This window comes from Bos indicus, chromosome 15 (assembly GCF_029378745.1).
Source record: "Bos indicus isolate NIAB-ARS_2022 breed Sahiwal x Tharparkar chromosome 15, NIAB-ARS_B.indTharparkar_mat_pri_1.0, whole genome shotgun sequence".
Lineage (NCBI taxonomy): Eukaryota > Metazoa > Chordata > Mammalia > Artiodactyla > Bovidae > Bos > Bos indicus.
Window position 1 is genome coordinate 50,441,234 of NC_091774.1, and position 72,089 is coordinate 50,513,322.

Sequence of the window (72,089 nt, forward strand, 5' to 3'; positions counted from 1 at the left end):
TGATTACTTGTACATTAGACTGACTGGTTATAAATCAGAGATTGCCATGACCTCCTCCTTGTGTGCTTGTGTACTAAGTCACTCCAGTTGTGTGCAGCTCTTTGCAACCTCATGAACTGTAGCCCACCAAGCTCCTCTGTCCATGGAATTTTTCAAGGAAGAATACCGGGATGGATTGCCATGACCTCCTCCTTGGGTTCAATTAATTTGCTAGAGCAGCTTACAGAATTCAGAGAAAAATTTTACTTAAGAGAACACTGCTTTAGTCCCTATTTCTAGCACAGAGTTCCTAAAACCCTTGGAATTTAATGCCTTCTTTAGGCATATTACTCTCCTCAAATTTCCACATCTTCACAAACACAAAAGCTCTCCAAATCCCATCATTTGTGTTTTTATTGGTGCTTTATTACACAGGTAATATTTGATTAAATCATTGACCATTGAGGATTGAACTCAGTCTCTAGCTTGTCTTCCCTCCCAGAGGGTGAAGGTGGAAAGTTGTAATCCTCTTAATTACAGGATTGTCTCTGCCAGCAACCATCTCCCCCACCCACACCCTCATTTTAGGTGAGGACCTAAAAGTCACTCCATTAACATAAAAAAGACACTTTTGTGGCTCTTATCATTTAGGAAATTTCTTTTTTTTATTTTTAAACTTTACAATATTGTATTGGTTTTGCCAAATATTGAAATGAATCCGCCACAGGTATACATGTGTTCCCCATCCTGAACCCTCCTCCCTCCTCCCTCCCCTCAAGACTTTTAAGTGCTCTGTGCCAAAAACAAGGACTGAAGCTGAATACTTCTTATTATAAATCTTCATATTATCACAATCCACGTACAAATTGCCTTATCCTCACAATCTCAATTGATTTCTATTGAGATATAATTGACCTAAAACATTGTGTTGGTTTAAGGTGTAGAACTGTATTCAATATACTTACATACTATAATATGATTATTACATTAGTGTTGGTAATACTCTGTCACACCATACAGTTATCTCTTTTTTGTGGTGAGAATATTTAAAAACTAATCTGTTAGAGATTTTAAAGTATGTATGCATGCATTCTAAGTTGCTCTAGTAGTGTTTGACTGTGCAAACCTATGAACTGTAGCCTTCCAGGCTTCTCTGTCCCTGGGGATTCTCCAGGCAAGAACCTATGGGGTAGGTTGCCATGTCCTCCTCCAAGGGATCTTCCCAACCCAGAGACTGAACGCGCTTCTCTTATGTCTCCCGTATTGGCAGGTGGGTTCTTTACCACTAACACCACCTGGGAAGCCCATTTTAAAGTATATAATACAGTATTATTGACTGTAGTCACTATACAGTGCATTAGATCCCCAGAATTTATTCATGTTCTAACTGCAAGTTTGTAACTTTGACCAACATCTCCTCAGTTCTCCATCCTTAGTCCCTGATAACCACTGTTCTATTTTCTGTTTCTATGAATCCAACTCTTTTAGATTCCCCCATATAAGTGATATCATATCATATTTGTCTTTCTTTATTTGACTTATCTCTCACTTAATGTCCTGACGGTGCATCCATGTTGTCAAAAAGTACAGGATTTTCTCCTTTTTTTAGCTGAATAATATTTCGTTGTGTATATACACTACATCTTCTTTATCCATCCTTAGTTGGCAGTTAGGTTTTTTTTTCATATCTCAACTCTTGTGAATATTGCTGCAAGAAACATGGGAAAGCAGCTATCTTTTTCAGTATCATGTTTTAATTTATTTTGGATATATACACCAATAAGATTCAAATGAAAGAATGTTCAACTGCCAGGAGCCACCACAGGAGATCCCACCCATGACAAAGGTCATGCAGAAGAGACCTGACAGGCAAGGCAGATCAGGCCTCGAGGGACCCCCGAATCTACTCGAGCATCTACCCCAAAACCAAAATCTGTCTACTGTTTATTATATTATGCCTTTCACCAACTCTTCCGTCATTAACAGGGGGCTATCCCCTACCACCTTTCTCTGGAAAAAGTTAACTTAGAGCTTTAGTTAATAAGTCTCCTGGGCATGAAAGGAATATTTCTATTTTAACCCCTCTGTTGGCATTCTAGCTTGCCTGACAGGTTTATCCATACTCTTGCAATCAACACACATGATTGTTCACAACTCCCCAACCTTGAAAGGCACAGGAAGCCAAAACATTCTAAAAGTCCTAATGAGCATAGAGTCCTTTAAGGGATGAAAACTTATTAGAATAGATAGTACTGGTAAAGGGCTTCATTATTGGGCCAATGCTTGCTGCCAAGTCCCCATATCCCTTATCCATTGTGCACCTGGGAGTGCATTGGTTAGCATAGTTGGAATGTAGGAAAAACAAGTAGCAGCCTTGGAATTCACCACATCAGACCTTTGAGCTAATTGGTTCTTTCTTTGTTGTGACCCACTGCACCTTTGCTCCATGAAAATGTAACTCTGTTTAGTACTTTCTGAGGCTGGGAAAAATAAAAAAGAAACACTTTAAGGGAAAACAAGTTTTCTGGTTGATCAGCCTTTTATCAAAAAAGGGTCATAAAATGTCCACAGGCCTCCAAGGCCAGAAGATAATGTACACAACATTGTTTGTGGGAAAGGTATGCAAAAAAATCCTGGTTTTGATAAAGACAAAACAGATGTAATATTTGGGCTGACTCTGTATGATTTTGCATCTTTCATTTCCCTCTATGTGCAAGTCAAGGTATAAAAGTTCCTTTTGAAAATAAAGTTATGGGCCTTGTTCACTGAAGCTTGGTCTCCCCATGTCATTCTTTTTTTTTCCCTTTTCCCTCCTATTCTCTCTCTGTTCTTCTTTCAGGATGACTCCTTGGAACACAGGAGTTTTATTGGCTCTCTGTGTTAATCAAGGAAGATCAAGCCCTGCTCTTCACTTCACTATCCTTATCGCCTAAGCCATCATCCTGAGGGTACCCCTGGATCCTGCTGGGGCTGGACACTGGCAGTCAACAGTTTCATATGTTGATGAGAGTTGTATTGTGACCAGGGCAGGGGCATATGCTTCAGTTTGGTGACTAGAGGTCATTTATCAACCTGACTAAGACTGTTTCAGTTTTAGCAGGATGTTGGGTAGGATAACAAATTAAAGAGAATAGGAATGAGCTGAGAAAAATCAAATTATATGCTTTATTGTGCTGGTATAATCCTTTTCACATGTATTTAGATAATTCCAGATGATCTACAATCCTCAAAGGGTGATATTATTCATTCATTTGTTTTCCAGTTCTATAACCAGACGTTTGTACACTTTTTTTTTGGGGGGGGGGGGTCTTTATTTTTTTTATTTTTTTTTAATTTTATTTTATTTTTAAACTTTACATAATTGTATTAGTTTTGCCAAATATCAAAATGAATCCGCCACAGGCATACATGTGTTCCCCATCCCGAACCCTCCTCCCTCCTCCCTCTCCACACCATCCCTCTGGGTCGGCCCAGTGCACCAGCCCCAAGCATCCAGTATCGCGCATCGAACCTGTACTGGCAACTCATTTCTTACATGATATTCTACATGTTTCAATGTCACTCTCCCAAATCTTCCCACCCTCTCCCTCTCCCACAGAGTCCATAAGACTGTTCTATACATCAGTGTCTCTTTTGCTGTCCCGTACACCAGGTTATTGTTACCATCTTTCTAAATTCCATATATATGCGTTAGTATACTGTATTTATATTTTTCCTTCTGGCTTACTTCACTCTGTATAATAGGTTCCAGTTTCATCCACCTCATTAGAACTGATTCAAATGTATTCTTTTTAATGGCTGAGTAATACTCCATTGTGTATATGTACCACTGCTTTCTTACCCATTCATCTGCTGATGGACATCTAGGTTGCTTCCATGTCCTGGCTATTATAAACAGTGCTGCGATGAACATTGGGGTACACGTGTCTCTTTCTCTTCTGGTTTCCTCAGTGTGTATGCCCAGCAGTGGGATTGCTGGATCATAAGGCAGTTCTATTTCCAGTGTTTTAAGGAATCTCCACACTGTTCTCCATAGTGGCTGTACTAGTTTGCATTCCCACCAACAGTGTAAGAGGGTTCCCTTTTCTCCACACCCTCTCCAGCATTTATTATTTGTAGACTTTTGGATCGCAGCCATTCTGACTGGTGTGAAATGGTACCTCATAGTGGTTTTGATTTGCATTTCTCTGATAATGAGTGATGTTGAGCATCTTTTCATGTGTTTGTTAGCCATCTGTATGTCTTCTTTGGAGAAATGTCTATTTAGTTCTTTGGCCCATTTTTTGATTGGGTCATTTATTTTTCTGGAGTTGAGCTGTAGGAGTTGCTTGTATATTTTTGAGATTAGTTGTTTGTCAGTTGCTTCATTTGCTATTATTTTCTCCCATTCTGACACGCTGTCTTTTCACCTTGCTAATAGTTTCCTTTGATGTGCAGAAGCTTTTAAGGTTAATTAGGTCCCATTTGTTTATTTTTGCTTTTATTTCCAATATTCTGGGAGGTGGGTCATAGAGGATCCTGCTGTGATGTATGTCAGAGAGTGTTTTACCTATGTTCTCCTCAAGGAGTTTTATAGTTTCTGGTCTTACGTTTAGATCTTTAATCCATTTTGAATTTATTTTTGTGTATGGTGTTAGAAAGTGGTCTAGTTTCATTCTTTTACAAGTGGTTGACCAGATTTCCCAGCACCACTTGTTAAAGAGATTGTCTTTAATCCATTGTATATTCTTGCCTCCTTTGTCAAAGATAAGGTGTCCATATGTGCATGGATTTATCTCTGGGCTTTCTATTTTATTCCATTGATCTATATTTCTGTCTTTGTGCCAGTACCATACTGTCTTGATAACTGTGGCTTTGTAGTAGAGCCTGAAGTCAGGTAGGTTGATTCCTCCAGTTCCATTCTTCTTTCTCAAGATCGCTTTGGCTATTCGAGGTTTTTTGTTTTTCCATACAAATTGTGAAATTATTTGTTCTAGCTCTGTGAAGAATACTGTTGGTAGCTTGATAGGGATTGCGTTGAATCTATAAATTGCTTTGGGGAGTATACTCATTTTCACTATATTGATTCTTCCAATCCATGAACATGGTATATTTCTCCATCTATTAGTGTCCTCTTTGATTTCTTTCACCAGTGTTTTATAGTTTTCTATATATAGGTCTTTGGTTTCTTTAGGTAGATATATTCCTAAGTATTTTATTCTTTCCATTGCAAAGGTGAATGGAATTGTTTCCTTAATTTCTCTCTCTGTTTTCTCATTATTAGTGTATAGGAATGCAAGGGATTTCTGTGTGTTGATTTTATATCCTGCAACTTTACTATAGTCATTGATTATTTCTAGTAATTTCCTGGTGGAATCTTTAGGGTTTTCTATGTAGAGGATCATGTCACCTGCAAATAGTGAGAGTTTCTCCAGGATAGATCACATCCTGGGCCATAAAGCTAGCCTTGGTAAATTCAAAAAAATAGAAATCATCCCAAGCATTTTTTCTGACCACAATGCAGTAAGATTAGATCTCAATTACAGGAGAAAAACTATTAAAAATTCCAACATATGGAGGCTGAACAACACGCTGCTGAATAACCAACAAATCACAGAAGAAATCAAAAAAGAAATCAAAATTTGCATAGAAATGAATGAAAATGAAAACACAACAACCCAAAACCTGTGGGACACAGGAAAAGCAGTCCAAAGGGGAAAGTTCATAGCAATACAGGCACACCTCAAGAAACAAGAAAAAGTCAAATAAATAACCTAACCATACACCTAAAGCAACTAGAAAAGGAAGAAATGAAGAACCCCAGGGTTAGTAGAAGGAAAGAAATCTTAAAAATTAGAGCAGAAATAAATGCAAAAGAAACAAAAGAGACCATAGCAAAAATCAACAAAACCAAAAGCTGGTTCTTTGAAAGGATAAATAAAATTGACAAACCATTAGCCAGACTCATCAAGAAACAAAGGGAGAAAAATCAAATCAACAAAATTAGAAATGAAAATGGAGAGATCACAACAGACAACACAGAAATACAAAGGATCATAAGAGACTACTATCAACAATTATATGCCAATAAAATGGACAACGTGGAAGAAATGGACAAATTCTTAGAAAAGTACAACTTTCCAAAACTCGACCAGGAAGAAATAGAAAATCTTAACAGACCCATCACAAGCATGGAAATTGAAACTGTAATCAAAAATCTTCCAGCAAACAAAAGCCCCGGTCCAGACGGCTTCACAGCTGAATTCTACCAAAAATTTAGAGAAGAGCTGACACCTATCCTGCTCAAACTCTTCCAAAAAATTGCAGAGGAAGGTAAACTTCCAAACTCATTCTATGAGGCCACCATCACCTTAATACCAAAACCTGACAAAGATCCCACAAAAAAAGAAAACTACAGGCCAATATCACTGATGAACATAGATGCAAAAATCCTTAACAAAATTCTAGCAATCAGAATCCAACAACACATTAAAAAGATCATACACCATGACCAAGTGGGCTTTATCCCAGGGATGCAAGGATTCTTCAGTACCCGCAAATCAATCAATGTAATACACCACATTAACAAATTGAAAAATAAAAACCATATGATTATCTCAATAGATGCAGAGAAAGCCTTTGACAAAATTCAACATCCATTTATGAAAAAACTCTCCAGAAAGCAGGAATAGAAGGAACATACCTCAACATAATAAAAGCTATATATGACAAGCCCACAGCAAACATTATCCTCAATGGTGAAAAATTGAAAGCATTTCCTCCAAAGTCAGGAACAAGACAAGGGTGCCCACTTTCACCATTACTATTCAACATAGTTTTGGAAGTTTTGGCCACAGCAATCAGAGCAGAAAAAGAAATAAAAGGAATCCAAATTGGAAAAGAAGAAGTAAAACTCTCACTATTTGCAGATGACATGATCCTCTACATAGAAAACCGTTTGTACACTTTCCCACTTGTAAGTTCTAAGATTTCAACTCTCACCTAGGATTTCCACCTGTTTCACAGTGTTATAAGGTTCTGAACTAAGTGTCTAGTATGGGAACTTTCTGCTCTGCTCTTTGACTTCATTGGGGCTCGATTCCTTCTAGCAGTAATACCTCAATCTGCCAACACAATTGGATAGCTGCCATAAGTTAGAAATCTGTTCTTCTGAGTTGAAAGTATCAAAATACAGCTAGATCTCTGTCTTCCTTCTCTTTCTTAATACTTTCTGGGTTCCAATAACTGACTTAGGTAGTGGTCTGGCTACAAATACTCCCACAGCTCTCCTCATTACTTCCCTTTATGCTTAGCAAAAGATTTTCCCTCCAAATAATTACCTCTTCTTCCCCTCTTTCTTCTAGGTTTTTGTTAGTGTGTTTATTTTGTGAGATACAAAAGTAGGGAGACAATATGCATTCAGGTGTATTCAGGTAAAATTCAGACGAATTTGAAGGAAAGAACAAGGGTATTCCTCAGAAGAATCTGGAAAAAGTTGTTTATAAAAAATAGTTTGAGAGGAAAAAGGGGACCATTTATAAATTATGTTCATCACTCTAATTCCTAGTTGTGATGGAACGTCATCATAGCAAATAGTTGAGGCTAGATTCTGGACATAGAATTCAAATCCTTCAGTGGAAGATGTAGAAGCTGTACAAACAAGGGCTCGGATTCTAATCATAGCTGTTCTACAGTTTGCTCAATGGTATTTCTACCAGGTAAGGGCAAAATCAAGGGCCAAGCTGATTCAGCTCTCTCTGAGAGGTTTCTTCCTGGCTTGCAGATATCTGCCTCCTTGCTGTCCACATATGGCCATTCCTCTTCTTGAAAGTGAAAGTCCCTCAGCCATTTCTGACTCTTTGTGACCTCATGGACTATGCAGTCCATGGAACTGTCCAGACCAGAATACCGGAGTGGGTAGCCATTCCCTTCTCCAGGGTATCTTCCCAACCTGGGAACTTAGCTCTCCCGCATTGCAGGTGGATTCTTTACCAGCTGAACCACCAGGGAAGCCCAAGAATACTGGAGTGGGTAGTCTATCCCTTCTCCAGCAGATATTTCCAACCCAGGGATTGAACTTGGGTCTCTTGCATTGCAGGCAGATTCTTTACCATCTGAGCTACCAGGGAAGCTCTTCTTATGAGACAAATAATCCCATCATGAGAGCCCCACCCTCATGACCTGCTCCAACCCTAATTAATTAACCCTAATTAATTCCAAAAACCCCATCTGAAAATACTATCATCTTGGGGGTTAGAGTTTCAACACATGAAGTGTCTATAAACTTTCAGTCCATAACAGTGCCCTGAACTTTCAGGATATTATCTATGATCCTCAGTCTTAACCACTGCTGGCTGCAGAATTTGAGAAGCACAGTGCAAAGTGGAGTTCCTGGGGTTGTTAGGAAGTTAGAATAGGAAAAAGGAGTCCAGAATGGAGGTGGCTAAAAGACAAAGAAGGGAAAAGCCTGCAAAAATAGAAAGGAAGGTCCAAGGACCTAAGTGAGGACCTCAGGTCCTCCTGGCTAGCCCAATTTACATAGGGCAGGCCCAGGGGGAGGAGGAAAAGACATATAATAAGAGGGCCCCAAATTGAGGAGGAGAGACTTCTCTTCTCTTCTCTTTTGGATCAACCTGCCCTCACACCTCGAGGATGCGTTTTCCTTTGCTTTCTAAATAAAACAGAGCTGTAACACTGCTCCATCTGTCGCTTCAGATTTTTGCTGCCATGAGACAAAACTGTGGAAATTACACACTCCCCCACAGGGTCCTTGTTGAAAATGCAGGAGGAAATAAAGAGCTTTGTTTTTCTTTGATAGTGTTGACTGAAAAAAAAAAAAAAAAAGACATCTGACCTAAAAGTAGAGAGTTCTTTCATTTGGTGGGAATGTTTAGGACTCTGAGTCCAGGAGTCAGCATCCTAGTAACTCAGAAAACTGCTCCAAGAAGGCAGGAGGGGAAGTCAGGCTCTATGCTACTTTGCAACAGAAGGAGCAGGCAGTCTGAACATCAAAGATCAGTATTTAGCATTCTTTGTATAGGAAGATGCAAGCCTCTAGGCTCATTGAATTTATTCCTTTCATATGCACCTAAGCTATCTGTAGCCAATCATGTTTCCCTGTTCACCTTTTGACGTGGCAGTTGGCTTTCTAGTGCATTCCCCCAGCTCCTCTGCAGTCATCTTGGGGTGGTAGCAGCAGATTCCGCTGGATGACAGTTTGGGGATCCCTCATTCACATTTGAAGGCCAGAAATTGCCAATTGTGGTGACGTTTCATATTTATTGGTAATGGCAGGAGATATTTTCATTTCACAACAATCTCTCTCTTTCAAACATTTATGGTGTTCTTTTTTATCTTCTGTTGTTCTTTCTTTGGGGTGTGAGGTTAACTGTTGGGTAAGAGAAAACTTGCACAGGAACACAGGGCCCCTGTCTTATGAAATAGAGTACTGGTCACCAGTGTGGATAACTTCAGAATTTGAAGCAGGCCAAGGGCAAGAGAGAACAGCAGCAGTCTCTGGGCCAGGGTAGGGTAACAAGTGGCAAAATATCATTCTTAGAAGAATGTATATGAGTCTGATACAATGGGTATAGCAGGTATGAAGGTATATGTCTGAGTTCAAACCCTATCATCTGCCTCATTTTCACATAAGATTTCAATTCCAGAATATAAATTCAAAGATTGCTGTTGTTCAGTCACTCAGTCAGTGTCCAGTTTTTGGGATCCCATGGCCCATGATCTGCACCACTCCAGGCCTCCCTGTCCTTCACTATGTCCTGGGGAGTTTGCTCAAACTCATGTCCATTGAGTCAGTGATGCCATCCAACCATCTCATCCTCTGTCATCCCCTTTACCTCCTGCTCTCAATCTTTCCCAGCATCAGGATCTTTTCCAGTGAGTCGACTCTTCGCATCCAGTAGCCAAAGTATTGGTGCTTTAGCTTCAAAAGCATCGGTCCTTCCAGTGAATTTTCAGGATTGATTTCCTTTAGGATTGACTGGTTTGAACTCTACTGTCCAAGGGACTCTCAAGAGTCTTCTCCAGCACCGAATTCGAAAGCATCAATTTTTTGGCTCTTAGTCTTCTTTATGGTCCAACTCTCACATCTGTACATCACTACTGGAAAAACCACAGCTTTGACTAGATGGGCCTTTGTTGGCAAAGTGATATCTCTGCTTTTTAAGATGCTGTCTAGGTTTGTTATAGCTTTTCTTTCAAGGAGTTAGTTTCTTTTAATTTCATGGTGGAAGTCACTGTCTACAGTGATTTTGGAACCCTAGAAAATCTGTCACTGTTTCCAAATCCAAAGGTGTAAGTGTTTTAAAAACTCAAGCACAGCAAATTATTAACCCCCACACATTAGACCCTCTATTTAAAACAAGATCTTGAGTTCTGTGGTTATTGGTCAAATACCCACAAAAAGTTTATTGGCATTACATAGCCTCTGCAAGTCCAATTATTGTGATATAATAGTTAGGTCCTATTTCTCGGAAAAAAATAAGGCAAAAGGACTGTGTAAGTCAATAAATGCATTAATAAAGTTTTTATTTTTTATGTAATAATTAGACTTAGTTGAAACATCTAAAACACATTAAGAACATCTGTTTAAAATTATTGATACATTTGAAAAATTCATTAAAATTTTATTAATTCTACCTGTTGAATATAACTCAAAATTTGACTGCAGTGTTAAAATCAATAAGATCAAGAGTCTCAGGTTGTGCTAGTTGTAAAGAACCTGCCTGCCAAGGCAGGAGATACATGAGATGCATGTTTAATCCCTGGGTTGGGAAGATCCCCTGCAGAAGGAAATGGCAACCCACTCCAGTATTCTTGCCTGGAGAATTCCATGGACAGAGGACCCTGGCAGGATTCATTCCATGGAGTCTCAAAGAGTCAGACAGGACTAAAGCAACTTAGCAAGCAAGCAAGCCAAGTCAGTAAAAAGAATTGGAGTAAATTATTAGGTTTGAGATTAACTATGAATGAACAGTGAGTTGCTATAGTAAAACATAAGAACAGTTGAAAAAGAAGTAAAATAAAATGAAGAGGTTAAATAATAGATCCATTATCACTTTTGATTGGTAAACATATAAATAAATAAATAGTAGAACAGAAGTGTTTTGACGTGAGAGTCATTGTTTTTGAACACAGAATTGTTCTGTCTCCTTAAATGAAGATCTGAGATGGTAAGAGAATGAGCTCCATTTATTATTGTATGATGTAAGATGGGAGCAGGTTAATAAAAGGTTAATGGAGATTCACAAGGTAATCAAGAAACCTCACTTTTTTCTGTCTTCTTTTTCTTAGTAATCATGGCTTTCTAATTATGACTCAGGGCCATATTAGAAACTAGAATCCTCAGAGACCTTACGTCATTTTACAAAACTGGCTCTGGGAGATTTTCTCATGAAAATCTCCTCATATAGACTAAGCAGACTGAGACAAAACAGACAGGATTTGATCCTGGTGTTCAGTCTGGTGAGTTTGTTTGTTTTAACTTTTTGTTTAATATTGAAGTATAGCTGGTTAACAATGTTGCGATAGTTTTAGTTAGTGAGTCTTCTCTGTCTCTCAACTCAGACTGCATCTATAGGACACAGTGATAGGCGAAAGGAAAGAAGAATGGAAGAGAAAGAAAAGAGATATGGGATAAGTTTTGAGAAAAGGAGACAATTGATGGAGTTTAGGGAAAGAATATTATCACATTTAGGAAGGACCATATAATCCTAGGCATTTATTTGGATTTCAGTCTAAATCTATTCAACATACATTTCAGGAAAAAAAAAAAAAAGTCTGCCTGACATCTAAAGAAAGGTGGGTAGCTAATATCTTTGGAATACAGTTCAAAGTGTTTTGAAAGAATTATATGTTCTAAATAGAGATTAATTTTAAGGATTTATTTACACTTCTTATTTGTATTTTCTACATGAAGAAACTGAGGTACAGAGATGTTAAAGTTCTTGTGCAGACCCACACAGCTAATAAGTAATACTTCTTACTTTCTCTCAGCTCTAGAGTGAATACATCATGAAGCTGGCTTTTAACACAACCAGTCTGAATGTAGAGCTCGTGCTCGTGTACACTGGAAAGTACTGTGCTATAGAAAATATAGATGGCTTAAACCATCCCAGTTAGGATGGAGACAAGGTACTATATTTAATGACATTTTTAGAAATAGAATCAAGTGTTGATCTTTTTTCCACAGGTGGAGAAGGGAAAAGAGCGATGCTCGTATTTCTGGATGGGCCAAATCACTGAATAGTAATACCATTTACTGAGACTGATAACAGCACAATTAAGGTGAAGTTAGAGTTAGAGTTTTATAGAAGCAGGATTGGGGATTAAATTATATAAATATTCTCTTTGTAATATTTTTGCATGTGAAAATGTGAAGGTAGTTACTCAGGAATTTGGTTATATGAATCTGAATTTGTCACAGTCCTGAGGACTAGTGACATTTATTTAGTAATCTTTATTATAAAGAAAGTTTTTAAAGCAATGGATGTGGATAAGATTATTTAGAAATATTAGATTAGATGAGAAATAACTGGAGCTAAAGCTGATGGTTAAGAATCACCAGTATTTACTAAATAATCAGAGGAACAGACATCTTTAAAGGAAAATGTGAAGATAAAATAGAAATAAAATATGAAATGTTCAATATCACAGGACTTATCTTTCTAGAGCTTACAAAAATACATTTACAGAATTGCCTCACACAATGATCACAATTACCGGGAAGCATTTGATCTTGCTGTTGAGAGATGCTATGTATGTATGACTAAGGATGTCTTATAATTCTGAGAAACTCTATTCCATTTTATTTTAATACCCTATGGTCTGTCCTTGGAGTTCTCCAGGCAAGAATACTGTACTGGGTTGCCATTCCCTTCTCCGGAGATCTTCCTGGTCCAGGGGTCAAACCTGGGTCTCCTGAATTGCAGGCAGATTCTTTACCATCTGAGCTACCAGGAAAGCCCTTTAAGGGTAGATTACATGATTGAATTCAAATATTAATGTAGAACTTGTTTCCCTATTTGTGGAATGCTGCTGCTGCTGCTAAGTCGCTTCAGTCGTATCTGACTCTGTGCAACCCCATAGACGGCAGCCCACCAGGCTCTCCGTCCCTGGGATTCTCCAGGCAAGAACACTGGAGTGGGTTGCCATTTCCTTCTCCAATGCATGAAAGTGAAGAGTGAAAGTGAAGTCGCTCAATTGTGTCCAACTCCTAGCAACCTCATGGACTGCAGCCTACCAGGCGCCTCCGTCCATGGGATTTTCCAGGCAAGAGTACTGGAGTGGGTTGCCAAAATAGCTTTATGAATTTTTAGAAATTCATTTCCTTGAATATCCTTGTTTTTCAGTACTGCATCAGATTATATACAGTTGATCTTTGAATTTTGTAAGTCTAATTGTACCTTTATTTTTTTTCAATGATATATACTATAGTACTACATGATCCCAGGTTGGTTAAATCAGAGAATGTGAAATTGCAGAAATGCAAGGTAACAATAAAGTTACATGTTATTTTTTATTGCAAGGAAAGTTGGTACCACAACCCCCAAATTGTTCAAGGGTCAACTGCATAACATTTTATTCATGATTGCACAAACCTCAAATTTGAAATGTTTCAGGACAGTTTCCAACACAGAACACATCCAATAATGTGTATTTAATGAATAACACACAACATGCATGAAACTATTAACAAGATTAGAGCACAAATTGTATCTAACCTAAGATATCTTTATGACCATGAATCATTTTAATATTGATTTCTTACTTTATGAAATATACTGTACTAAGTGATGTCAGGGATATAAAAATAAATGACATATTCTGTAAGCACTAAAGAATTTACATTTTGTAAATGTTTTGTTGAACTTTCATATCCATAAACAAGGTACACATCATAAAAGCATGGCTCAATATTTTACAAAGTGATTACACTTGTATAGCCAGTATATAAGTAAATAAACAGACATTATCAACACCCTGGGAGTCCCACTCATGCTGACTACCAGTATTCCACAAAGTAACAATTATCCTGACTTCTTAGGATCTAGAATAGTTTTTACTATTTTTAATTTTTATATAAACAGCCAATTTCTTTCTCTCATCATCATTTGGTAATATGCATACATGTTAGGACATGCAGTTGTAGATTGTTCATATGTACAGTATTTCACTACATACACTATTAGCCTACAATGTTTAAGGACACAGAAGAAAAGGATATTTAGTCTGTATGAGGTCATTCACCATTACCTTGAGTATATATCTCAATTATGTCTTGAAGGGAGTTTTTAAAATTTGTTTGATGGAACTTTCCATTATTGTTTATGTGCTTTTGTCCATCAGAGGCTTGGACATAACACTGATATTTTTACCAATTTAAATCCAAGGGAGTCAAGGAGAAAATATCAGGGTGTACTCATGGTAACATCAAATGGATAGAATACCTATGGGCAGGAATGAAAGTTTAAGATGGTTTAAACATAAGATTCAGAGAAGACAATGGCACCCCACTCAAGCACTTTTGCCTGGAAAATCCCATGGGTGGAGGAGCCTGGTAGGCTGCAGTCCATGAGGTTGCTAAGAGTCCGACACGACTGAGCGACTTCACTTTCACTTTTCACTTTCATGCATTGGAGAAGGAAATGGCAACCCATTCCAGTGTTCTTGCCTGGAGAATCCCAGGGATGGGGGAGCCTCGTGGGCTGCCATCTATGGGGTCTCACAGAGTCGGACACGACTGAAGCGACTTAGCAGCAGCAGCAGCAAACATAAGATTGTAGGTGTCCTCAATTTCAGTGACAAGAACCAAGATCACTAACAACCCTTCCTTCAACACATCCATCTCACTGTAAACTGTTGTCCCATCTAAACTGTTGTAATTCCTGAAGGCATGTCAACAGGTAAAGACTACCTTTACTATCCCCTCCCACTTTCACATGCCCATAGATATTACATCTTGTTCTTGGGGTTTTGCAAAATTTGCTCTTTAACAATCAGCTAAGCAAAACTATTGAATATCCACAGGAGCATTAAAGTTTATATATCTGAAGGACTGACTGATTTGAAAAGGACTGATGCTGGGAAAGATTGAAGGAGGGAGGAGAAGGGGATGGCAGAGGATGAGATGGTTGGACGGCATCACCGGCTCAATGGACATGAGTTTGAGGAAACTCTGGGAGTTGGTGATGGACAGGGAGGCCTGGTGTGCTGCAGTCAATGGGGTTGCAAAGAGTCAGACACAACTGAACAACTGAACTGACTGACTGAAGCAAAACTATTTAATGTCCACAGGAACATTAAAGTTTATATAGCTGACAAGTCAGATCTTACTCCTTTCTGTATATTCCTTGTTTCTACTCTAATTTGTGTGTGTGTGTGTGTGTGTGTGTGTGTGTGTGTGTGTGTGTATTCCTTGTCTATATGTGTCTTCCACTTGGTTTAATCATACCACTTTCTGACTACTTTCCTGATATTTACCTTCTGTACCACCATGCTGCTGTTACCGCTGCTAAGTCGCTTCAGTCGTGTCCGACTCTGTGTGACCCCATAGACGGTAGCCCACCAGGCTCCACCGTCCCTGGGATTCTCCAGGCAAGAACACTGAAGTGGGTTGCCATTTGATAGTCAAAAATGATTTCCATTTTCTTACCTGGATCTTGGGCTGGATATTTAAAATCCTGAGCTCATTATTTCCTTTATTCAGGTTCTCCAGCTTATTTTTTCACAAAAAGCCAAATCTATATTGTCTTTATTCTTATCAAAATCTTCTTTGGCAGAAATACTTGGACATTGAGAGCCTTGCCTTTTTTTAAGCACTTGGTTAAGGAAGTCTAGAGGGATAATATACACAACAATTTTGTCACTGCATCCCCTACACCACTAGTGTCCTCATTACCAACAGGGATCTTAATGACTTTAATTGAATAAGGAACTAATCCTAAATTTGCATTCTTAAGAACTTTTTACCCAGAAGCTACTCTTGGTATACATACACACACACACACACACACACACATGCATGCATGCATATATACTTATGTCAGTTAGGATTCAGAATTACTATGAATATAAGAAGTAAAGAATTTATCACAGGAATTGATACAAATGTAGAAGGAACTAGAAAAGTTTTGAAAACAAATTTGCTAAACATATTAGGTATACATGAATGAGTTGCTTTCTGCAGAAAGCTAGGTACAGTCAGCTTCTGGGATGGAATCATAAAGGAAGAAGATATAGAAATTTATGGAAGATGGCTTATAACCTGCGGCTACTGCACCTGTGTACTTGCAGTAAAGTATCTAGTGGTGAACTTGAAATAACTTTGTCAGCAGGGTTGGTAGAATGGAGAGCTGGACGTGGAGACTGGGGGAAGCGAGGAGAAATTAGAACCCTCTAGGACATGACTGAGTGACTTCACTTTCACTTTTCATTTTCATGCATTGGAGAAGGAAATGGCAACCCACTCCAGTGTTCTTGCCTGGAGAATCCCAGGGACAGGGGAGTCTGGTGGGCTGCCATCTCTGGGGTCGCACAGAGTCGGACACGACTGAAGCGACTTAGCAGCAGCAGCAGCAGCAGTATCCCTGTTTACCTGTCATTGCCCGTAAAGTGTAGAACTGTAGAACAAAAAATGACTACCGTTTCACATTTGTGCCCACAGCTTCTGCATTTCTTATGTAACCAACCCTAAACTGAAAACTAGTAGGGGAGAGGATTCTGGGAAATAGAATGTTAGCTTAGCTAAGTAGACACAGTACAAAATTACCATGGAACATCTTATCATCTGTGCTCATTTACGTGTGGAGAATATTTAATTATTAGTTGATATTTTAAGAAATGAATATATTGTGTAAGTGAATCCAAGAATAAGTTAACTCAAAATTCCATGAGGATATTGTTAACTATGGCAAAGTGACAAGACTTTTTGTAAAAATTATAATAAAGAACAAAAGGAGGGCAAGATAATTATAGAAGGATAATCAGCTCTGAAATTTATTCAAATATATTACAAATCTGTAGTGATTAAAACATTGTGATATTGAGTAAAGAACAGGTAGACAAGCCTATTCTATTAATGAAAATCATATTCTTGTATAAATTGAAATTCAATATGAAGAAAGATTAAGTACAATTCAATTGTGTAATTTTAATAACTCAATTGTGTTATAAAACAAGTTAAGAATAGAAAAAGAGAGTGTTTATTTTCTTGCCTGCATTTTACACCAAAACAAATTGCAGTTAGACTAGAAGAAAATGTAAAAATTAATACATACACATAAACACACATGGACAAATCCAAATAATAAAATAGATTTTGGCATGATGGTATATAATAAAGCTATGCAGAGCCCTAAATTTGAAAGTGATTGAAGGTTGTGCCATAGGTAATATAATTGGTAATGACTACATTTGGAGAGGACAGTGGCAACCCACTCCAGTACTCTTGCCTGGAAAATCCCATGGACAGAGGAACCTGATAAGCTGCAGTCCATGGGGTCGCTAAGAGTCAGACGCGACTGAGCAACTTCACTTTCACTTTCACGCATTGGAGAAGGAAATGGCAACCCGCTCCAGTGTTCTTGCCTGGAGAATCCCAGTGACGGCGGAGCCTGGTGGGCTTCCGTCTATGGGGTCGCACAGAGTTGGACACGACTGAAGCAACTTAGCAGCAGCAGCAGCAATGACATTTAATGTAAAAATAAAGTAGTAAAATGAAAAGGGTTTATAGGAAAGTGTTTTTTTTTTAATATAGGAAAGTGTTAATATCAAGTGCACTCAACTCATGCAATGAGACTTTTAAGAAGCTAGGTAGAAAAATTGGTGAGGTGGGAAGGAAATTACAATAAATAAGAAATACAATCCAAGAAAGCAATACTTTTTAGTCTTTAGCCTACTCTCTAACAATTTCAAATATAGAAACTTTAGAAAATTTTCAAATATGCACAAAAATAATTCATAAAGAGGTCACATTGACTCTAAATTAAAAATAACTAAAGTACTATTCATGTCATCAAAAGATGAGGAAAAATAAAATGCAAATGAAAGATTCTATTAAGTTTTAAAGGAAATAACTATGTCTTATTTGTATTAGCATAGATATATCTCTAAGTTTAATAATAAGTGAAAAAACTGTCTGTGAGGTCATACATAGTACTACCATTTACATGAATTAAAAATCACAATTCCATTCCCCAGAAATTATTGAATTTAAAGTGATAAATTTGGACTCTAAGAAAGACAAAAAAGCCTCTGGTAGTCTCATTGTCTCTGAGTAGGTTATTTCAACTTAAATACCTCATATGTTTGATTAAAATTAGCATTTAAGATAAATAATATCAATAATATATTTAAAACCTTGTTATGGTAACAAAGTTTCTTGTTATATGTTTCCTTGTCTTTCTTTTGTTAGGCTGAGAGGGGAAATTGGGGGGTGAAACAGTATTAAGAAACATTATGCTAGGAGAGGTCGTTGCACATATTATCCACATTCAAAGTGAAATCATGCAAACAGTCCTTTCTTCCACAATAGGAATCAGTACTTGAACTTGAAATATTTTAAAGATTATTCAAAGTATAGAATTATTAATGAGCCAGAATCAAATCCCCAACATGGAATGTGATAGCACTAAATTTAGACACACCATCTTTCTGGAAATATCACACACAGGTTTTCTTTCTGGATCAAAATGCTTTTTAATGAACATAGTAATAGCCCTTATATTTTAATAAAGGCATGGAGCACTCGTTCTCATATCCGTTTGGTCCTCACACCATAAATTTTGGGGTCGAGTGAGGGTGGGATAACCAAATAGAGATTGGCAACAAGAATGTGAATATAGCAGGGTATGTTTTGCCCAAATTGGTGGGTGATGAAGGAGAAGACTGAGGGAAGATAGAAAACACAGAGGACAGCAACATGGGAGCCACATGTTCTTAGGGCATTTAGCCTTGCATCTTGGGGTGGCAGATGGAAAATAGCATGGAGAATGCAAATATAGGAGATGCCAACATGGACTAGGTGCAGGAGACCACAAAGAGAGACCACAAAGAGCCCATAATTACCATTGACATAAATGTTTCCACAGGACAGTTTTGCAATTCCCATGTGCTCACAGTAGGAATGAAGTATTATTACATGAGCCTGGCAAAAGGGTAGAGGGTAGATGAGATAGATCATAGGAAGTAAGTGTAAGCAGAACCGGACAAATTAAAGTGTACAAACTCATGCCCAGCAACACTCAGGCTGTGAAGATGGTCATGTAGTGGAGTGGAGCACAGATGACCACACAACAGTCAAATGCCATGGCCATGAGGACCTCAGCCTTCATGCCAGTGAAAGCATGGATCAAAACTTCTGGGCCACACAATCTCCAAAATTAATCTCATGAAGAAGATAATCTCAGAAGATACCCAGCATACAGGGTACTGAAGTTTGTCGAAAGGGCCAAATCACTTGTTGAAAGGATGGCCAGAAAGTAGAACATGGGCTCCCAGAGAGTCTGGTCCATATTGATGACCAGCAGAATTGTGACACTGCCCAGTAAAGCCACAAAGTAAACAGAGCAGAAAGGGAGGAAGATCCAGCCATGGACCTCTTCCAGACCTGGGATTCTGATGAGGAAAATGTGATCGGGTGAAAAGTGCTCCTATTGTGACAAAACATCCTTCGAAATCACAGAGTAAGAAAAGTTGTCACTACTAGAAGGAGGAAGAAAAAAAAGAAATTTCAGTAAGAATTGGTTATTTAAAAAATGATTAACTTAGCACTTCAATATAATATGAAATGAAAAATTTTGCTTTGGAAGGATTAGGAGCAGTGGCTGCACGGGCGCAAAAGGGCCTTGAGAAGCTATCCCACGTTGAAGGTCAGGAAGGGCAGCGGTGAGGAGATACCCCTCGTCCAAGGTAAGAGAAACCCAAGTGAGATGATAGGTGTTGCAAAAGGGCATCAGAGGGCAGACACACTGAAACCATACTCACAGGAAACTAGTCAATCTAATCACATTAGGACCACAGCCTTGTCTGACTCAGTGAAACTAAGCCATGCACGTGGGGCCACCCAAGATGGGCGGATCATGGTGGAGAGGTCTGACAGAATGTGGTCCACTGGAGAAGGGAACGGCAAACCACTTCAGTATTCTTGCCTTGAGAACCCCATGAACAGTATGAAAAGGCAAAATGATAGGATACTGAAAGAGGAACTCCCCAGGTCAGTAGGTGCCCAATATGCTACTGGAGATCAGTGGAGAAATAACTCCAGAAAGAATGAAGGGATGGAGCCAAAGCAAAAACAATACCCAGTTGTGGATGTGACTGGTGATAGAAGCAAGGTCTGATGCTGTAAAAAGCAATATTGCATAGGAACCTGGAATGTCAGGTCCATGAACCAAGGCAAATTGGAAGTGGTCAAATAAGAGATGGCAAGAGTGAATGCCGACATTCTAGGAATCAGCTAACTAAAATGGACTGGAATGGGTGAATTTAACTCAGATGACCATTATATCTACTACTGTGGGCAGGAATCCCTCAGAAAAAATGGAGTAGCCATCATGGTCAACAAAAGAGTCCGAAATGCAGTACTTGAATGCAATCTCAAAAACGACAGAATGATCTATGTTCGTTTCCAAGGCAAATCATTCAATATCACAGTAATCCAAGTTTATGCCCCAACCAGTAACGCTGAAGAGGCTGAAGTTGAACAGTTCTATGAAGAACTACAAGACCTTTTAGAACTAACACCCAAAAAAGATGTCCTTTTCATTATAGGGAACTGGAATACAAAAGTAGGAAGTCAAGAAACACCTAGAGTAACAGGAAAATTTGGCCTTGGAATATGGAATGAAGCAGGGCAAAGACTAATAGAGTTTTGCCAAGAAAATGCACTGGTCATAGCAAACACCCTCTTCCAACAACACAAGAGAAGACTCTATACATGGACATCACCAGATGGTCAACACCAAAATCAGATTGATTATATTCTTTGTAGCCAAAGATGGAGAGGCTCTATACAGTCAACAAAAACAAGACCAGGAGCTGACTGTGGATCAGAACATGAACTCCTTATTGCCAAATTCAGACTGAAATTGAAGAAAGTAGGGAAAACCACTAGACCATTCAGGTATGACTTAAATCAAATCCCTTATGATTATAAAGTGGAAGTGAGAAATAGATTTAAGGGCCTAGATCTGATAGATAGAGTGCCTGATGAACTATGGACAGAGGTTCATGACATTGTACAGGAGACAGGGATCAAGACCATCTCCATGGAAAAGAAATGGAAAAATGCAAAATGGCTGTCTGGGGAGGCCTTACAAATAGCTGTGAAAAGAAGAGAAGTGAAAAGTAAAGAAAAAAAGGAAAGATATAAGCATCTAAATGCAGAGTTCCAAAGAAAAGCAAGAAGAGACAAGAAAGCCTTCCTCAGCGATTAGTGCAAAGAAATAGAGGAAAACAACAGAATGGGAAAGACTAAAGATCTCGTCAAGAAAATTAGAGATACCAAGGGAACATTTCATGCAAAGATGGGCTCGATAAAGGACAGAAATGGTATGGACCTAACAGAAGCAGAAGATATTAAGAAGAGGTGGCAAGAATACACAGAAGAACTGTACAAAAAAGATCTTCATGTCCCAGATAATCACGATGGTGTGATCACTGACCTAGAGCCAGATATCCTGGAATGTGAAGTCAAGTGGGCCTTAGAAAGCATCACTACGAACAAAGCTAGTGGAGGTGACAGAATTCCAGTCAAGCTCTTCCAAATCCTAAAAGATGATGCTGTGAAAGTGCTGCACTGAATATGCCAGCAGATTTGGAGAACTCAGCAGTGGCCACAGGACTGGAAAAGGTCAGTTTTCATTCCAATCCCAAAGAAAGGCAATGCCAAAGAATGCTCAAACTACCGCACAATTGCACTCATCTCTCATGCTAGTAAAGTAATGCTCAAAATTCTCCAGGCCAGGCTTCAGCAATACGTGAACCGTGAACTTCCAAATGTTCAAGCTGGTTTTAGCAAAGGCAGAGGGACCACAGATCAAATTGCCAACATCCACTGGATCATGGAAAAAGCAAGGGAGTTCCAGAAATACATATTTCTGATTTATTGACTATGCCAAAGTCTTTGACTGTGTGGATCACAATAAACTGTGGAAAATTCTGAAAGAGATGGGAATACCAGACCACCTGATCTCCTCTTGAGAAATCTGTATGCAGGTCAGGAAGCAACAGTTAGAACTGGACATGGAACAACAGACTGGTTCCAAATAGGAAAAGGAGTACATCCAGGTTGTAAATTGTCACCCTGCTTATTTAACTTCTATGCAGAGTACATCATGAGAAATGCTGGGCTGGAAGAAACACAAGCTGCAATCAAGATTGCCGGGAGAAATATCAATAACCTCAGCATGCAGGTGACACCACCTTTCTGGCAGAAAGTGAAGAGGAACTAAAAAGCCTCTTGATGAAAGTGAAAGTGGAGAGTGAAAAAGTTGGCTTAAAGCTCAACATTCAGAAAACGAAGATCATGGCATCCAGTCCCATCACTTCATAGGAAATAGATGGGGAAACAGTGGAAACCATGTCAGACTTTATTTTTCTGGGCTCCAAAGTCACTGCAGATGGTGACTGCAGCCATGAAATTAAAAGACGCTTACTCCCTGGAAGGAAAGTTATGACCAACCTAGATAGCATATTGAAAATCAGAGACATTACTTTGCCAACAAAGGTCTGTCTAGTCAAGGCTATGGTTTTTCCTGTGGTCATGTACGTATGTGAGAGGTGGACTGTGAAGAAAGCTGAGCACCGAAGAATTGATGCTTTTGAACTGTGGTGTTGGAGAAGACTCTTGAGAGTCCCTTGGACTGCAAGGAGATCCAACCAGTCCATTCTGAAGGAGATCAGCCCTGGGATTTCTTTGGAAGGAATGATGCTAAAGCTGAAACTCCAGTACTTTGGCCACCTCATGGGACGGGTTGACTCATTGGAAAAGACTCTGATGCTGGGAGGGATTGGGGGCAGGAGGAGAAGGGGACGACAGAGGATGAGATGGCTGGATGGCATCACTGACTTGATGGATGTGAGTCTGAGTGAACTCCGGGAGTTGGTGATGGACAGGGAAGCCTAGTGTGCTGTGATTCATGGGGTCGCAAAGAGTTGGACACGAATGAGCAACTGAACTGAACTGATTATTGTTTTCTTCAAATTCTAAATCAAGCCATAATATTTTAAATGACCCAGTGTAAAGAACCTAATACTTATACAGATTTAGTCCTATTTTTTAACATGTTCGGTTTATCATCCCTGGAGGAAGAAATGACAACCTAATTCCAGTATACTTGCCAGGAAATTTTACACGGCCAGAGAATCCTGGCAGACTATAGTCACAAAGAATCAGACATGACTGAGCACACCTGAAGGTTTATTATAAAGCCCATTGCAAACCTATAAAACACAGAACATCGCATAAAGTATGGAATAATTTAGCAGTCCTCATACCTTTTATGCGGAGAAGGCACTGGTAACCCACTCCAGTACTCTTGCCTGGAAACTTCCATGGACGGAGGAGCCTGGTAGGCTGCAGTCCATGGGGTCGCTAAGAGTCGGACATGACTGAGCGACTTCCCTTTCACTTTCCTCTTTCATGCATTGGAGAAGGAAATGGTAACCCACTCCAGTGTTCTTGCCTAGAGAATCCCAGGGACGGGGGAGCCTGGTGGGCTGCCGTCTATGGGATCGCACAGAGTCGGACACGTCTGAAGTGACTTAGCAACAGCAGCAGCATACCTTTTATGAAGTCCCTATCTGAAGAGGGACACATGAAAAATCAAGGAGAAACATATGAGAATGCAGATACAACCCAAAATGAAATAGGCAAGTGAGAAAGTAAAATCACAGGCATGAATGCACACAACACTTCCATAATTAGAAAATGCAGAAATTCTCTAATGATTCATTCATCATTTATTGACATAGAGAAAATTCCAAAATCAAACCTCGTATCCTGTCAAAAAGACAGAAACAAAATATCAGAGATACATATTATCACAAGAAAAAAGCAGAAACATTCAGAGATGCCTGCCCAAGAGCAGACACCGGTGGACACATACCTCTATACTTGAAAGAGCCCAGAGCCCAGAAAGAAAGATAATACAATTCAGTAGATTTCCATTGATGTCTCTATTTTCCCAAAGTCATTCCATTTCATAAGGGCTCATTTTAGAGTGTTGTGTTTGAGGTTGTTTCTAGTGCTATGTGACAACTTCTTTATTCACTCTTTACATCAGTTCCTCTGAGAAAACCTGATAATTTGATCACTGTTTCAGAACTAGCGACTGAGTTCACTCCTTCTGCCTGGTTAAGACAAGAGAAATGTGGGTAGAAGAGAAATTAGAAGGCTTCAGGTCATTATGGATCTGGGGAAGGCATATTAAAACTGTCTGGAATAATAAGGTATTATAGGAATGATAATTTTTTTCTGTAATTATCTAATGGAAATAGAGAAGAGTACTGTTGTAATGCCTTCAAAATGATGGAGAAGCTATCAGGAGAAGCCCCATAAAATTAAATAATGAAACAAAAGAACTTTCTCTGGGACCTCAACTTGAGCCAGAGTGTTTCAAGATCAGGATAAAGTAGCAGACTCCTGTTTTCACCCATAGTATAACTCCATATTTCTATGGCAAATATAACATGTTGAGAAAATAAAATAAGTGTTGTAAACATTATGAATTTAGAGAGGGAGACAGTGTATTGTGACAAAGAGAGAGACAGAGACAGAGGGAGAAGGAAGGAAAAGCTGCATTTTGCAATGCTCCTGTATGTGTGTTTATTGAACAGTGAAATTCCCAGGTAATTGCCATTGACCACTGTCAGGGTGCTGGTCAAGAGCAAGCCCTCTAGATATTGTGATGCTTACTTTGGGTTCATCTCTGGAAATAAACTCTCAGTAATGAGCCACTGCTTACCTCAGACTTTCAACGGGCTTCATATGTGTGTTTCATTCAATCCCTATAACCTCTTGCAGAAGCAGAAATTCTACTCTATCAACCAAGTATATTACTGTTCTTGTAAGCAGATTTTTAAAGTCTTGGATCTTCTAATATTATTAAAGTTACCCAATCTCCATTTAGAATTTACAAGATCCTCATCCCCACCCCCGCCCCATCAAGCATATCATATCAAGATTGTAGTTCTCAGCCACCTTGGATCATACTTCCTTCGTTTGACTTCAGTACACACCCACATGAAGAGAAAATTCATCTGTGATGCTTCATTCTTCCACAGAAATAGAGACACAATAGATATCAAGGAGTAAAACTCTATGTCCATTTTTTATATAGTACAAAGACAGAAGTTTTATGTTATAGCTGCTTATACCTTTGGGGAAGATAAGATAATTCAGCTTACTCTTTTAATCATGCCCTGGGATTAAATTCTCTAAGATTACTGACAAAACCATCAGACTATGATTTAGAAAATGAGAAGTCTGAGAGAATGTAAAATGGATAAGAATTTATATCAAGAAAATTATAAATACGGGGCAAAAACATGATATTATTATTTGAATGTGGCATACCGATAATGTTCATGTCCTTCATTTGGCAGTCAAATTCTATGGATTTCTGTTTTCTAGATAAAATAGTACCTTATTTATATTCTAAATTCAAGCATAATAACCCAGCATAGAAGACCCCATTTTCAGCCCTAGCTCTCTCTGTCCTTCACTGACCAGGTGTTTTGGGTTCATTAAATGCTTAGCCTCAGGGATTCCAATCTGTGGGTCTTTGATCCCACTATCTTCTGTCCATGACTGCTTCCTTTTCACAATGATCCATACGTATATCACAAAGGCCATAGATAAGTGGTAAAAACAGTCAATCCTGGAACTGACCTGACTCACTTCAAATACTGGACTTCCCATGTACCAGCTATATCACCATGAGTGATTTATTAGTTATATCTTAGTTTTCTCAACTGTATAATTAGGGATGATAATAATACCAATTGCCTAGAGGTATTTTGAAGAGTAAATTAAATAGTAGATATCAAATATCAGGCATTTAGTATAATACCTAGCTTGTTTTTCTATTAATTAATTTATTTTTGGCCGCACTGGATCTTCCTTGCTGCACTGGCTTTCTCTAGTTGCAGCGAGCAGAGGCTGCTTTCCAACTGAAGCACATGAGCTCAGTACTTGTAGAGTCGAGGCTTTGTTGCCCCGCAGCATGTAGAATCCTCCTGCACCAGCTATTGAATCCAAGTCCCTGCGTTGGCAGGCAGATTTCCAACCAATGAACCACCTGGGAAGTCTGATACCTGGCGTATTTTAAATGATTAATTAAAATAAGAGCTAGCTCACAACATCACCTTCATATATAAACTATATATAAACTAGTATATAAACTATACTGAGAAATTGCTCATGCCACAAAATCTGTTACATTTGATCTGACAGTTTGCATTTATTTTAAACATTTTTTCATTAGTTTTGAATTGAATGTACACATAGTTATTATTCTCACTGGAATATATTTATTTTGAGTGTTATATCTCTTTACATTTAAGGAGACATTTTTGATAATATTTAAGAAAAAACATCAGGCTTAAGATATAAAGCAGGTGATATAAAGGCTGCAAATATAAAGCATGCTGCTGCTGCTGCTGCTAAGTCACTTCAGTCGTGTTCGACTCTGTGTGACCCCATGGACTGCAGCCTACCAGGCTTCTCTGTCCATGGGATTCTCCAGGCAAGAACACTGGAGTGGGTTGCCATTTCCTTCTCCATATAAAGCATGGAATTAAATATTTCTTTTGATTCTTGTCTTCCCAGTTGTATCATTCAAACCTTAAAGTTGACTGTTATGAAATTTAAAATTTCACACATAATATTAAGTATAAATATATTCAGTCAGTTGTGTCCAACTCTTTGCAATCCCATGAACTGTAGCCCATCAAGCTCCTCTCTTCAAGGAATTCTCCAGGCAAGAATACTGGAGTGGGTTGTCATTTCCTTCTCCAGGGCATCTTCTTGACCCAGGGATCAAAACCAGGTCTCCTTCATTGCAAGCAGATTCTTTACCATCTGAGCCACCAGGGAAGTCTATATATGTATATGTGTATGTGTGTATCTATCTCTATAAATATATGTTCTAAAATAGTTTAGTATGTGAATATTCAAACATAGCATTTTCTTTGACATCATAGGCATGTAACTGATAAGTTCAGTCAGAATTACTTTTTGAACTTAAGCTGAGAAATATTAGGGAAGTTCGTATCCCTTTTTCTGCTAGTTTGGAATGAAGAAGCATCTATTTTGAGGAGTTGCTGGTTAGATGTTTTAGAATCATGACAAGAGCAACCTTAGACACAAGTGAGTCACAGAATGTCAGCTCTGAAATACTTTAAAAAATGTATTGCCTAGTTATCAAAAAATATCAGAACAACTTCTTCTTGGTGACAAGGAACTCAGACCAATATTTTTATTGTACTTTGTTTTAAGGTGAGAGAAAATCTCCCTTAATATTTAAGTTAAGTAAGATTGGTGCGGGTTTTTGTTTGTTTGATTTTTTTTTTACTTATAATTCAAAATTATGTAAAGATACATACTTAATTATTTTTTTCAGTACCAATAAGTTTTTATTCATATTATACGTTTCAATGCCATTCTCCCAAATCATCCCACCCTCTCCCTCTCCCACAGAGTCCAAAAGACTGTTCTATACTTCTGTGTCTCTTTTGCTATCTCACATACAGGTTTATCATTACCATGTATATGCATTAGTATACTGTATTGGTGTGTTTTTCTTTCTGGCTTACTCCACTCTGTATAATAGGCTCCAGTTTCATCCACCTCATTAGAACTGATTCAAATGTATTCTTTTTAATGGCTGAGTAATACTCCATTGTATATATGTACCACGGCTTTCTTATCCATTCATCTGCTGATGGACATTGAGGTTGCTTCCATGTCCTGGCTATTGTAAAGAGAACTGCAATGAACATTGGGGTACACAGGTTTCTTTCAATTCTGGTTTCCTTGGTGTGTATGCCCAGTAGTGGGATTGCTGCGTTGTATGGCAGTTCTATTTCCAGTTTTTTAAGGAATCTCCACACTGTTCTCCAAAGTGGCTGTACTAATTTGCATTCCCACCAACAGTGTAAGAGGGTTCCCTTTTCTCCACACCCTCTCCAACATTGATTGCTTGTAGACTTTTGGATCGCAGCCATTCTGACTGGCATGAAATGGTACCTCATTGTGGTTTTGATTTGCATTTCTCTGATAATGAGTGATGTTGAGCATCTTTTCATGTGTTTGTTAGCCATCTATATGTCTTCTTTGGAGAAATGTCTGTTTAGGTCTTTGGCCCATTTTTTGACTGGGTCATTGATTTTTCTGGAATTGAGCTGCAGGAGTTGCTTATATATTTTTGAAATTAATTCTTTGTCAGTTGCTTCACTTGCTTTTATTTTCTCTCATTCTGGAGGCTGTCTTTTCACCTTGCTTATAGTTTCCTTTGTTATGCAGAAGCTTTTCATTTTAATTAGGTCCCATTTGTTTATTTTTGCTTTTATTTCCATATTCTGGGAGGTGGGTCATAGAGGATCCTGCTGTGACGTGTGTCAGAGAGTGTTTTGCCTATGTTCTCCTCTAGGAATTTTATAGTTTCTGGTCTTACATTTAGATCTTAATCCATTTTGAGTTTATTTTTGTGTATGGTGTTAGAAAGTGTTCTAGTTTCCTTCTTTTACAAGCGGTAGACCAGATTTATTTATGTTTATTTCCATTATACATATGGAAAACTTGAGCTATAGAAAATTTTAGCAACAACAAAGAATTTGAACCCAAATGTCTTATTCCAAAATCTATATTATTATTCAATGTATTATACTGCCTTATTTCTCTGTATTTAGATCTTGAGCTTATTTCATGTTTCAACAAGCATGTTAAAGTTTACTGAAGTGTATTATAAGGTCCTCACTTATACCTTTGCATGTAACTACATATACAGATTTCCCTGGTGGCTCAGACAGTAAAGCATCTGTCTACAATGCAGGAGACCTGGGTTCAATCCCTGGGTTGGGAAGATCCCCTGGAGAAGGAATTGGCAATTCACTCCAGTACTAACACCTGAAAATACATATATGAGGGGTAGGAAGTGCTTCTTTGGAATGCCTACTAAGACCACACCTCATACCTACCTTTCATTTCAGTGTATGTGTCTCTCTAACCATAAGAATAGTATTGGTTTCTAATTTTCAGATATAGCTGCCAGGCCGAGGAGTTGATATCCACAAAATCAATTTGTTCGCATGGTTCTGCTTTAAGCTGCAATCTGACTCATGATATGTGGGTGTCTCTTTTTCATGTTCTCACTTATTGGATGCAGAAGACAATTCCAGGCTTACTCTGATACTACCTGAAGTCAAGCCACCTTGTTCTGTACTGCCACCACTTCTTATTTAGAATAGGAACTCTGGAACTTGTGGCAAAGTATTATGGAAAAATGAATGAGAATTACTTATATAGTGATAACTAAAGTTTCTCACTTGAAGAAATTGATGGAATGTCCATGTTAAGTGAAGTATTATTTTTTCAACCAGCCAAGCCTTCTGATTCTCACTCTGGCTTTACTACTGAGATCAAATGCTAGACTGAAGACAGTTCTGCTTCAAGGTCAGGAAAGGAGTTCCAAGGGAGTCCAATGCACTATGCTAACCTGCTGGAATGACAATTCCTAAAATCAAACCACAGGAAAAAATCAACGAAGCCTAAAATTTTTGTTTTGTTTAGAGTAGGGTGAATGTGAGAGATGGACTGTGAAGAAAGCTGAGCGCCGAAGAATTGATGCTTTTGAACTGTGGTGTTGGAGAAGACTCTTGAGAGTCCCTTGGACTGCAAGGAGATCCAACCAGTCCATTCTAAAGGAGATCGGTCCTGGGTGTTCTTTGGTAGGAATGATGCTAAAGCTGAAACTCCAGTACTTTGGCCACCTCATGCAAAGGGCTGACTCTATGAAAAGACCCTGATGCTGGGAGGGATTGGGGGCAGGAGAAGAAGGGGATGACAGAGGATGAGATGGCTGGATGGCATCACTGACTCGATGGACGTGAGTCTGAGTGAACTCCGGGAGTTGGTGATGGACAGGGAGGCCTGGCCTGCTGCAGTTCATGGAGTCGCAAAGAGTTGGACACGACTGAGTGACTGAACTGAACTGAACTACAAACCAGTGTACTTAGAAAATGAACACTTAATTAACTAATCTTAGGAAAGTTAAATCAGAAAGCATAAAAATGTGAAGAAAAGAAAGTATTGAAAATGTGAAATTTTTAAAAAGTGATCAAAAGCAAAGATCAAGAAAGCAGAATTATGTTGTAATTGATTACAATCCTTTTACCCAGTAATTTTATATTAAATTGTACAGCCTGGATAAATGATCTAAAAATGTACCAAGAAGAAAATGAAAGCATAGGTAGTATATTTCTACTTAAAACTTAGTATCAGTATCTATTCATAGAGGAATATGTAAATAAAATCAATGCTATTAAAAAATACATAGTAAGGTTTCTAACTAAATTAACATGATCTAACTAAAATAGAAAATAGTGTGATTGGTTATAAAGCAAAAAATTGACATACTGTAATGTCAAAAAACATATGATAAAATTTGCCTGTGGAAAAATAGGAGAGATCTATTGGAACAGTGTTAAAGATGGTTTAAACTTTAATTTAACAAGCATTACCTTTGAGATTACTGCAGTGTTAAAATTCATTAATTCATGAGTTGTAGGAAGAAATATATTTATTACATTTTTACTTTAATTCTTTTAAAGTATGAAAAAGAAAATAATTTGTTAAAGATAGAAAATAATATGACAAGTTGGATGCTGCAAAACCCCATTGTATGGTCTAAAGAAATCTTATTGTAGAATCAGTTGAAAATCCTTGGTCATGCAGAAGTTGACTAATCATTGATTGATTGGATAACTTGAAAGTTAATCAGGAAGGCACTAGAAATAGATCATAGGTTTAGAATGAGAAGTCTTGGACTTGAGGATGGAGTATTTTATGATGAAGTGTAGACTGAGAGAACAGCCAGTTAAGTGATAAACAACAGCATGTATCACATAGATAGAAATGCTATATGTAATTTAACTACAATACCACCCTTATATTATGGGTCTGAGTATAGAGAGAAGTTCACTGAAATGACACTGATGGTATTAGTGAGAAAGAGTATTGAAATTTTACGTTTGTTTTGGCTACCAATTCTCTGAATCTTACATATTTGGCTGACCTTTCCACTTCAGCTACAAATTTAGTAATGATTTTATTTTGAACTGGACAGAGCATAGGCGATCAGCAGTCCTGGCCACGTGCAGTATGAGTCAGTCATCCCCTGGTGATCACCTCTCTCCTTCCTTAGTTCATAGGTTGCCAAAGCCCATGAACTTGGCTTTTTTTAAGGGCACAAGAGAATGCAAGCTCCATAAGAACAGACGTTCATTTTATTTTGGTTCATTTATCATCCTTAATGATAAGAATCATGGATTCAGTGGACATGAACTTGGGCAAACTCTGGGAGATGGTGAGGGACAAGGAGGCCTGGCATGCTGCAGTCTATAGGGTCACAAAGAGTCAGACACAACTTGGTGACTGAACAACAACAATGATAAGAATGGTTCAATACATACAATAAACATAAAATGAATGTAAATTAGGAGAATAAAAAAAATGAATGAGTGAGTGAATGGACACAGGCTACTGGGTCAAAGTCCCAGTTCCACATTTCTCTAATTAAAGAGCTAAAAACACACCATTTATACATTCTTTGCCTGGAAGAGAAATAGTTTCATGCTATCAAGAACAAAGTATGATGATATACAAATAGAGACCACAACAGCTTCCTTTCAAGTTAGCCTATTAACCTTTGAATTGAAGCTCCAATAAAGTTTCCACAAGTCCTAGAACCCATTAGTCAGCAGTTAGGAATAAATCAACTTGTGTTGCAATCTGGCAGCAATAGATCAGGACCAGGAGATATTTGTTAAAGCAAGAATACGCATATCTTCCTTGAGAGAACAAAATCCTTAATAAAACAATGTGGTAAGTGTCTTATTTTTTAATAAATGCACGGAGTACAGGCTCCCATATCTGTTTGGTCTTTATACCATAAATGATGGGGTTGAGTGAGGGCGGGATAATCAAATAGAGGTTGGCAACAAGAATATGAATATAGCGAGGTATTTTGTGTCCAAATCGGTGGGTAAGGAAAGAGAAGACTGAGGGGATATAGAAAACACAGATGACCCCAATATGGGACCCACATGTGCTTAGGGCTTTTAGTCGTGCATCTTGGGATGGGAGACAGAAGACAGCCCAGAGAATATAAACATAGGAGATGCCAATAAGGATTAGGTTTAGGACAAAGAAGGAAACAACAAAAAGTCCATAGATACCATTAATTCGGATATTTCCACAGGACAGTTTTGCAATTCCCATGTGTTCACAGTAGGAATGAGGTATTATATAAGTCTGGCAAAATGGTAGGCGATAGATGAGATAGATCATGGGAAGCGTAAGCAGAACTGGACGAATTACAATGCACATGCTGATGCCCATGAGCACCCGGGATGTCAAAATGGTCATGTAGCGGAGTGGAGCACAGATCGCCACATAACGGTCAAAGGCCATCGCCAGCAAGACTTCAGCTTCCATGCCAGTAAAAGCATGGATCAGGAACATCTGGGCCACACAAGCTCCAAAACTAATCTCGTGAGCATCAAACCAGAAGATACCCAGCATACGGGGTACTGAGGTTGTTGAAAGGGCCAAATCAATTGTTGAAAGGATGGCCAGGAAGTAGAACATGGGCTCCCGGAGGGTCTTCTCTGTCTTGATGACGAGCAGAATTGTGACATTTCCCAGTAAAGCCACAAGGTAAACAGAGCAGAAAGGCAGGGAGATCCAGGCATGGACCTCTTCCAGACCTGGGATTCCAATGAGGAAAAATGTGGTTGGGTGAAAAATGCTCCTATTGTGATAAAACATCCTTCCAAGTCACAGAGTAGAAGAAGTCGTCACTCCTAGAAGGAAGAAGAAAAAAAGAAATTTCAGTAAGAACTGGTTATGAAAATGATTAGCTTAGAGTTTCAATATATTGTGAAATGAAAAATTTTGCTTTGGAAGATCTATTAATTCTTTTTCATATTCTAAATCAAGCCATACTCATTTGAATGGTCCAGTCTCAAAATATGTAATCCTTATAAACCTTTAACCCTATTTTTTTATCATCTAAGGTTTATCATCAAACCCTGGGCAAAATAGAAAACATAAATCATAGCATGAAGTATGGAATAATTTAATATTCTCTATATCTTTTTTGAAATCCCTACTGAAAGGGGACACATGAAAAGCCAAGGATACACATATGAGAATGCAGACATAACCCCAAAAGAGAGAGGCAGATGAGAAAGTAGTCATAGGCATGAATGCACACAACACTTCCATAATTAGAAAAGGCAGAATTTCTCTAAAGATTTATTTATCATTTTGACATACAGAAAATTCCAAGATCAAACAGTTTTCTGTAAAATGACAGAAGCAAAATATCAGAGATATATATTATCATAAGAAAAAAAATACAGACATTCTGAGATTCCTGCCCAAGAGCAGACTCAAGTGGACACATACCTCTGTACTTGAAAGATCCCTGAAAGAAAGATAATAATAAAAAGATAATAAACTTCTGTAGATTTTCACTGATGTCTCTATTTTCTCAGTCATTTCATTTAATAGTGGTTCATTTTCGATTGTTATGAATATATTGGTTTCTAGTGGTATGTGACAAATTCTGCATTCACTGTTCACTCTACATCAGCTCCTCTGAGAAAACCTGATAATTTTATCACTGCTTCAGAACTGGCATGTACTCTATTCACTCCTTCTGCCTGACTAAAACATTGGAAGTGTGGGTAGAGTACAGCCTAAAAGGCTTCAGGTTGTTATGGATCTGCAGAAGGTATTTTTGAGCATCACAAAAAATCTGAAACAACAAAATCTAACAGAAGAGAGACTTGCTTTTCATCATTGTCTGAAGGAAATAGAAGCAATTTTGCAATGCCTTCAAAATGATCAAGAAGCAATCAGGAGAAACCCCATAAACTCAAATAATAAAGATAAGACACTTTCTCTGGGTTCCCAACTTGAGGCAGAGTGCTTCAAGTTCATGATAAAGTAGCATTGCTGTTGCTACTGCTAAGTCGCTGCAATCATGTCCGACTGTGCGACCCCATAGATGGCAGCCCACCAGGCTCCCCCATCCCTGGAATTCTCCAGGCAAGAACACTGGAGTGGGTTGCCATTTCCTTCTCCAATGCACGAAAGTGAAAAGTGAAAGTGAAGTCGCTCAGTTGTGTCTGACTCTTAGCGACCCCATGGACTGCAGCCTACCAGGCTCCTCCCTCCATGGGATTCTCCAGGCAAGAGTACTGGAGTGGTTTTAACCTTAGTATAACTCCATATTTCCATGGGAAATATATCAGGTTGAATGAATAAAATAAATGTTGTATACATTCTGAAGTTGGTGTGTGTGTTTGTGAGATAAAGAAAAAAAGAAAGATGGAGAGATAGAGAACAGCTGTATTTTGCAGTGCTCCTTTATGTGTGTGTACGTGTGTGTGTGTGTGTGTTTTAAATGGAAACTTCCAGGTAATTGCCAGTGGCCCCTGTCAGGGTGCAGGTGAAGAGCAAAACTTCTAGACATTGTGATGCCTACTTTGGGTTCATCTCTATAAATAAATGCTCAATAACACGCCACTGTTCACCTCAGACTTTCATCCTGCTTCATAAAGGCATTTCATTCAATCCCTGTAACCTATTCCAGAAGCAGAAATTTTACTTTATCAACCAACTAAATAACCATTCTTGTAAGTAGATTTTAAATGCCTTTGATCTTTTATATATTTTTAAAGATACCCATCTCTATTTAAAAGCTGCAAGATTTCCCACCTGAAACGGATTACTGCATCAAGCATATCATATCAAAGTAGTAGTTCTCAGCCACGTTGGATGGATCGTGCCTCTTTCATTTGAGTTCAGTACACACCTAAATAAAAAGAAAATTCATGTGTGATGCTTCATTTTTCCTTAGAAAGAGAGACACATGATAAATATCAAACAGTAAAACTCTATGTCTGTTTTTTCATACAGTCTGGAGAGAGAAGTTTTATATTAAGGTTGTAGCTGTTTATAGGTTTGGAAAAAAATGAGTTAATTCAGCTTTCTCTTATAAATCGTGCTCTGAGATTAACTCCTCTGAGATTGCTGACAAAACCCTCAGACTATGATTTAGAAAAAGAGAAACCCAAGAGAAAGTAACATGGTTAGGGATTTATAGAAAGTTATGAATGTGGGACAAAAACACAGATATTATCATTTGTATATGCCATAGAGAGAAGTATTCATGTTCCTCTAGGGAAGATTCTGTAGTCAAATTCTATGGGTTGCTGTTTCTAGACAAAATGGCACCTAATTCATATTCTAAGTTCAAACATAATAAGCTAGCATTGGAGACTCCATTTTCAGCCTTAGCTCTCCCTGTCTCCCTTCACTGACCAGGTATCTCAGTTCATTGAAAGCTTAGCTTTAGGGGTCTTTGGACCCACTATCCTCTGTCCATGATTGCTCCCCTTTTACAGTTGTTCATATATATGTCATAGAGGCCATAGAGACAAATGGTCAAAGTGGCCAACCCTGGGATTGATCTGACTCAGTTCAAATACTGGACTCCCATGTATGGCTATATCACCATGAGTGATTTACTAATTATCTCTATGTCTCAGTTTCCTCAACTGGAAAATTAGGGATGATAATTGGACCAAGAGCATAAGGCATTTTGAAGATAAATTAAGTACTATATATCAGGCACTCAGTATAATTCCTGGCATATTTTAAGTGGTTAATTAAAATAAGATTTAGCTCACAGCACCACCTTTGTAAACACTGGACCTATGTAAACTATACTGAGAATCTCTTATGCCACCAGTCTGTAACATTTGGTGAAAGTTCTAATTTATTGTAACACTTATCCTTTAGTGCTGAGTCAAATGTACACATAGTTCTTATTCTGACTGGAATGTATTTGAGTGCAAAAATTGAATCTCTTTAGGTTTAAGCAGATATCTTAGATAATACTTAAAACAGAGCATGATCAGGTTTAAGATATAAAGCATAGACTACAAAGAATGAAGTTAAATGTTTCTTTTGACTCTTGTCTTTCAGTTATATCACACAAATCTTAAAGTTAAATCTCTGGAAATATAAAACTTCATACATGATATGAAGTGCAAACATATATGTGTATCTGCATGTACATACTTAAGTATATATATGTATATATATGTCTCTCTATATATATTCTCAATCACTTTCATATATATATATTCAAATATGGCAATATCTTGGAAATCATGGGCATGTAACCAATAAGTTTAGTAAGAGTTAATTTCAGAACAAAAGCTGAGAAACATTAGGTAAGGTCATACACCTTTTCTCTGAGGTCTTTATCCCATTGTTCCAGTTAGGATTACTTTTACTTAATGTGTTATTAAGAGATAGTAAGTAAAGATTTACTGAGCATGGCCCTGCCTATCAGAACAAGACCCAGTTTCCCCTACAGTCAGTCTCTCCTATCAGGAAGCTTCCATAAGCCTCTTATCCTTATCCTTCAGAGGGCAGATAGAATGAAAAACACAATCACAGAAAATGAATCAAACTGATCACATGGACCATAGCCTTACCTAACTCAATGAAACTATGATCCAAGATGCATAGGGCCACCCAAGACGAAAGGGCCATAGTGGAGAGTTCTGACACAATGTGATCCACTGGAGAAGGGAATGGCAAATCACTTCAGTATTCTTGCCTTCAGAACCCCATGAACAGTATGAAAAGGCAAAAAGATATGACACTGAAAGATGAACTCCCCAGGTTGGTGGTGCCCAAATGCTACTGGAGAAAAGTGTAGAAATAATTCCAGAAAAAATGAAGAGATGGAACCAAAACGAAAACGACACCCAGGTGTAAATGTGACTGATGGTGGGTGTACATTCCAGTGCTATAAATAACAATATTGTATAGTAACCTGGAATGTTAGGTCCATGGATCATGGTAAATAGAAAGTGGTCAAGCAGGAGATGGCAAGAGTGAACATTGACATTTTAGGAATCAGTGAACTAAAATGGATTGGAATGAGCAAACTTAATTCAGATGACCATTATATCTACTACTATGGGCAAGAATCCCTTAGAAGAAATGGAGTAGCCCTCATAATCAACATAAGAGTATGAAATGCAGTACTTGGGTGCAATCTCAAAAAGGACAGAATGATCTCTGTTCACTTACAAGACAAATCATTAAATATCACAGTAATCCTAGTCTGTTTCCCAACAACTAATGCTTAAGAAACTGAAGTTGAACGTTTCTATGAAGACCTACAAGACCTTCTTGAACTAACACCAAAAGATGATGTCCTTTTCATCATAGGTGACTGGAATGTGAAAGTAGGAAGTCAAGAGATACCTGGATTGACAGGCAAGTTTGGCCTTGGAGTACAAAAAAGCAGGGCAAAGGCTAACAGAGATTTGCCAAGAGAACACACTGGTCATAGCAAACAACCACTTCCAACAACAAAAGAGAAAACTCTACGTATAGACATCACCAGATGGTCAATACCAAAATCAGATTGATTATATTCTTTACAGCAGAAGATGGAGAAGCACTATAAAGTCAACAAAAATAAGACTGGGAGGTGACTGTGCCACAGATCATGAATGCCTTATTCCCAAATTCAGACTTAAAGAAAATAGGGAAAACCACTAGACCATTCAGTTCAGTTCAGTTCAGTCACTCTGTCTTGTCTGACTCTTTGCGACCCCATGAACTACAGTATGCCAGGCCTCCCTGTCCATTACCAACTCCTGGAGTCCACCCAAACCCATGTCCATCAAGTAGATGATGCCATCCAACCATCTCATCCTCTGTCGTCCCCTTCTTCTCCTGCCCTCAATCTTTCCCAGCATGAGGGTCTTCTCCAATGAGTCAGCTATCCAAATCAGGTGGCCGAAGTATTGGAATTTCAGCCTCAACACAGTCCCTCCAATGAACACCCAGGACTGATCTCCTTTAGGATGTACTGGTTGGATCTCCTTGCAGTCCAAGGGACTCGCAAGAGTCTTCTCCAACACCACAGTTTAAAAGCATCAATCCTTCAGTGCTCAGACCATTCAGGTATGACCTAAATAAAAAATCCCTTATGATTATAGAGTGGAAGTGACAAATAGATTCAAGGGATTAGATCTGATAGACAGAGTTCCTGAAGAACTATGGACAAAGGTTTGTGACATTGTAGAGTAGGCAGTGATCAAGACATCAACAAGAGAAAGAAATGCAAAAAGGCAAAATGGTTGTCTGAGGAGGCCTTACAAATAGAAAAGAATGCAGAGATCCAAAGAATAGGAAGGAGAGATAAGAAAGCCTACCTCAATGATCAGTGCAAAGAAATAGAAGAGAACAATAGAACGGGAACAACTAGAGATCTCTTCAAGAAAATTAGAGATACCAAGGGGACATTTCATGCAAAGATGGGCTCAATAAAGGACAGAAATGGTAAGGACCTAACAAGCAGAAGATAATAAGAAGAGATGGCAAGAATACCAAGAAGAACTATACTAAAAAGATCTTCATGACCCAGATAACCACGATGGTGTGATCACCCACCTAAAGCCAGACATCCTTGAATGTGAAGTCAAGTGGACCTTAGGCAGCATCACTACGAACAAAGCTAGTGGAGGTGATGGAATTCCAGCTGAGTTATTACAAATTGTAAAAGACGATGCTGTGAAAGTGCTGCACTCAATATGCCAGCAAATTTGGAAAACTCAGCAGTGGCCACAGTACTGGAAAAGGTCCACTTTCATTCCAATCCCAAAGAAAGGCAATGCCATAGAATGTTCAAACTACCACACAATTGCACTCATCTCACACACTAGCAAAGTAATGCTTAAAATTCTCCAAGCCAGGCTTCAGCAATATGTGAACCATGAACCATGATGTTCAAGCTGGATTTAGAAAAGGCAGAGAAAGCAGAGACCAAATTGCGAACACCTGTTGGAACATGGAAAAAGCAAGAGAATTCCAGAAAAACCATCTACTTATGCTTTATTGACTACGCCAAAGCCTCTGACTGTGTGGATCACAACAAACTGTGGAAAATTCTGAAAGAGATGGGAATACCAGACCACCTGACTTGCCTCCTGAGAAATCTGTATGCAGGTCAAGAAGCAACAGTTAGAACCAGACATGGAACAACAGACTGGTTCCAAATCAGGAAAGGAGTATGTCAAGGCTGTAATTTGTCACCTGATTATTTAACTTATATGCAGAGTACATCATGTGAAATGCTGGGCTGGATGAAGCACAGGCTGAAATCAAGATTGCCAGGAAAATATCAATAACCTCAGATATGCAGATGACACCACCCTTATGGCAGAAAGGAAAGAAGAACTAAAGAGACTCTTGATGAAAGTGAAAGAGGAAAGTGAAAAAGTTGGCTTAAAACTCAGCATTCAGAAAACTAAGTTAATGGCATCCAGTTCCATCACTTCATGGCAGATAGATGGGGAAACAGTGGAAGCAGTGACAGAGTTTTTTTTCGGGGGCTCCAAAATCACCACAGATAGTGACAGCCACCATGAAATTAAAGGACACTTGCCCCTTGAAAGAAAAGTTATGACCAACCTACACAGCTTATTAAAAAGCAGAGACATTACTTTGCCAACAAACGTCCGTCTAGTCAAAGCTATGGTTTTTCCAGTATGGTTTTTCCAGTCATGTATGGATGTGAGAGTTGAACTATAAAGAAAATTGAGAGCCAAAGAATTGATGTTTTTGAACTGTGGTGTTGGAGAAGACTCTTGAGAGTGCCTTGGACAGCAAGGAGATCCAACCAGTCCATTGTAAAGGAGATCAATCCTGAGTATTCTTTGAAAGGACTGATGCCGAAGCTGAAACTCCAATACTTTGGCCACTTTATGTGAAGAACTGACTCATTTGAAAAGACCCTGATACTGGGAAAGATTGAAGGCAGGAAGAGACGGTGATGACAGAGGATGAGATGATTGGATGGTATTACTGCCTTAAGGGACATGAGTTTGTATAGGCTCTGGGAGTTGGTGATGAACAGGGAAGTTCAACATGCTGCAGTCCATGGGGTCGCAAAGAGCTGGACTTGACAGCGACTAAACTGAACTGAACTGGATATTTCCACAGGATAGTTTTGCAGTTCCCATGTGTTCACAGTAGGTTTGAGGTATTATTATTATTGAAACTGGCAAAAGCGTAAGCAATAGATGACACAGATCACGGGAAGTGTAAGCAGGTTTGGACACATTACAATGTACAAACTGATGCCCACAACACCTTGGATGTCAAGATGGTCATGTGCTGGAGTGGAGCACAAATTGTCATACAGCAGTTAAAGGCCATCGCCACCAGGACTTGAGCCTCTATGCCAGTGAAAGCATGGATCAAGAACATCTAGGCCACACAAGCTCCAAACTTGATCTCATGAGCATTAAACCATATGATACCCAGCATATGGGGTCCTGAGGTTGTCAAAAGGGCCAAATCAATTGTTGAAAGGATGACCAGAAAGTAGAACATGGGCTTCTGGATTGTCTGGTCCATCTTGATAACCAGCAGAATTGTGACATTGTTCAGTAAAGCCAAAAGGTATACAGAGCAGATAGGCAGGGAGATCCAGCCATGGACCTCTTCTAGACCTGGGATTTCAATGAGGAAAAATGTGGTTGGGTGAAAAATGCTCCTATTGTGATAAAACATTCTTCCAAATCACAGATTAGGAGAAGTTGCCACTCCTAGAATCAGGGGGGAAAAAAAGATTTAATAAGAACTGGTAATAAAAATGATCAGCTAAGTGCTTCAGTGCTAAGTGCTTCAGTACTAAGTGAAAATGGAAAGGTTTTCTATATGGAAGGACTTATCTGTTTGTTTCTTTTTTAAATTCTAGAGGAAGTCAATCTCATTTGAATGGACCAGGCTTAAAGAATGCACATAATATTTATACAGATTTAATCCTATTTTTTAACACAAAGGTTTTAGCATCAAATCCATGGCAGAACTATAAAACATAACATGAAGTATGGAATAATGTAGTATTTCCCATACCCTTTATGAAGTCCTTGTCTGAAGAGGGACATGTGAATAATCAAGGATACACTTGTGAAAATGCAGGCATAACCCAAAAGGAGATAGGCAGGTGAGAAAATAAAGTCAAAGGCATGAATGGACACACCTTCCATAATTAGAAAATGTGAAAATTCTCTAAAGATTCATTCATCCTTACTGACACAGAGAAGATTCCAACATCGTACCTACTATCCAGTCAAAAAGACAGAAAAAAATTTAAGAAAAATATATTATCACAAACAAAGACAGAGGCATTCTCGCCTGCCCAAGAGCAGATATATTCTGGTCACATACCTCTGTACTCAAAGGAGCCCAAAAAGAAAGATAATATTAAACCTGCATAGATTTTCATTGATATCTCTGTTTTCCCAAGGCCATTCCATTTCTTAGTGGCTCATTCTAGATTGTTATGATTGGGGTTGTTTATGGTGGTATGTGTCAATTCCTCATTAACTTCTCATTCTACATCAGTTCCACAGAAGAAACCTCCTATCACTGCTTCAGAAATAACATGCACTAGGTTAACTCCTCCTGATTAAGACACTGAAAATATGGGTTGAGAACACCCTAGAAGGCTTCAGGGTGTTAAGAATCTGCTAAAGGCATTTTTGTGCATCACAATACTGTCTGAGTAACAAAATTTAATAGGAAAAAAAGTTGCTTTCTGTCATTGTCTATAGGAAATGGAGAAGGGTATTGTTGCAATGCCTTGGAAATAATGAAGAAGCAATCAAGAGAAGCCCCATAATATAAAATAATAAAACAGATTGAATTTTTTCAGAGTCATCAACTCGAGGCAGTGTTGTTCAAGATTGGGATAAAATAGCACCTACCTCTGTTTTTACCTTTAGTATAACTCCATACTTCCCTATCTCCCAATATTTCCAATATCAGGTTGAAAAAATAAATGGAATGTTATATACATTCCCAAGTTGAGGTGTATGTGTGTGTGTGTGTGAGAGAGAGAGAGAGAGAGAGAGAGAGAAAAGAAAAGAGAGCTGTATTTTGCACGGCTACTTAAACCACAATGAGGTACCATTTCAAGCCAGTCAGAATGGCTGCTATCCAAAAGTCTACAAGCAATAAATGATGGAGAGGGTGTGGAGAAAAGGGAACCCTCTTACACTGTTGGGAATTAAAACTAGTACAGACAGTATAGAGAACAGTGGGGAGATTCCTTAAAAATCTGGAAATAGAACTACCTTATGACCCAGCAATCACTGCTGGGCAAACACACCGAGGAAACCAGAAATGAAAGAGACACATGTACCCCATCGCAGCACTGTTTATAATAACCAGGACATGGAAGCAACCTAGATGTCCATCAGCAGATGAATGGATAAGAAAGCTGTGGTACATATACAGAATGGAGTATTCAGTTCAGTTCAGTCACTCAGTCATGTCCAACTCTTTTCGACCCCATGAATCGCAGCACGCCGGGCCTCCCTGTTCATCACCAACTCCCAGAGTTCACTCAGACTCACATCCATCAAGTCAGTGATGCCATCCAGCCATCTCATCCTCTGTCTTCCCCTTCTCCTCCTGCCCCCAATCCCTCCCAGCATCAGAGTCTTTTCCAATAAGTCAACTCTTTGCATGAGGTGGCCAAAGTACTGGAGTTTCAGCTTTAGCATCATTCCTTCCAAAGAAATCCCAGGGCTGATCTCCTTCAGAATGGACTGGTTGGATCTCCTTGCAGTCCAAGGGACTCTCAAGAGTCTTCTCCAACACCACAGTTCAAAGGCATCAATTCTTCGGCGCTCAGCCTTCTTCACAGTCCAACTCTCACATCCATACATGACCATAGGAAAAACCATAGCCTTGACTAGACAGACCTTTGTTGGCAAAGTAGTGTCTCTGCTTTTGAATATGCTATCTAGGTTGGTCATAACTTTCCTTCCAAGGAGTAAGAGTCTTTTAATTTCATGGCTGCAGTCACCATCTGCAGTGATTTTGGAGCCCCCAAAAATTAAGTCTGCCACTGTTTCTACTGTTTCCCCATCTATTTCCCATGAAGTGTTGGGACCGGATGCCATGATCTTCGTTTTCTGAATGTTGAATTTTAAGCCAACTTTTTCACCTCCTCTTTCACCTTCATCAAGAGGCTTTTTAGTACCTCTTCATTTTCTGCCGTAAGGGTGGTGTCATCTGCATATCTGAGGTTATTGATATTTCTCCTGGCAATCTTGATTCCAGCTTGTGCTTCTTCCAGGCCAGTGTTTCTCATGATGTACTCTGCATCTAAATTAAATAAGCAGGGTGACAATATACAGCCTTGACGTACTCCTTTTCCTATTTGGAACCAGTTTGTTGTTCCATGTCCAGTTCTAACTGTTGCTTCCTGACCTGCATACAAATTTCTCAAGAGGAAGATCAGGTGGTCTGGTATTCCCATCTTTTTCAGAATTTTCCACAGTTTATTGCAATCCACTCAGCCATTAAAAATAATACATTTGAATCAGTTCTAATGAGGTGGATGAAACTGGAGCCTATTATACAGAGTGCAGTAAACCAGAAAGAAAAACACCAATACAGTATACTAACGCATATATATGGAATTTAGAAAGATGGTAACAATAACCCTGTATGTGAGACAGCAAAAGACACACAGATGTATAGAACAGTCTTTTGGACTCTGTGGGAAAGGGAGAGTGTGGGATGATTTGGGATGATGGTATTGAAACATGTGTAATATCATATAAGAAACAAATCCCCAGTCCAGGTTTGATGCATGATACCGGATGCTTGGGGCTGATGCACCCAGAGCGATGATTCGGGGAGGGAGGTGGGAGGGGGGTTTGGATGGGGAACATGTGTACACCTGTGGCAGATTCATGTTGATGTATGGTAAAACTAATACATATTGTAAAGTAGATAGCCTCCAATTAAAATAAATAAATTTAAATTAAAAAAAAAAAAAAGAAAACTGAAACTTCCAGGTAATTGCCAGTGGTCACTGTCAGGGTGCTGGCCAAGAGCAAGGCTGCTAGACCTTGTGATGCCTACTTGAGTTTGTCTCCGGAAATAAATGCTCAATATTAAGTCAGTGCTTACCTCAGACTTTCATCAAGCTTCCTTAATGCATTTCACTCAATCCCTTTAACCCTTTCCAGAAGCAGAAACTTTACTTTATCAACAAAATACATAACCGTTCTTATAAATAGATTTTAAATGCTTTTGATCTAGATATTTTTGAAGATACATAATCTCCATTTAAATGTTGCAAGATTTCCCACCTGAAATGGATTACTGCATCAAGCATATCATATCAAGGTATTAGCTCTCAGCCCCCATGAATAGATCATGCCTCTTTCATTTGAATTCAGTACACACCTAATTCAAAAGAAAAGCCATCCATGATGCTTCATTCTCCACAAGAAGTGAGACACATAATAAATATCAAGCAGTAAAAATCTATGCCTATTTTTTCATACAGTCCAAAGAGAGAAGTTTTATATTAAGATTGTAGCTGCTTGTAGGTTTGGGAAAAAATGAGTTAATTCCACTTTCTCTTAGGAGAAGGCAATGGCTACGCACTCCAGTGTTCTTGCCTGGAGAATCCCAGGGATGGGGGAGCCTGGTGGGCTGCCCTCTATGGGGTCACACAGAGTCGGACACTACTGAAGTGACTTAGCAGCAGCAGCAGCAGCCACTTTCTCTTATAAATCGTGTCCTGGGATTAAATCCTCTGAAAGTGAAAGTGAAGTCGCTCAGTTGTGTCTGACTCTGTGACCCATGGACTGTAGCCTACCAGGCTCCTCCATCCATGGGATTTTCCAGGCAAGAGTACTGGAGTGGGTTGCCATTTCCTTCTCCAGGAGAGCTTCCCAACTCAGGGATTGAACCCAGGTCTCCCGCATTGTAGGCAGATGCTTTACCATCTGAGCCGCCAGGGAACAAAACCCTCATACTATGATTTAGAAAAAGAGAAACCCACGAGGAAGTAACATGGATAGGAATTTATAGAGAGAAAGTTATGAATGTGGGACAAAAACACAGATATTATCATTTGTATATGCCAAAGAGAGAAATATTCATGTCCTCTAAGGAAGATTTTGTGTTCAGTTCTGTGGGTTTCTGTTTTCTAGATAAAATCCATATTCTAAGTTAGAACATAATAACCTAGCATTGGAGACTCTGTTTTCAGCCTTAGCTCTCCTGTCTCCCTTCACTGACCAGGTATCTCAGTTCATTGAATGCTTAGCTTTAGGAATTCTAATCTGTCAGTCTTTGGACCCACTATCCTCTGTCCAAGATTGTTCCCCTTTTATAGTTATTCATATATACATATGACAGAGGTCATACAGATGAGTGGTAAAAATAGCCAACCCTGGAAATTATCTGACTCAATTCAAATACTAGATTCCCCACGTATGACTATAAAACTATGAATGATTTACTAATTACCTCTATATCTTTGTTTCCTCAACTGGAAAATTAGGGATAACAGTAGTACCAACAGCATAGGGTATTTTGAAGATAAATTAAGTAGTGCATATAAGGCACTCAGTATAATACCTGGCATGTTTTAAGCAGTTAATTAAAGTAGAATTTAGCTCACAACACCACTTTTGTAAACCTTGGACCTATGTAAACTTCACTGAGAAATCTCTCAAGCCATCTAGTCTGTAACATTTGGTCTGAAATTCTCAATTATTGTAACATTTTTTCATGAGTTTTTAGTTTAATATTTACATAGTTCTTATTCTCAGTGAAATAAATTTATTTTGAGTGTGAAAAATTATATCTCATTACATTTAAGCTGACATCTTAGATAATACTTAAGCAAAAGTCTAACAAGGCTTAAGATACAAAGCATAGACTACAAAGTGTGAAGTTAAATGTTTCTTTTGACTCCTCTTTCCAGTTGTATCACACAAACCTTAAAGTTAAATCCCTGTTAACATAAAATTTAATACATCATATGAAGTGGAAATATATATGTATATATACATAAAAATGCATTTGTATGTGTGTATATATATATAGTGCATATATACACACACACATATATATTTTCTAAAACAATTGAAGATATATACATTTGAGCATGGCATTTTCTTGGAGATCTTGTGCATATAACTGATAAATTCAGTTAGAGTGAATTTTAGAACATAAACTGAAAAAGGTTAGGCAAGATCATACCCCTTTTTCTGCTGTTTGGAAATGAGGAAGCATCTATTCCTGAGGAGTTGCTAGTTAGATGTCTTAGGACCAAGCCAAGAGCAAGCCTTAGAACCAAGATGAGTCACAGAATGTCAGCCCTGAAATATTGTAAGAAACTTATTCCCTGGTATCAAAAAATATCAGACCAACGTCTTGGTGACAGGGTACTCAAACCAACATTTGCACTTTGTCCAAGGGTGAGACAAAATTCCTGTTAATGTTTGAGTAAAGTTAAGTAAGATTAGTTTTTGTTTGTTTTATTTTTTATTTATAACCTAAAATGTTATACATTTTTGGTTATACACAACCACATTTTCACTTTTTTTTTTTTTTTTTTCCCATGAGACCTTCTTATCAGAGGCCCTTATCCCATTGTCCCAGCTAGGTTTGCTTTTACTTAATGTGTTATTAAGTAAGTGAAAGTGAAAGTGAAAGCCACTCAGTCATGTCCAACTCTTTGAGACCCCATGGACGTAGTCCATGGAATTCTTCAGGCCAGAATACTGGAGAGGGTAGCCTTTCCCTTCTCCAGGGAATCTTCCCAACCCAGGGATCGAACCCAGGTCTCCCACATTGCAGGCAGATTCTTTATCGGCTGAGCCTCAAGGGAAACCCAAGAATTCTGGAGTGGGTAGCCTATCCCTTCTCCAGTGGATCTTCCCGACTCAGGAACTGAACCGGGGTCTCCTGCATCACAGGCAGATTCTTTACCAGCTGGACTACGAGGGAAGCCTAAGAGGTATCTTCAAAGTGCATTTAATTTTGTTCATCTTTTTAGTGTTTGAAATAGCCCTATGATATAGATACTATGCTCATCTGCTTATACAGATGGAAAACTTGAACTGTGGAATATTTTTAGAAACAACAAAGGTAAAATTTGAACCCAAATGTCTGATTCCAAATCTGTGCTATTATTCAATATATTATAGTGGTGGTGGTGTTCAGTCACTAACTCCTGTCCAATTCTTGGTGACCCCATGGACTGTAGCCCACCAGGCTCCTCTGTCCATGGGATTTCCCAGGCAATAATACTGGAATGAGTTGTCTCCTCCAGGGGATCTTTCTGACCCAGGGATCAAATTCACTTATCTAGCTTGGTAGGTAGATTCTTTACCATTGAGCCACCAGGGAAGTCCCTTGATACATTATACTGCCTACATTTTCAGTTTTGAGATATTGAGCCTATCTCATGTTTCAACAAGCCTGTTAAATTTTCCAGAATCATACTGTACAGTCTTCACTTACACATGAGCTTATAACTTCATACACACTTAAAAATACATGTATTGTGGTAGGCACTGATTGTTCTGAATGCCTTCCAAGGCACCTCAAGCCTACCTTCCATTTCAGCGAGTGGGTCTCTCTAACCATAAAAATTGGTTTCTAATTTTCAGAAATAGCTGGGAGGTTGAGGAGTTGGTATCCTCAGAATCAGTTAATCTTCATGGTTTTGCTTGAAGCTGCAATCTGACTCATGATGTGTGATAGTATCTCTTTTTCATGTTCTCATTTATTTGGTGCAGCAGACAATCACAGGCTTATTGTGATACTGCATAAATTCAAGCCACTTTGTTCTGTACTGCCACCACTTTTTCCAATTTGGAAGAGGAACAACAGAACCTATGGCAAAGTGTTATGGGAAAATGAATGGAGATTACTTCTGTAGAGAGAATTAAAAATCTCCCATTTGAAGACATTGATGAATATCCATGTTAAGTGCAGTATTATTTTATCAACCAGCCAAGCCTTCTGATTCTCACTCTGGCTTTACTCCTGAGATCAAATGCTAGACTGGAGACAGCACTGCCAGGAGGTCAGAAAAGGAGTTCCAAGGAGTTAGATGTACTTTGTTAAGTCACTGGAATTGCAATTCCTAAAAGTCACACAACAGAAAAAAAGCAAATAAGCCTGAATTTTTTTGTTGTTCAGAGTAGTAAAGTAGTAAAGCTAGAATTTAGTGTGATTAGAAAGCAAACACTTCAGCAGTTAATGTTAGGAAACAAAGTTAAATTAGGGAAGCATGAAAGTTAGAGAAAAGGATATTTGAAAATGTAAAGCTTAAAGTGATCAAAAACAAAGGTCAGGAAAGCAGAATTATGTTCTAATTATTAACAGTCCTGCTGACCAACAATTCTATATTAAATTGTAAACCCTGGATAAATGATCTAAAAATTGTTCATAGAAATAAAAGAATATGCAACATATTTCTAGTTGGAAATTAATATGAATACCTATTAATCAATGGATAGGTAAATAAAATCAATGCTATAAAACAAAATATTTTAATCTAAATGAATTAATAACTAAAATAGTGTGACTGGTTGTAGAGCTAAAAATTTATGTACTGTGATGTCAGAAAAACACATGATAAATTTTGTCTCTAGAAAAATAGCAGAGAAGCTGTATTGAAACAGTGTTAAAGATGATTTCAAGTTTAATTCTGTATACATATTTATTAAGCTTTATCTCTGAGATGAGTGCAATGTTTAAAGTCATTAATGTGTGAATTGTAGAAACAAAGATATTTATTATATTTTTACTTTAGTTTTATTTGTTAAGAGACTTTGAAAAAGAAAATGATTCTTTGAAAATAAAGTAATGTAACAAGTTTGATGATGCAAAAGCTTATTGTTTGGTCTTGGAAAATCTTATTGAATCAATCAAAAGTCTTTGGTCATATAAAAAATTGACTATTCTTAGTGTATCTGATAATTTGTACATTAAAGTCAGTGAAGGCATTAGGGATAGATCATGGGTTTAGAAAGAGAGGTCTTGGATTTGAGGATGGAATATTTCAGGGTCAAGTGTAGATTGAGAGAACAAGGCAATAAAATGATAGGAAAAAGTCCAGCATGCATAGTGTAGACAGCAATGCTATACGTAATAAACCTCAAGACCACATTTACATTATGAGCTAGACTGCAAAGAAAAAAAATCACCTAAATGGCACTGATGACATTAGTGAGAAATTGTATTTAAATTTTATATTTGTTTTGGCTTCTCATTACACTGAGTGTTACATGTTTGGCAGACCTTTCCACTTCAGGATACAGAGTTGGTAATAATTTTTATTGAAACTATGAGCCTGGCTTTTTTTAAGGGTACAGCAGGATGCAAGCTTCATAAGAATAGATGTTCCTGTTCGTAGGGGTCATTGATTTATCCTCAGTGATAAGAATCATTGAAGACATACAATAAACACAAATGAGTACAAATTGAGTAAAACATGAATGAATGAATGAATGAGTGGACACAGGAAACAGGGTCAAAGTTCTAGCACCCCATTTCTCTAATTATAGAGCAATAAACACACAATTTAGTAAATCATCTCCAGAAAAGAAGAAATTTCACGTTATCAAGGACAATGTATGATAACATACAAATAGGGGTCACACAACTCACTTTCAGGACAGCCCATTAACCTTTGAACTAAAGTTCCAGTGAGTTTCCACAAGTTCTAAAATTCATTAGTCAGCAGTCAGGAACAAATCAACTTGTGTTGCAATCTGGCAGCAATAGGTCAGAACCAGGAGATACTTGTTAAGACAAGAACACACAAATTTTCCTAAAGAATCAAAATCCTTAGTAAAACAATATGGTAGGTGTTTTATTTTTTAATAACATATAAAAGACTCGCCCCCATATTTGTTTGGTCCTCATACCATAAATGATGGGGTTGAGCAATGGTGGGATAACCAAATAGAGGTTGGCAACAAGAATGTGAATATAGTGGGGTATGTTGTGTCCAAATCGGTGGCTGAGGAAAGAGAAGAGTGAGGGGATATAGAAAACACAGAGGACAGCAATATAGGAGGCACATGTGCTTAGGGCTTTTAGCTGTGCATCTTGGGATGGCAGACAGAAAACAACCCGGAGTATATAAACATAGGACATGCCAATAGGGACTGAGTTTAGGAGAAAAACAGAGACCACAAAGAGCCCATAAATACCATTGACACGGGTGTTTCCACAGGACAGTTTTGCAATTCCCATGTGCTCACAGTAGGAATGAGGTATTATTGCATGAGCCTGGCAAAAGGGTAGGTGGTAGATGAGATAGATCATGGGAAGTGTGAGCAAGACTGTAAAAATTACAATGTACAAAGTGATGCTCATGAGTACCCGGGACGTCAGGATGGTTGTGTAGTGGAGTGGAGCACAGATCGCCACGTAATAGTCAAAGGCCATTGCTACCAGGACCCCAGCCTCTATGCCAGTGAAAGCATGAATCAGGAATATCTGGGCCATACAAGATCCAAAGTTGATCTCATGAGCATTAAACCAGAAGATACCCAGCATATGGGGTACTGAGGTTGTTGAAAGGGCCAAATCAATTGTTGAAAAAATGGCCAGGAAGTCGAACATGGGCTCCCTGAGGGTCTGGTCCATCTCGATGACCAGCAGAATTGTGACATTGCCCAGTAAAGCCACAAGGTAAACAGAGCAGAAAGGCAGGGAGATCCAGCCATGGACCTCTTCCAGACCTGGGATTCCAATGAGGAAAAATGTGATTGGATGAAAAGTGCTCCCATTGTGATATGTCATCGTGTCACTTGTCGAAGAAAGTGAATCTGGTTCTCTGGCTCCTGTCGACAGAAAAAGTGAAAGAGAGGGGGAGAGAGAGAGATCAGAGGGAGAATGATCTGTTTCATCAATTCCTAGCTCAGTGTGTCAGCACAGAGTTTATGTCATGTTTACTAGGAGAGTAGGCCTGTTACTGAATCAAATGTATGGAGTCGTTCCCCCTAGCATTTAATATACCAGGTCAGAGTCATATTCAGTTTTTATTCTGCCTGCTGATTGAGCTCTAATTCCAAATGTGAAGGCTTACAGCAAGCTCAGTGCAGAGTGCCAATAATTAGACCATGCCATTCACTTTGAAAGAGAATTGGATGTGATTCTATTTGGGGAAATCCACTCTGGTAAGTGACTCTAGAAAAATCAAGACTACACAAAAGAAGAAGTTAATGCATTACAGAGGCATTCAAAAATGCCTTCAAGGGGTCCATAATGAAAATAAATTATAGATATAGGTGTATAGGAGCTTGTACAATTCAAGCCTGAATTCTTCTGATTCCCCATTATTCACATAGAGACGTACATGGAAAAATTCTGACCCAAGCCCAGTAGCCTCTCACAGACACCAAATCAGATCATAAAAGACACAGCTACATGTTCTCAGACAAATTACTGACTCCTTGAGATGCCTGGCCAGGAGCAGAGGCAACCATTGTTCATGAGTTACAGACTGCACAGAGTATCATTTGGAGAAGGGGAGTGTTTTCTAGTGTCATTTACACTCTTCTCTGTCCATAGCTTATCAGGTACTCTCAGAACAGCTGTTAATTTTACTTGAGTTAATTTTACCATTGCTGTTGAGCCAACACTTGCTTGGTTACTCCTCCTACCAGTTCAATACACTGGAAGTAGATAGAAAAATCTGAAAGCCTAAAAAGATCATTTTTGTACTAGAGGAGGTATTTTTGGTAGCTCTCTGGGATATCTGAGTCTCAATAGAGAAGAATCTACCTCGGCAGTGAACTAAAGATGTGGAGAAAGATACTAGAGAAATGCTTTCAAAATACAGCAGAATGTTGAACATCTTGTGATGTGTTTGTTGGCTATCTGTACGTCTGCCTTAGAGAAATGTCTATTTAGGACTTCTGCCCAATTTTTATTTGGGTTTTTTGTTTTGATATTGAGCTACAAGAATTGTTTACATATTTTGGAGATTAATCCTATGTCAGTTGCTTCATTTACAAATATTTTCTCCCATTCTTCATGCTGTCTTTTTGCTTTGTTTATGGTTTCCTTTGCTGTGCAAAAAGTTTTCAGCTTAATTAGGTACCATTTGTTTATTTTTGTTTTTATTGTCATAACTCTAGAAGACAGGTCAAAAAAGATCTTGCTGTGATTTATCACAAAGAGTGTTCTGACTGTTTTCCTCTAAAAGTTTTTTAGCGCCCACCCAGCCTTACATTTAAGTATTGAATCCATTTTGACTTTATTTTTGTATATGGTGTTCAGTTCAGTTCAGTCGCTCAGTCGTATCTGACTCTTTGCGGCCCCATGAATCGCAGCACCCCAGGCCTCCCTGTCCATCACCAACTCCCAGAGTTTACCCAAACTCATGTCCATCAAGTTGGTGATGCCATCCAGCCATCTCATCCTCTGTTGTCCCCTTCTCCTCCTGCCCCCAATCCCTCCCAGCATCAGGGTCTTTTCCAATGAGTCAACTCTTCACATGAGGTGGCCAAAGTATTGGAGTTAGGGAGTCTCTAATTTCACTCTTTTTACATGTAGCTGCCCAATTTTCTCAACACCACTTATTGAAGAGACTATCTTTTCTTCACTGTGTATTCTTGCCTCCTTTGTTATAGGTTAGGTAACCATAGTTGTGTGGGTTTATCTCTGGGCTTTCTGGCCTGCTCCATCGATCTATATTTCTGTTTTTGTGCCAGTACCATACTATCGTGACTGAGAAATGCAAATCAAAACTACAATAAAATATCACCTCACACTGGTCAGAATGGGCCCCTGCCGGGGTCCAGCCCCGGCTGATCCAGGGTATTCGAAGGAGAGACGGCATAGGCGACCTATTTATTTAAATATTTATCAAAGATATAAAGAGTAATAGGATGAGGATAGCTCAGTGAGGAAATTTCAGTGAAGAAAAGAGGCTGAAATAAGGATAGCTCAGTGAGGAAATTTAGTGGAGAAAAGAGGCTGAATAATTCAGCCAGAAGGTGAGAGAAAGAACGACATGGGGAGACCAAGTTTCGGTGAACAAGGCCCACACTTTATTTTCCAAAGTAGTTTTTATACCTTAAGTTATGCATAGAGGATAATGGGGGAAGGGGTAGAGTCAGGCAGCAAGCCAGGCTTTCTTCCTGCAAACTTATCATATGCAAAAGCTTAGGTGATTTGCATCATCTTCTGGCCCGGAGGCCTGTTAACATTTTAAGACCCTTTCTTCAGAAAACTTATTTTTCTCTAAAGGTGATTGGTCAGGAGCCACCCTCCAAAAGCATTAGATAAAGTTGCATTCCTACAGAGCAAAGGTGTGGTGGGCTATAACAAGAAAAAGAATTAACTCAAGGGTCCCAGGTTACAAACATTAAAGCTACTACTTACACCAATTATATTAATCAATACACTGCCAGGGACACAGCAGGTAGGGGATATGGAAACTTAGCAGCAAACATTGGCCCAACAAGTGAAAATCCCTTCACCAATACAATTTCTAATCAATCTTTTAACTAATCAAAAGAATCTGTGTTTAGACAGTTTAGAACATCTCCTTCCTTTTCACAGTTGGGAGGCTCTGAACAATCACAAGTGGCTGGAAAAACCTATTCAGGCAGGCTAGAGGATTTCCAAAGGAGTTTGTAGGTTAAACACTGTCACACCCAGGAATTATTAACTGGAGCTGTAAGCTAACTCTTTTTTCAGAGAGAGGTAGTGGGGGACAGCCCCCCGTAAAGTCAGAGGTGTAGGTGAAAGCACAATGCAGAAAGTAGGCAGACTCTGGTTTTGGGGGTAGATGGGGGACTCCTGAGGCTCGATCCCGCCTTTGCGTATGCCAAGCCTCCTTCCTCATGACCTTTGTCATGGGTGGAGTTCCTCACGCTGGCTCCCGGCAGTGATAGAATTCCAGTTGAGCTATTCCAGATCCTGAAAGATGATGCTGTGGAAAGTGCTGCACTCAATATGCAATATGCACTCAATATGCAATATGCTGGCTCCTGGCAGGCCCCATCAAAAAATTTACAAAAAATAATGCTTAACAGGGTGTGGAAAAAAGAGAATCTTCTTAAACTGTTAAAGTGGGAAGGAAATCCAAAAAAGAGGGGATATGTATAAACATATGGCTCATTCACTTTGCTGTACAATAGGAACTGACACAGCAGTGTAAAACAACTACACTTTTAAAAAATAAAGCTACAGAATGAATCAAACCACTCAAAATACTCAAAATGAGGTAAAGAAAGTTGCCCCGGGGTTGTGTTACAGCAGTTGTAATTCAAAATAAGGCATAGAGATCTTTCCTTTTTGTCCTTGTCATTGTTTAACTTTATTACATTTTTAATTTATTCTCTTTTGATATAGAAAACATACCATGGTGAAAAAAACAAACTTTCCTTTTTTTGTGAATTCAGTCTAACAGAGAGAGAACTATTGCTGCCGAGTGCACTGACTCTTGTTTGTGATCTGTAAATACATAAGCAAACTGGGCAATTAAAATGCCACTGCCCAGTAGAAAAGTGATGGCCATGGCCAAGTCCAAGGCTATAGAGTCCCTGTTGCTTATTTTGTAGCAACTCTAGGAGTCCACCTTCAACAGTGGATCACCACTAGCTTCAATCCTTCCTACTGCCAGAGAAATATATCTTATATGTAGTGTGATTGACAAGATGATATTTCATGCCTTGGGTCTTTCTGAGCATTTTAAAGAATAAGCTTGAAAGTGAAAGTGAAGTCACTCAGTCATATCCAACTCTTTGTGACCCCATGGACTGTACACCACCAGGCTCCTCCATCCATAGAATTTTCTAAGCAAGAGTACTGGAGTGGGTTGCCATTTCCTTCTCCAAAGAATAAGCTTATCACCATTTAAAAACATACTATTTTTTCCTACCTAGTGCAGTCTGGCAACATGATGCATTCTCAGCCTGTTCTGCCCGTGTGTCTCTCCATTTACTAGAGAGATTATTCACCAGAAATCAGCAGCTGATTCACCTTTTTCATGTGTGCAGGGGTCTTATGCACAGCATCAAGCGGCACAGTACTTACCCCTCACTCTGAAAAGGGCATGGAGGGCACATTTATATTAGAGGTTGAGTATTCAAGAGACATTTCTAAGAAAAGACCGCAACTTTGCACAGAGCTCTGGGACTGAGTACCCAGGGACGGCTCACAAACTTCAAGATTCTACTCTAGAGGCCCAAAACTCCAAAGGACACAGAAGCAGACTGAAGTGTATGTAAATAGAAGTTAAAAAGTGGAGATAAAACAGTTAGTTCATCTATACTTGATATATGTGAAAAGATATATATTATTGTATCTTCATGTGAATATATGGCCCAATTCTACGTGTTACCAACATTCTACACAGAGAATAAACTAATTTAATTTAAAATGTTTTAAAAAATATGAAAAAAATTTTTTTTTCTTTTGCTTTAGATTTTACTCTTTCTCTTCACTGATAGTTTGTTTCTTTCCAACCTCATAACTGAGAGAGTCAATTCCTAGGCAGGTTGGTAAGTCTGGGATACCCAAGGAAGAGATAGAGGTCTGGAGTTCTCAAGAAGGAGAAAGGGTAAACTTCTTTTATTTTTTATTTTTTCCTCTCTGTCTCTCTGTAAGCCCAGAGCTAATGATTATACAACAAAACAACTCATCTTGCTCAAGGATATGTTTTTCCCTTAAGTTCAGTTAAGTTCAATTTAGTCGCTCAGTTGTGTCCGACTCTTTGCGACCCCATGAATCACAACACGCCAGGCCTCCCTGTCCATCACCAACTCCCGGAGTTCATTCAGACTCACGCCCATCGAGTCAGTGATGCCATCCAGCCATCTCATCCTCTGTCATCCCCTTCTTCTCCTGCCCCCAATCCCTCCCAGTATCAGAGTCTTTTCCAATGAGTCAACTCTTCGCATGAGGTGGCCAACGTACTGGAGTTTCAGATTTAGCACCATTCCTTCCAAAGAAATCCCAGGGCTGATCTCCTTCAGAATGGAGTGGTTGGATCTCCTTGCAGTCCAAGGGACTTTCAAGAGTCTTCTCCAACACCACAGTTCAAAAGCATCATGTAATCATTGGTACAGAATTTAAGGGAAAAACATATTCTTGAGCAGGATGAGTTGTTTTGTTATGTAATCATTAACTCTGGGCTTAGAGAAAAAAAAAGTTTGTCCTTTTCTCCTCCTTGAAAGCTCCAGACTCTTACTCCTCCTCTTCCTCCTCCTTACCACCTGAACATAGTCTTATTTAAAAAAAATAAAAATCTTAGTTCACAATACATAAAAATTAACTTTAAGTGAGTCAAATGTATTAGTGAAAGAGATAAAGCTGTAAAATTCTTATAATAAAAAATAGAGTAAAATTTTAATGATCTCAGATTTGGCAGAGTATTATTAGGACACCAGAAGCATGAGCTACAAAAGTAAAAAAAAAAAAATAGACTTCATCAAAATTAACTAATTTATGCTTCAAAGGATATCACCAAGAAATGAAATTATAACACCAAAATTGGGAGGAAATATCTATAATCATCTATATGATAAGAGCCTTATGTCTAAAATATCTAAAATAATAGAAAGACACACACACAAAAAAAAAAAGTTAAAAATAACTGAGAGATCTGAATAGACATTTCTTAATCACACAAATAGCCAATACGAATATGAACAAATGCTTGTCATTAGTGAAATGATAGTCAGAGCCACAATGAAATATCATTTCATACTCACTAAAACAGTTAGAATTAAAAAATGAAACAAGTGTTGTTGAGAAGGTGGAGAAACTAGAATCCTCATACACTACTGTGAGAATATAAAATTTGAAGCTATTTTGGAAAAGTCTGGCAAAATTCTTTAAGCAGTTAAGCTTAGAGTTCCTGTATAATCCAAGAATTCCATTCTAAAATAAATATCCAAACGAAGGGAAAATGTGTCCATACAAAAATATATACAAGAATATACATACCAGCATTATATGTAATCAGTTATAATTCAGGTCAGTTGTTCAGTCGTGTCCAACTCCCTGTGACCCCATGGACACAATCACCAGTCCCCGGAGCCCACTCAAACTCTTGTCCATCGAGTCAGTGATGCCATCCAACCATCTCATCCTCTGTCATCCCCTTCAAACTTTCCCAGCATCCAGGTCTTTTCAAATGAATCAGCTCTTTGCATCAGGTGGCCAAAGTATTGGAGTTTCAGTTTAACATCAGTCCTTCCAATGAAGATTCAGGACTGATTTCCTTAGGATGGACTGGTTGGATTTCCTTGCAGTCCATGGGACTCTCAAGAGTCTTCAACACAGTTCAAAAGCATCAACTCTTTAGCACTCAGCATTCTTTACAGTCCAACTCTCACATCCATACATGACTACTGGAAAAACCATAGTCTTCACTAGATGGACCTTTGTTGGCAAATTACATTCATCAGTTCAGTTCAGTTCAGTTGCTCAGTCATGTCCGACTCTTTGCAACCCAATGAACTGCAGCACACCAGGCCTCCCTGTCCATCGCCAACTCCTGGAGTTCACCCAAACTCATGTCCATCGAGTGAGTGATGCCATCCAGCCATCTCATCCCCTGTCGTCCCCTTCTCCTCCTGCCCCCAATCCCTCCCAGCATCAGAGTCTTTTCCAATGAGTCAACTCTTTGCATGAAGTGGCCAAAGTATTGGACTTTCAGCTTTAACATCAGTCCTTCCAAAGAACACCCAGCACTGATCTCCTTTAGAAGGGACTGGTTGGATCTCCTTGCAGTCCAAGGGACTCTCAAGAGTCTTTTCCAACAACACAGATCAAAGGCATCAATTCTTTGGTGCTCGTCTTTCTTCACAGTCCAACTTTCACCTCCATACATGACCACAGGAAAAACCATAGCCTTGACTAGACAGACCTTTGTTGGCAAAGTAATGTCTCTGCTTTTGAATATGCTATCTAGGCTGGTCATAACTTTCTTTCCAAGGAGTAAGCATCTTTTAATTTCATGGCTGCAGTCACCATCTGCAGTGATTTTGGAGCCCAAAAAAATAAAGTCTGACACTGTTTCCACTGTTTCCCCATCTATTCCCATGAAGTCATGGGACCAGATGCCATGATCTTAGTTTTCTGAATGTTAAGCTTTAAGCCAACTTTTTCACTCTCCTCTTTCACTTTCATCAAGAGGCTTTTTAGTTCCTCTTCACTTTCTGCCATAAGGTTGGTGTCATCTGCATATCTGAGGTTATTGATATTTCTCCCAGCAGTCTTGATTCCAGCTTGTGCTTCCTCCAGCCCAGCATTTCTCATGATGTACTCTGCATAGAAGTTAAATAAGCAGGGTGACAATATACAGCCTTGACATACTCCTTTTCCTATTTGGAACCAGTCTGTTGTTCCATGTCCAGTTCTAACTGTTGCTTCCTGAACTGCATATAGGTTTCTCAAGAGGCAGGTCAGGTGGTCTGGTATTCCTATCTCTTCCAGAATTTTCCACAGGTTATTGTGATCCACACAGTCAAAGCCTTTGGCATAGTCAATAAAGCAGAAATAGATGTTTTTCTGGAACTCTCTTCCTTTTTCCATGATCCAACGGATGTTGGCAATTTGATCTCTGGTTCCTCTGCCTTTTCTAAAACCAGCTTGAACATCTGGAAGTTCACAGTTTATGTATTGCTGCCTGGGTTGGAGAATTTTGAGCATTACTTTACTAGTGTGTGAGATGAGTGCAATTGTGCCATAGTTTGAGCATTCTTTGGCATTGCCTTTCTTTGGGATTGGAATGAAAACTGACCTTTTCCAGCCCTGTGGCCACTGTTGAGTTTTCCACATTTGCTGGCATATTGAGTGTAGCACTTTCACAGCATAATCTTACAGGATTTGAAATAGCTCTACTGGAATTCCATCACTTTCACTAGCTTTGTTTGTAGGTATGCTTTCTAAGGCCCACCTGACTTCACATTCCATGATGTCTGACTCTAGGTGAGTGATCACACCATTTTGATTATCTTGGTCATGAAGATCCTTTTTTGTACAGTTCTTCTGTGTATTCTTGCCACCTCCTCTTAATATCTTCAACAGAATGGGAAAGACTAAAGATGGGCTCGATAAAGGACAGAATTACATTCGTAGGAAAATCCAAAATAGGGACATTTGTTAGACCAGAAACTAAATTAGTGGTTCCTTGGGACTTATTCTTTTTCAGATTAATTTTCATTGTAGGTTATTTTAAAGTATTAAAAATAGTTCCTGTGCTATACTTTGGGGCTTCCCAGGTACCACTAGTGGTAAAGGCCCTGCCTGCCAATGCAGAAGATTTATAAAAGGCATGGTTTCAATCCCTGAATTGCGAAGATCCCCTGGAGAAGGGCACGGCAATCCATTCAGTATTCTTGCCTGGAGAATCCTGTGGATAGAGGAGCCTATTGGGTTACAGTCCATCGAGTCACATAGAGTTGAACACAACTGAAGCAAGTGGTCCTTACTGGTTATCTGTTTTATATATAGTAGCATTTATCTGTTAATCCCAGATTCCTAATTTATCCCTCCACCTTGCTTTCCCCTTTGGTAACCCTAAGTTTTTTTCTATATCTATGAGTCTATTTCTGTTTTGTAAATAAGTTCCTTTGTATCATTTTTTTTCTAAATTCCATATACAAGTGATATCATATGATGCTTGTCTCTTTCTGTCTGATTTACTTCACTTAGTATTGATAATCACAGTCTCTAGGTCCATCCATGTTGCTACACATGGCATGAATTCATTCTTTTTTATGACTTAGTGTGTGTATATATATATATATATATATATATATATATATATAAAATGTCACACATCTTCTTTATCCATTCTTCTGTCTATGGACATTTAAGTTGCTTTCATGTCATGGCTATTGTAAATAGTGCTGTTATGAACACTGAGATGCATGAATCTTCTTGAATTAGAGTTTTCATCTTTTCCAGATATATGCCCAGGATTGAGATTGCTGGATCATCTGGTAACTCTATTTTTAGTTTTTTAAAAAACCTCCATACTAAAGACATACATTTTTTAAAGTAAAGAAGTGGAGAAAGATATGCAATGCTATCGTTAATCCAAAGAAAATGGGATAAGCTATATTAATTTCAGAAAATGAGAAAAAGTATCAGGGATATTACATTTTGATAAAATAATTTCAAAGATAATAAATCTTAATATCTATGCACCAGACAACAAAGCACTAAATTCTGAGGTAAAACTGATAGAATGACAAGGAGAAATAAAGAAATCCACTATGATATTTGGAGACTTTAAGATATTTTTTTCAATAACTAATAGGTCAAAAACAAGCAGAAAACAGATGAAAATCTGGGTCTCAGAAGTATCTATACCACTCAGTGAAGAAAGGCCTTCCTGGTTCCTACACACAGAACCTATGGTTTCTGGATTATTTGAGAGCTAACCAAATCAGTTCAATTATTTTGGCCCAAGTTTTCTTTCTTTTATGTTTATGAAAGTGTGCTATATTCATTCAGTTATAATTTTCTATTAAAAAGAAGTCTTTTCTGATGGTAATGGTTTTTTTTCTCTCTTGAACAAAGACTTTTAAAATACTTTAAAATATTTTTTCTTTTTTTAAATTATTTATTTTTTACTTTACAGTATTGTATTGGTTTTGCCATACATCAACATGTATCCAACACGGGTTTTTATATTAAGGTCAATTTTGTGGGAAATAGTGTTGATCTAGACTATAGAGTCTATATTATACTTGAATTGAAAGTTGCTCAGTTGTGTCTGATTCTTTGCGACCCCATGGACTTAGTCCATGGAATTATCCAGGCCAGAGTACTAGAGTGGGTAGCCTTTTCCTTCTCCAGAGGATCTTCCCAACCCAGAGATCAAACCCTCGTCTCCCACATTGCAGGCAGATTCTTTACCAGCTGAGCCACAAAGGAAGCCCAAGAATACTAGAGTGGGTAGCCTATCCCTTCTCCAGTGGATCTTCCCAACCCAGGAATCAAACCAGGGTCTCCTGCATTGCAGGTGGATTCTTACTCAACTGAGCTATGAGGCAAGCCCCTATATTATACTTGAAGTCATCTTGAAATCCAAATCCTTTTCATAAATTAAGGACTTCACAAGTTATAACTAATAACTTCACTAGAATGTTGTCTCGATGACCCTTTTAGTCTCATAAACATTTACTGCTAATTATTAAAATCATAGTTCTCTTAAGAATAGTCTAACCTGGATTTAGTGAGCATATTCCCTAGTATGTCAATATGAATATAAATCAAAATCATGTTTTTATTCTGTATAGTGAAAAAACACAGGTTACTATTATTGTATTATCATACTACTATAATACTATTGGACTTCCCAGGTGATGCAGTGGTAAAAAATCCACCTGGCAATGAAAGAGATGCAGGAGATGTGGTTTTGATCCCTGGGTCAAGGAAATACCCTTGATTAGGAAATGGCAAGTTGAAAGTGAAGGTGACAGTTGCTCAGTTGTGTCTGACTCTTTGCAGCCCTGTGGGCTATACAGTTCATGGAATTCTCCAGGCCAGAATACTGGAGTGGGTAGATTTTCCCTTCTCCAGGGCATCTTCCCAACCCAGGGATTGAACCCAGGTCTCCCGCATTGCAGGCAGATTCTTTACCAGCTGAGCCACAAGGGAAGTCCAAGAATACTGGAGTGTGTAGCCTATCTCTTGGAGTGGGTAGCCTATCCCTTCTCCAGCAGACCTTCATGACCCAGGAATTGAACCAAGATCTCCTGCATTGCAGGCTGATTCTTTACCAACTGAGCTATCAGGGAAACCCAGTAAATGGCAATCCACTCTGGTATTCTTTCCTGGATAATATCATTGACAGATGAGCCTGGATGACTACAGTCCATGGGATGGCAGAGTCAGACCCATTTGAGCATGCACTCACATAATACTACTATTATCTTAAAAACAAAATATCAATTTTAATATTTAAAATCAAATATCTACATTAATATGAAATCATTAACATAAAGAGGGGAAAGAGAAAGGTGTGTTTTAGAGTTTCTTTCAAACTTTCTGTTGGTTGAATTTCTTGAGGATTCTGTCACGAATCTGCTTGGTTTTGACACTATAGACAATGGGGTTCATGAGGGGTGGCACCAGCAAATAGACATTGGCCATGAACACATGGACAAATGGGGAAGCATTCTGCCCATAGCGATGGATCATAGATAGTCCAATCATTGGTGTATAGAAAGTGAGTACAGCACAGATATGAGAGATGCAGGTATTAAGAGCTTTCACTCTCTCTGTCCTGGAGGCTATACTCAAAACTGTGCCAAGGATGAGAATATAGGAAAGGAGGAGGAGGACTGAATCAAGTCCCATGGAGCAGATGACCACCATGAGGCCATAGATGCTGCTGACCCGACGGCTGGATACAGTTGTCTTGATGAGGTCTTGGTGCAGGCAGAAGGGGTAGGAGAGAATATTGACAGGACGATATTGAAGCCTTTTTAAGAGGAAGGAAGCTGGAAAGACCAGAGCCAAGGCCCTTCCAGTGATTGCCAAAGCAATCCCAATGATTACATCATTGGTTAAAATGGCTGCATAACGCAGGGGTGCTCGGATTGCTACCAAGCGGTCAAAGGCCATAGCCAAAAGCACAGCTGACTCAATAATTGAGAAAACATGAATGAAGTACATCTGGACCAGACAACCATTGAAAGAGATCTCCCGGGCATGGAACCAGAAAACGCTGAACATGGTAGGCAAAGTTGTAGTGGATAGGCCCAGATCAGTAAACGCCAGCATTGATAGAAAGTAGTACATTGGTTGGTGGAGAGAAGGCTCAGTTCTGATGATAAATAGAATGGTAATGTTCCCTGCAACTGAGGTGGCATAAACCAAAAAAATAGGGAGGGAAATTAAGCCATATCTGCTTTCCAGGCCTGAGAAGCCTGTCAGGAGGAAGCAGGGGTATAGGACAGAGTCATTGAAGACAGACATTGTGCTGATGTAGGCACCTTCAGTCTAGGTGGGGAGACAAAAACACAGAACAATTAGGGTGAAATGCACAAAGAAACAACGCTCTGATGTATTTTGCTCTGTTTACTATTTTCAATCACTCCTATGCTCATTATGTATAATTACCACCTGTATTTCTTATTTTACAACTTATTTAATTTTCTTCATTGTGCGTCTATTGAGAACATATTCTATTAAAGGAAATCTGGGTAAGCTAAAATATAGAGAAATATATTGGTCTGGCGAAATTGTTCATTCAGATTTTTCCCTAACATCTTGCAGAATAACCCAAATGAACCTTTTGACCAACCTAATATGAGAAATGCCTTCAGATACTTACAATCTAGTGGATAGAGAGAGCTAAAATTAAAATAAAGTGTTAGTTTAATGCAAGGCCCTTTAAAATACAGAAAGAGGAAACTAACAATGCAGAGAGGTCAGAGAAGATTTGCTAAAAGTAATTCTTGCATTAGGTCTCAAATGACAAACATGAGTTAGATGGAAACAAAGGACTGTGTTGGTGGTCTATGCTGATCGACACACATGTAAATGCAGAGAGGTATTAATGTAATTGAAGGTAAAAGAGGTAAGTGACTATAATTGAATAAAGCTATAGGTTAGGGACAGAAGTCCCCTGTGGCTCAGAAGTAAAGAATCTGTCTGCAATGAAGGAACCTCAGGACATGCAGATTCAATCCCTGGTCTGGGAAGATCCTCTGGAGGAGGGCATGCAAACCCACTCCAGTACTGTTACCTGTAGAATCCATGGATAGAGGACTCTGGCAGACTACAGTCCATAGAGTCACAAAGAGCTGGACAGGACTGAAGTGACTTAACACATATGCATAGGGTATGTAGGCTTTTCAGATGGTTATTGGAATTAAGACTGCATATATGGACCAAAATTTCAGAAGGAATTTATGCATAAATATAAAGATCTTGGACATAATCTTAGAAGACATAAGAAAGACATTTTAACAAAAAGTGAAAAATTCAACCATATTTGTACTATATTAATGTCATACGACCCCCGATCTACCCTGTTGCACTAATTCAATTACACTTTATAGTTTCCTCTGACACACTTAAAAAAAAAAAAAAGTAAGTAAATAATTTCTTATCTCTCTATAGGGATCAAAGGAAATTTTCTCTCTGATACCATTTTCCTTCCTTTGTAGGAACAGATTCAACTAGAATAATTGCTTTATATATTCTTGTCCTGTGGTTTATATACTATGCTAATCATAGCATATTAAGTAATACTGGTCTTTTACATCTCCGTTTATTTCCTAGCTTTTTATATCACAAATTTCTCCTGATATCTTTTATCATCACTGAACGATAATTGTCATCCCTTTGAGTCTTACACACCCTTATTTTCTTTGTCCTTGATACCCTTCCTCAAATCTTTGAATACCTTCAGAAATTCCATCCTGCCTATATATTCCAGGTCTTCCCTCTAAGATCACTTTCTCCTACTGTGTAGAAAAGTCTCTGACTTAGTATACTCCTAGTCCATTTTCCATAGAGGAGTCCGTCTGATACAGATGTAAGCAGTCAGCTCCCAGTGGCTGTTTCTCCAAAGTAACAGAAAGTCTGGAGATAATTGGCATTCACAGGTTCTGTCACTTTGGAAGATTAAGAAAATTTTTGAGCATAAAATTGGGAACTGTATAACTTCATATAATATTTAAAAGATTTAAGAAAATATATCTGAAATTTTGGCACAGTTTCCAAGACCTAGGAGACACTTGGGGCTTAAGTGAAGCAAAATGGTAATGGAAATGCTGAAGTAGCCACAATCTTAAGCATATCAGCCTGTGCACCAGTAACCAAAATCAGGTGTAACCTGGAGTGCCCAAGTTATCACTTATAAAATGTTATTCCTCAGGGCTTTTCTTCAGAATCATTTTGCTTAATTCTCTTTTTGGCTTGTATTTTAAGAGCTTATGGAAAAACCTAAATGATCTTTTTGGCCAACCCAATAATATTGCCAAGTGTGCATGATTTTCGAGAAGGCAATGGCACCCACTCTAGTACTCTTGCCTGGAAAATCCCATGAATGGAGGAGCCTGGTAGGCTGCAGTCCATGGGGTCGCAAAGAGTCGGACATGACTGAGTGACTTCACTTCTACTTTTCACTTTCATGCATTGGAGAAGGAGATGGCAACCCACTCCAGTGTTCTTGCCTGGAGAATCCCAGGGATGGGGGAGCCTGGTAGGTTGCCATCTATGGGGTCGCACAGAGTTAGACATGACTGAAACGACTTAGCAGCAGCAGCAGTGCATGATTTACTTGAGAATGAGATAGAGGGGATACTCAAATCATCATTGTTGTCATTTTTAACATTATAGTTTTTAGTTAATATCAGATAGCAGTGTTTTCAGAAACCAGAGATTTTAGTACATGGGTCCCATCATATGTTCTATCTATGCCTGGACATGAGTTAATAATACCATCCCAGAGCTCTTCTGAGAAGCCTCTGAGGACAATTGCTTGGGACAATTGTCCCTTTCAGGGACATGACAATCTGTACCTCTGACCTATCCCAAAACAGTGATTTCACACAAGCTATGGTCATCCTATCACTTGACTTCTCTTTCTACTTTCTAAATTCTTAAAATATATTAGATATTAATTCATTACTCATGTTTTCACCTTTGAAGACTTCTTTCAGGTGTAGACGGGTTGGCTGGATCTCCAGTCTGCCAAGCCCGGGAATTTCTTACAGGTAGAGAAAGCCACTGAATACCGGCATAAGAGAATAATAAAAATACAGTGGATCTTGATGCAGATAGTTCTTCAGGGAATCATAGGTGTCCTGAGCAGGGCATTTGCAACTCCAGAGCCAAGATAGCATATTTTTGTGTTCAAGGTTCTTGGCTCTGCCCAGCGAGGTGCTTGATCAGCACTACACTTTGGTGCTTTTAAATACACTAAAAGGAATGTCCCTCTTTGACTAGTCCATTCCCTCAGGACTAATTTTTTTTTTTTTCCCTTAATGTGAACTCCAGGGAAGGTAAATGATGTCACTGCCACTGAAAGACTGTCTTCTGCTCTGGAAAAGGAGATGATCATGCCAAATTCCCAATCTGGGAGTCCAGGCTCAGAAGCAACTGAGAACAACTGGTGGAGTAGGAAACCTGAGCTGTCACTGATAGAGTGCTAGGGACTCAGAGTGAACGAGTCTGAGAGTTAAAAAAAACCCCACGGGAACCCTGTAATAGGGGTTCTCTAAAATATTGTGATATTTACCTTCAGGAGTTTTTCTAAGTTTCCATAGTAAATGTGAGAAAAATTCCCTTGTGCTCCCTGTAGGGAGAAGGGGAAAGGGACCATTTTGAAATATGCCAGAGCACTTGTTCTTTTCAAGAAGGCCAGTCGTAGGGAGAAACTAGTTAATCAGAGGCTAAACTGCCGGGGCATCATCAGCTCCTAACTGTCCTGGGGGAAGGAATACCCAACTCCAGCCTGCACTAGCCTTCCTATTCCATGTAAGGGAGAGAATTAAAAAATAAGAGAAACACTTGTGAAGTTCTCAGTCCAGGGGCTCTGTGAACTCTTTAGACTCACTAAAAGACTGAGACACAATCACAGGACTACAGGATGCTTTCCCTCCCCCATGCCTTACCACACATTAACAGGTGTCTATTTAAAGCTGTTCCTTTTATCTGGTACATAATGTCCAGCTATCAAGAAAAAAATACAGAGTCCTTTCTCTTCTGGAGTAATGTATGTGAGAGAGGTTTTGTTTTGCCTTTTTTTTAGCTTTTTATTTTGCACTGGAGTATAGCCAGTTAACAGTGCTATAATAGTTTCATATGGACAGCAAAGGGACTCAATCAAACATATACATGTATCCATTCTCCCCCAAACTTCCCTCCCATCCAGACCACCACATAATATTGAGCAGAGCTCCATGTGCTATACAGTAGGTTCTTGTTGATTATCCATTTTAAATATAACAGTGTGTACATGTCCATCCCAAACTCTCTATCACTTTCTTCCATCATTCCCTCCCTCCTGCTCCTGCCTTGGCAACCATAAGTTTGTCCTCTAAATCAGTGAGTTTGCTTCTATTTCAGTTTAATGAACTTAATAAACATATTAAGTTCATTTGTGTCATGTCTTTTTAGATTACCCATATAAGGGATTTCCTTCTCTCTCTGACTTACTTCATTCAGTATGATACTCTCTAGGTCCATCCCACATTGCAGGTGGTCTCCCACATTGCAAGTGGCTTCTTTACCAGCTGAGCCACCGGGAAAGCCCAAGAATACTGAAGTGGGTAGTCTATCCTTTCTCCAGTGAATCTTCCTGACCCAGGAGTTGAACCAGGGTCTCCTGCATTATTGGCAGATTCTTTACCATCTGAGCTACCAGGGAAGCCAAGCTCCATCCATGTTGCTGCAAATGGCATTATTTCATTTATTTCAAATCTGAGTAATATATTCCATTGTATATATGTATATATACCACATCTTCTGGGCTTCCCTCATGGCTCAGATGGTAAAGAATCCACCTGCAATGCAGGAGATCTGGGTTCAATCCCTGAGTTGGGAAGATCCCCTGGAGGAAGGCATGGCAACCCACTCCAGTATTCTTGCCTGAAGAATCCCCATGGACAGAGAAGCCTGATGGGCTACAATCTATGGGGTCACAAAGAGCCAGACATGACTGAGCAACTAAGCACATACATACCAAGTCTTCTTAATCCATTCCTCTGTTGATAGACATTTTGGTTGTCTCTATGTCTTAGCTATTGTAAGCAGTGCTGCAATGAACACTGGGGTGCATGTATCCTTTTGGATCATGTTTTTCTCTGGATATATGCCCAGGAGTGGGATTTCAGGGTCAAATGGTAGCTCTATTGTTAGTTTTTGAAGGAACTTCCATACTGTTCTCTGTAGTGGCTGCACCAAGTCTTAAACTTCTCCTGGAAGTTGGAGAATATTATTAACACATGCTCTTTTTTTTCTTCATTCTGCCTCTTCTTGGAATACCTTGTCCAGTGGTGTGCTGGTAAACACTTAATGACTTAACCAGTCATTAAGAGTAAAGTACAAAGTACTTTGTTTTCTAGAATAATGTATGTGAGATCATTTTTTTTTGTTTTTTCCCTTTTTTATCTTTTTAGTTTTCACTGGAATATAGCCAATCAACAGTGCTGTAATAGTTTCAGGCGAACTGCAAAGGGACTGTCATTCTCTAGGAGAGTTTTGAAAAGCCCTGATGTGTAGTGTCTGTCAGTTTCTGTTGTGGAAATACTCCCATCATGACCAACTTCAAACTACCAATGTGACATTACAGAACATGGAGTTGAAATGAGATATGCATGGTTAGCTTTCATAAGGCAAAACCAGCCAGCTTAAGCATACCAATTTCTTTCACACTTTGTTCAGGAGGTAGGACTGAATTTGACCCATGAGGCACTGCTGAGTGTCAACTACCACAATACCTGATTCCTTAACCCCCAAGTAAAATTGGCCACTCTTTAATAACAATGTTTCAATGACTTCTGTTAATTTTTCTAAGCTTTCTACATGTATACTTCTATTAAATATTAATTTCTTAACATTTAGATCACCCATTCCACTTTTTATATATCCACACTATTGAAAGCAGTAATTGCTATGACATGTGTTTCATGTTTCTCAGTATATATTTATTGGGAGCATGAAAAGACAGTAGTGTTTATACTAACAAATATTTTATGAACATTCATCCTGACTGGGGAATACCAGCCCCATGGTGACATGTTATTATACTAGAAATGACCCCATGATAAAAAAAAAAAAAAATTGCAATACAGCTAAAAAGAAACTGAATATATAGGAATAATAAAATATCACTGATGAAACCATATGTATGTCATCTTAATGAAAAAAAAAGTAGCAAATTATTGACAATAAGGGAACTGAGAATGACACTAATATTAGCAATCCACACAGACATGAAGAAGAGGAAAGAATACTATTAAAAAATGAGAGTGATTATCATGCACCAATCCCAATCCACTCACAGATTTAGACATGGAATTCTGAGCTATAGTACTGAACAGGAAACCTACACATTTGCCCAGGTATTTAGACATGTGCTATCAGGATTTCTTGGGCAACTCCATGTGTCTGCCCCAGCATTTGATGGCAAGTTGAAGGAGCAGATAGACCTACAGTGGGGTTGGGAGAAAGAACCCATCTTTCTCCCAGTGCCAGCAACACTGAGGCCTCCAGGAATGTGAATGTGTGGATGAAGAAGAGCTGGACATAGCAAGCACTTGCCTGGATCTCCCAAACATTATCTCCAAACATAGCACAGCAAGCATGATGGGAAGTGTGGATAGGCACATACTTAGGTCAGTTAGTGCCAACCAGTGATGAGGTGAGGACTTATTTCATAGCCAACAGTGACTGTAGCAGTTCAAATTCCTCCCAAGAAGACAAGTTCCAAACCTACCCCAAAAGTCAGAAATATTTTTGTTACAATATTGTGACATTTTGTCATGAGAAGCAAAATAAAATGGAGAAAGAGAGATTGATTCCTGAATTTTAGATCGTAAACATGAGAAACTTATGAACTTAGTTATATTACATAGTGAAAGTTATTATAATCATTAATAAAAATTTAATAATATTAACAAATAGTTAACTTTTTCAAAATAATCTCTTTTACATACATTATCATATATCTCATAATTACCTTGGGGATAGAAACGGTCATACTTGCAATTTTGCTATGAAAAATATGAATTTCATAAGGGTTAATGATTATCTGAAATCATGTATATAGGAAGGGAAAGAATTAGGAATTTAACCAGATGACCAGCCTTCAATAATGTACTTCTCATCTACTTGAGAAGCTGCCTTGTGATTTTCAGTGGGAAAACCAAAGGTTAGAGGTACTTAAAACCTCCTCCTTATCCCAAACTTGCAGAGAATTCCTAGACGAATCTGCTTTGTCCTGATGCTGTAGACAACAGGGTTAAGCACTGGGGGAAGAAGCAGGTATATGTCCGCCATAAGGATGTGGATTATGGGAGACAAATGCTTCCCAAAGCGATGGACCATTGATACCCCAATAACTGGCACAAAGAAGATGAGCACCACACACATATGAGACACACATGTGTTGAGTGCCTTTAGCTGCTCCTCATGAGAGGCGATGCCCAGCACAGCCTTCAGAATCAGGACATAAGAAAGAAGTATAAAGACAGAATCCACGCCCAGTGTGGCAATAACTACACTCAGTCCATAAACACTGCTGATCCTGGCACCTGAACAGGATAACTTCAGAACATCCTGGTGCAAACAGAAGGCATGGGAGAGGGCACTGGCATGGCAGCAGTGACAGTGTCTCAGCAGCAAAGGTGTGGGTAGTACAACTCCCATGCTTCTCAGCAAGCAGGCCAAACCAACCTTGCCTATTACACTGTTGGTGAGGATGGTGGTGTAGTGCAGTGGATGGCAAATAGCAACAAAGCGGTCGAAGGCCATGGCCAGCAGCACTGAGGACTCCAGGAATGTGAAAGTGTGGATGAAGAAGAGCTGGGCATAGCAAGCACTTGCCTGGATCTCCCGAACATCCAAACACAATACAGCAAGCATGGTGGGCAGTGTGGACAAGGACATACCTAGGTCAGTTAGTGCCAACATAGAGAGAAAGTAATACATGGGCTGGTGGAGTGAGGACTCTGTCCAAATAACAGAGAGGACGGTAGCATTACCAATAAATGCTAACAAATATGCGAGGCAGAATGGGATGGAGAGATGTGAATGAACATACTCCAGTCCAGGAAAACCCCTCAGAATAAATATAGGTTCCATAGTATCACTGTTATTCCAGACCACCATGGTGACTCTTGACAAACAGGAATATTTTCTGTTTCCCTGCTTTATTACTCAAAGTTACCCCTGATGAACATAAGCAGAACCATCAGTATATGATACACCTTTCCTCTAATCTCATAGAGGAGATTACCTCTTACAGTTCTTATGTAAGAAACATTTCCCAGTAGTCAAAGGCATAAAATTCTAGAACAACAGTGTGTACCCCACAAGTCTGGTCATCTCTGACAAAAGCTTTGATGGATTTTCACTGAAGACACTAAAAAATTAAACAGCAAAAGAGCAGAGAAAGAAATATTTACTATATATTATAAAATAAAAATAGAGAAAATTCAGAGTAAATATCTATGGATTTTCGTAAGCTTCCTATCAGTAATGTTCTTGAATTAATCATTTATTGTTTCTAGGCTATCTTTTAATCCCTGACAGCTGATTTGGCCCTAAAGGCTCACCATTAATTTAACTTCATATTTATTTAATAATGTATAATACTTTGAATTGAAAATATGTAATATTTTAATAGTAAAATAAGCATGCATTATATGGAAAGAAGGAATGGAAAATGGTACATATGTATATTCATTCCCTCTTTTACTCCCTCTTTCCATATATATATGTATGTGTGTATATATATATATATATATATATATGTAAGAGGGAATATATATGTATATATACATAAAGTAAAGTGAAAGTGAAGTCGCTCAGTCGTGTCCAACTCTTTGCGACCCCATGGACTGTAGCTCACCAGGCTCCTCCGTCCATGGGATTCTCCAGGCAAGAATACTGGAGTGGGTTGCCATTTCCTTCTCCAGGGGATCTTCCCCACCCAGGGATCGAACCCAGGTCTCCCGCATTGCAGGCAGACGCTTTAACATCTGAACCACCAGGGAAGCCCCCAGTACGTAAAATAAGGTCTCTGTTATTTTTGAAGCTCTTTCTATATTCCTTCCCACAAAACAATATTAAAATATATTTACTTCAGACATCTAGTACATGTCATGTGTCTTTAATTAGTAATAATTTGCAATATATCCTCTTCATTTCTATGTATCATCTCTTGCTTTTTTTTTCCCTCTAAATGTGGTTTCTACATAATCACATTTTACAAAATATT

At 38.7% G+C, this 72,089-nt stretch overlaps 4 protein-coding genes and 1 pseudogene across 5 annotated transcripts; all 5 read right to left on the bottom strand.

Moving 5' to 3' along the window:
- Window positions 1–18,694: 18,694 nt before the first annotated feature.
- On the bottom strand, window positions 18,695–24,964 carry LOC109568979 (olfactory receptor 52J3-like; annotated as a pseudogene).
- A 913-nt stretch (window positions 24,965–25,877) lies between these two features.
- Window positions 25,878–33,025, bottom strand: LOC109569341 (olfactory receptor 52J3). 2 transcript variants are annotated; one of them, XM_070803174.1, is made up of 2 exons: window positions 32,108–33,025; window positions 25,878–25,904 (listed from the first exon to the last, which is right to left on the bottom strand). In XM_070803174.1, exons 1-2 carry the CDS (start codon window positions 33,023–33,025, stop codon window positions 25,878–25,880), a joined length of 945 nt encoding a protein of 314 aa, XP_070659275.1. The 2 variants fall into 2 exon arrangements, with proteins under 2 accessions (XP_070659275.1, XP_019830237.2); XM_019974678.2 differs by lacking the exon at window positions 25,878–25,904 and having other exon boundaries at window positions 32,090–33,025.
- A 16,965-nt stretch (window positions 33,026–49,990) lies between these two features.
- LOC109568994 (olfactory receptor 52J3-like) lies at window positions 49,991–50,953 on the bottom strand. Its single transcript, XM_019974336.2, has one exon. The coding sequence runs from the start codon at window positions 50,951–50,953 to the stop codon at window positions 49,991–49,993; it is 963 nt and encodes a 320-aa protein (XP_019829895.2).
- An 11,214-nt stretch (window positions 50,954–62,167) lies between these two features.
- On the bottom strand, window positions 62,168–63,109 carry LOC109569516 (olfactory receptor 51G2-like). The gene has a single exon (XM_019974927.2). The coding sequence runs from the start codon at window positions 63,107–63,109 to the stop codon at window positions 62,168–62,170; it is 942 nt and encodes a 313-aa protein (XP_019830486.2).
- Window positions 63,110–69,997: 6,888 nt separating this feature from the next.
- On the bottom strand, window positions 69,998–70,978 carry LOC109569465 (olfactory receptor 51L1). The gene has a single exon (XM_019974824.2). The coding sequence runs from the start codon at window positions 70,976–70,978 to the stop codon at window positions 70,031–70,033; it is 948 nt and encodes a 315-aa protein (XP_019830383.2). The 3' UTR covers window positions 69,998–70,030.
- Between the last annotated feature and the right edge of the window lie 1,111 nt (window positions 70,979–72,089).

What these genes read in the sequence shown, in the direction of transcription:
- LOC109569341 (XM_070803174.1), bottom strand. Translation starts at nt 33,025, where the DNA reads ATGTTTTATCACAATAGGAGCATTTTTCACCCAACCACATTTTTCCTC. An exon ending in TATGGGAGCCTGTACTCCGT is followed by an intron (nt 25,905 to 32,107) that starts GCATTTATTAAA and finishes ATGGTGATATAG; the next exon opens with CTGGTACATGGGAAGTCCAG.
- LOC109568994 (XM_019974336.2), bottom strand. Translation starts at nt 50,953, where the DNA reads ATGACATATCACAATGGGAGCACTTTTCATCCAATCACATTTTTCCTC.
- LOC109569516 (XM_019974927.2), bottom strand. Translation starts at nt 63,109, where the DNA reads ATGTCTGTCTTCAATGACTCTGTCCTATACCCCTGCTTCCTCCTGACA.
- LOC109569465 (XM_019974824.2), bottom strand. Translation starts at nt 70,978, where the DNA reads ATGGTGGTCTGGAATAACAGTGATACTATGGAACCTATATTTATTCTG.